We start from the raw sequence: 72,089 nt of genomic DNA on the forward strand, positions 1-72,089 counted from the left end.
CCAGGGCTGTTAGGTGCTTTGGTAATACTCATAATGTCCATGTGAAATATACGTCTATGGAGCTTACACCCCACGGCTGCTGGACTGCACATGTAATTCCTACAATGGGGGGTGGGGTGGGGTGGCAGTAGGAATAATTTTATGGAGAACAGAAGCTAAGCTGGTTTGAATATTTTAAAGCAGAAGGCATGTATTGTTACAGCAACTGAGAAATAACTGAAGACAGATAATTCATACGTTTGAAACAAGGATCACTTGTAAGACTACCAGCTTTTCAGACGACTATGTCACTGGCACTGGTTGAGGCAGAAGTACTCAACAGTGAAATGTAATCACCACCCAAGCAGGTATGGTTCAGATAAAATATTTGCTGTTATGACAAATAGTCTTAAATGCCCATTTGCACAACAATTTCCAAGATAAATTGGAGTATATTCATCTTAATATGCAGAGTTACAGATATCTGAATAATACACAACACTATCACTCCTGTTCTTCAGCAACAAAATTCTTTCAGAGGATTTGTCCTACAGTAGCATTTAATTTAGCTCACCTGATCTGCCAAAACCATTGCCACTGCCCCCCCAGCAAACGTCCCTTGTCCCATTAAATGAGCAGCAGCAGCATGGCCATTTAAGAAAGAAAACGAATTGGGTATTTATGATTCCTGAACAATCTGAATCAGTTTCATATATTTTATAGGTGCTGAAATAGGCTTCATCTGTCAATGTACTTTTAGTGTGAGGAATCTTATGAGAGAAGCATTTAAAACTAAAGGATTACTAGAAAGCAATTTAAAGATATTGTGTCAATAGTCCAAAACAATAACTTTAGAGGTAAAGCTTTTTACATGAATCAATCTTTAGCCAAGTATGAAAAATTATACGAGACTCAAAATAATGGTATGAAGTTTAGATGTTTGTTTATATAGTGAAGATTTACTGTGCTTGCTGATTTACACTTCAGCATGCTCAGCTCAATTATCGGATACTATGGCAAAAAAAAAAATCCACTATTTGATCAAGGAGAACCAGTGATAATTTGAAAGTCTGCGATCTGGGTAACACTAGATGTTTGACATTAATGCTTAATACCACTAAAAAAACAAACATGGATTTCCAGATGGAAAGAGACAGTCTTTTCTTAACTTTGGGAAATAACAAGGTCTTTTTACATTAAATATTAAAAAAAATATGAGGTCATATTTTCAAAAGTGCTTAAATGACTTAGTGTAAGTCCTATTTTCAAAAGTAACATAGGCTCAAGAATTTTTCTAATTGCAAAGGTACTCAGTGGCTGCCAAAATGTTAAAAATAGCGATGGAGAAGAAAAAAGGAATTAAGGTCAGGGTAAAGTTTTCAAAAGTGCCTAAGTCACTTTTTAAAATGGGGTTTAGGCAAACATGCCAAACCAACGGAAAAGAAAAATGCAGAAATTGGGCTTGTTTTTAGCTTAATTGGCTTCTGAGTTGCTTGTTGGCTAGTTTTTGGCTTGTAGCTTGGTTTTTTTTTTTTTGATCTGCTCCCGGTAAGCAGAGGCAATGGGAGGGGGTGGGGGACAGAGAGTCTGGGGTGCACAGTGGGCCCACCACAGCCCCAGACTGCACGCTGGGGGAATCTAGTCACAGAGTGTTGTGGTTCTTAGGGATTGGCTTGCTTTGGCCTTGTTTTGAAATGAGATTTGCTTGATTTTTGGCTTATTGTGAAAGTCAGGGTGCTTATTTACCATGTGAAAGTTGGCAACTTGGATTTAGGGCTTGTCTGCATGGTCAATTAGCATGCTGAAAGCCAGGGTGTGAATCTACAGAGCACTAGCACTAACTGGCCATGCACTAACTGACCATGTGGACCCTGCTACAGCACACTATTGTACGCTTTGATGCTTCAAACGTGAGTAGTCAATGTGTGCTGTGTACACATGGCCAGTTAGTGTTCAGCAAGCTAGTGTGCTGTAAATTCACATTGTGGCCATAGGTGGCGAGTTATATTCCCACGTGGTGCCCGGGCACCAGCAATATTCAGAGCCCAGGAGTTCAGCTTGCGCCCTAGTTGAGTGTCCCTCACAATTGACGGCGGAGGGATTACCGCCAGGTCATAACAGGGATGGATGCACGAGGTGATCCAGTTGGAGAGCTGCTGAGTGGAGATCGGCCGACCCCTCATGCGTTCGGCTGAGGCAATGAACAGCTGCGAGGACTTCCTGAATGGCTTAGTCCACTCCAGGTAAAAGGCCAGAGCCCATCTCACATCCAGCGTGTGGAGGCGGCGCTCCTCACTGGACACATGGGGCTTGGGGCAGAGGACCGGCAGGAAAATGTCCTGACCCATGTGGTAGGCAGGGACCACCTTTGGGAGGAACGATGTGGGCTGAGTTGGACCTTATCCTTATGTAACACTGTAAATGGGGGCTCGGAGGTCAGGGCCCTGAGTTTCAAGACCCACTGAGCTGATGTGATCGCTACCAGGAAGGCCACCTTCCACAAGAGGTGCGACCAGGAGCACGTAGCTAGAGGCTCAAACGGGGGGCAGGGAGGGGGGGCTGTCAGCTGGGCCAGCACCAATTTCAGGGACACAGGGGGCCTAATGTATGGGAAGAGACGATTCAATCCCTTAAGGCATCGGCCAGTCATGGTATGGGAGAATACCGTGTGCCCCTGCACTGGCAGATGGAAGGTCTATAAAGCCGCCAAGTGCCACTTGATGGACGAGGGCGCCAGGCCCTGGGCTCTAAAGTGAAGGAGGTAGTCCAAAATGAGCTGGATTGGGGCAGTTACGGAGGAAACGCCCCGCTCAGCTGCCCATCGGGAAAAACAAGACCACTTTGCCAAGTAGGCTCAGCGTGTGGAGGCTTGCTTTCCAAGAGGACACGCTGAACCCCTTCTGAGCACATCCCTTCCTCCTGGCCTAACCATTAATCAGCCACGCCTTGAGGTGGAGTGCCACTAGGTTGGGGTGGAGAAGGTCCTGGTCCTGGGAGAGCAGGTCCAGGTGGGACGGCAACGGCCAGGGTGGGGTGACCGCCAGGCTCGTGAGGGTCTCGTACCAATGCTGCCTTGGCCATGCCAGGGCAATCAGGAGGACCTGGGCTCTGTCCATCTTTATCTTTTCCAGGACCTTGCCGATCAGCGGGAACAGGGGGAAGGCATAGAGAAACTGGCCTGACCAGAACAGGAGGAAGGCATCGGAGATAGCACCCTGTCCCATCCCCCCCGCCACGGAGCAGAACTGGGGACAGCAATGGTTCTGCCGAGTCACGAACAGGTGCACCTGGGGAGTTCCCCACTCTTGGAGAAGTCTGTGCACCACCTCTGGGTGAAGAGACCACTCATGCTGAGAGGAAAAGTCCCTGCTCAAGTGATCTGCCCACGAGTTCCGGGCACCCGGTAGGTGGTAGGCCTGTAGGCAAATGTCATGGGCTATACAGAAGTCCCACAGGTTGAGGGCTTCCAGGCAGAGGACAGAGGATCAGGCCCAACCTTGCCTGTTGATGTAAAACATTGAGGCTATGTTGTCTGTGAGAACCCTGACCACTCTGCCCTCCGGGTGCAAGCAGAAGTCCATGCATGCCAGTTGGACCGCCCTGAGCTCTTTGAAGTTTATATGGAGGGCTAGGTCCTGTGCAGATCACAGACCTTGGGTCTGAACATCTCCCACATGGGCTCCCCACCCCAGGTCCAACGCATCAGACACCAGTTCCAGTGACTGGGGCCTGCCTCTGAACGGGACCCCGCGGAGCATGTTCACTGGGGAGGACCACCATCGAAGAGAGGCAATTACCGGTTTGGGCACAGTGAGGACCTTGTGCATCCTGTCTCTGGCCTGGGAGAACTCCGAGGCCAACCAGAGCTGGAGGGGCCTCATCCTGAGTCTAGTGTGACGAACCACATATGTGCCTGCCGACATGTCACCCAAGAGCTGGAGCCACACAGTGGCTGTTTTCACTGGAAACCTTGTGACTGTGTCTGTGAGCCCTTTCAGGGTCTCGAACCTGTCAGGTGGAAGGGAGGCTCTGGCTGATGTGGTGTCAAGGACTGCCCCGATAAACTCTATGCATTGTACCAGGACTAATGTGGACTTGGTGTTGTTTACCAACAGGCCCAGAGTGGCGCATGTGGACAGGAGTGCCACGTGGTCCTGCACCTGCAACCAGGAGCTACCCTTGACTAGCCAGTCATCTAGATAGGGGAAAATCTGGACCCCACAGCGCCTGGGGTAGGCCGCCAGCACAGACATACACTTTGTAAATACCCCCTGGGGGCAGTGGACAGGCCAAACGGGAGGACCATAAATTGGTAGTGTTCCTGTTCAATCGTGAAACAGAGGAAGCATCTGTGCCCCTTGAATATATGGATGTGGAAGTATGTGTCCTGCAGATCGAGGGTGGTGAACCAATCCCCAGAATCCAGGGAGGGAATGATGGAGGCCAGGGAGACCACGTAGAACTGGTTCAGGCCTCACAGGTCCAGGATGGGCCTGAGCCCCCTTTGGCCTTCGGGATAAGTACCCCTTGTGTTTGAACTCCGCTGGCACCACTTCCACTGCTCCTAAACCAAGGAGCTGCCTCACCTCCTGCTCGAACAGAGCCTTGTGAGAGGGGTCCCCCAGGAGGGATGGGGGCGGAGGGTGGGGTCGAGGTAAACTGGAGGGTGTAGCCCTGGGAGATGGTGATGAGGACCCATCCGTCCGAGGTCAGCCACGACCACACAGTTGGTTGGAGAAGGGAAGCTTTATTGAGGGTGGATCCCTGATGAGGACTGGTAGTTTTGACAGGACGCCTGGGGGCGACCTGCCATTTCCCTGCCTGTTCGCCCTTGGAGGACCCAGGCTGGGGTGGCAGGCCGAGACTGTCTCTGCGGGCGTTTCTTATAGTCCCACAACTTTTTATAAGGGGGCTCCTATTTAGAGTGGGCGGCCTGGGTGGGAGCCTGCTGTGGCTTAAACTTAGGTCTAGCCAGAGCCAGAACATAAAGGCCAAGAATCTTAAGCGTAGTGCAGGAGTCTTTCAGGACATGCAGTTTTATGTCCATGTGTTCCGCAAACAGAGCCTTACCGTCAAACGGGAGGTCCTTCAAGGAGTTCTGCGCCTCACTGGACTGCCCAGACAGCAGGAGCCATGCCGCCCTTCTCATGGACACCGCAGAGGCCATGGACAGCACGGCCATGTCCGCCACATCCAACGCTGCCTGCAGGGTTGCCCTGGCAGCCGCTGTACCCTCCTCCACCAGAGCTTTGAACTCCTTCCTGTCATGCTCCTGGAGGGAGTCCTCGAACTTGGGCAGAGAGCCCCAATTATTGAACTGAGAGCCTGATGGTTCACCACCTGTAACTGGAAGCTCAAGGATGAATAATTTTTTTCTCCCAAATGAATCCAGCCTCCTTGAATCTTTATTTTTCAGAGAAGGGGCTGGTTGGCCCTGCCATTCCCTGTGGTTGACTGACTTAACCACCAGGGAGTTAGGAGCACGGTGGATGTATAGGTATTCAGGTCCTTTGGCGGGCACAAAATACTTGAGTACCACTCTCTTAGAGAGGGGGGCCAATCAGGCTGGGGTTTGCCACAAGGCATTTGAAATTTTCGCCACCTCTTTGTGGAGTGGCAAGGCCACCCTGCCCAGTACCGAGATGGACAGGACATTAAAAAGGGAGTCTGAGGGCTCCTCCACATCCTCTGTCTGAAGGTTGAGGTTTGATGCTACCTTTTTCAATAGCTCCTGGTGGGCTTTAGAGTCCTACTGTGGAACAGAGGGAGGAGGGGCCATAATCGCCTCATCAGGGGAGGGCGAGGAGGCAGACGCAGTACTTTGCATGTCCACTGGTACCAGAGGATCCACCACCTGGTTTTGTTTGATTTTGCTGAGTCCACATAGAGAAACGTTTCCATTTGGCTAGATAATAATAACAGGACTCCATCAGAAAATGTTAAGAATGACTTGCACAGTTTCAGAGCAGAAGTGTTCTAAGCTTAACACCCATCCAAATACCAAGCCATGAAATAAACAGCCTTTGTGGTTGGGATGCCTGAATCTGCTGTCAAGAGATCTAGAAAGGTCCGAATGCTGATAGGTGGATGGAATTACATTTGAAGGAAGTTTGGAAACCAGAATTGTCTGGGCCATGTGACTTGGCCAGTCGAATTGTCTGTATAACCCAAGGTAATAGCGGGATGGGAAGCAAGGCATAGCTGAAGTGATCTGTCCAATGACTCTTTTGTCTTCTAATTGAAAAGATTTGACAAGAAAGGTAAATCCTCATCAGTGTTCCTCCCACGGAAACCATGAAGTGTAGCCTGATTTTTGTCACCTCTTGATGATCTTGATGTTATAGCAGCTGCATTGATGGAGCTTGCAAAGAGGTTCTAGTTTGCCCTCGTCCATAAGGTCCTGAAATTGAGCCCTGTCTTCCTGAAACAATTTGTTCCTAAAGTCCAGGAACTCAAGAGTAATTCAGGAAACCTTATTGGGCTTGAAAGGCTTGATAGTTTAAGATTCAAAACTAGGCCGGTAAATGTAAATATACTTTTTTCTCCATAAGGTTGAGATGTTTGACCTCCTTATCTGCAAGAGTGGCCCTCTGGTGTTGTCTGGATCTTTCCATGGCTGCCTGGAACACCAAGAAGTTTGGGTGGGTGAACAAGAACTCAGCTCCTTCAGCCAGGACAAAGTACTGCTCCTCTGCCTGCTTTCCAACCCAGGTCCACAGGAGCAGCCGTGATTCAACCCTCCACTTGCCACCTGCTGACCCAAGACGTATGAAGCCCAGCACCTGTTTGATGCTCCACGCATTGGCTGAGTTCCAGAGCAGTTGATTTGCTGGCTTAAGTAGCGCCAGCAAACCACAGAAACAGGAAGCTGTCCTAACAACTGGGATCCACTCTGCTCTGGACTGTGTACCTTGTGCCTCCTGCTCCCGACTTGACTTCCTGACATCCTGACCTGGCTTGGCTCCTGACCTCTGATGTGTGGTTCTGATCTCCAGTTGTCTCCTGCCTCTGCCCCCTTGGTATCCTGACCCAGCCTGACACTCAGTTCCTGATTGTGGATGCTGGCTCTGACCACTACGTCTGGATGCCCACAACCAGGCCTTGACACCAGTTCTAGTATGGCTTCATTTACCAGTACAACTGAATTGGAGCCTGTAGGCTGCAGGATATCTAGGAGCTTATGCTAAGAATCCTGGACCTCCTCTAAGGAGACTAGGAGCTCTCTTGCCACTTTCTGTAGCAGCTCTTGAAACTGTCTATGATCATCAGGGGGAGACAGAGATGCTGAAGTGACTACCTAATTGGGTGACAAGGACAAAACCCGTTGGAACCAGTGGCACCAGAGGGTCTGGCTTGTCTTCCCCCTCTTGCATTGTGTCAGGGTGTTTAGACTGCAGAGGAGAGGGGAGGTAAGACTCCCTGCTGGAATGGATGGACTCTGGGTAATGTGCATAAGGGTCTTCATGCCAGTATATAAGTAAATAAGGCCAGTATGAGGAGTCAAAGGCAAGTTGTAGTGGTCCCGAAGACACTGCGTACCACTGGTCCCAAGGAGAAAGCTCCTGTCTGTGTAGCTGAGACTAGTTCCTGGAGATTCTATCTGGGCTGAATATCCTGGGTGGAGAAGCTGGTTCCACTGGTACATCTGACTCTCCCAAAGATGAAAAGAGGTCAGATACAGCTCCAGCAGCAGTGCCATTGGTTCCATTGAGAGGAAATTGTGGCTAATGGGTGGGACAGGGGATATACTTCTTACAGAGTCCTGGATTCCTGCAACCATTTGTTATCTCTCTGGTAAGGATCAGTCTCCCATAAACAAGGGAGTGTGTAGGTTCAGGAGGACAACAATATTCTCCAGAATGGTATAAGTCACTGGCACCTTCAAAGATTGCATCATCACAATGTTCCACCGGAGAAGGCTCTGGTCCAGAAAAAAGGTATAGACAGTGGTTCCTTATTGGGGCCATGATGGTACTGCCAGTGAACAAATGTGTCTCTGACCTCATGGTTTTTGATGGTACTGGTAGTGCCTGATACTTCATGTCCTGGTGTTCTAGATGACACCACAGTAGATGCTGAAGTTGATGTGGAGGCTGGTACCAAAGAAGCCTTGCTCCTATGATTCTTTTGAATGTGCCTATGCGGCTTAGGAGGGACTAAGTCCTTATGGCTTGGGCGTGAAGGCTCACCTGACTTGGAAGTGGGTCAGGACAGGACTTCTCCTTTTAAAGGGTCTAGGAGGGGATCTGCTTTTATGTTTGAGAGTGTGTCCCTTATTCTCAAGAGGAGGGCCAGCCAAAGGGTCCTTTCCTCTGCCCTGGAGTTGGACATAGTACTAGGGGGCATGCTCCTTGCAAACTCTAGCCAATGTGCAGCAGGAGTCTCCCTGGCCTGGATCTGACTGGGACCTCATTGCACACTCCAAAAGGTGCTTCTGAAGTTGAAGTTCTTGCACCTGCCACATTCCACTGGGAAAAGAGCAACAGATACTTTACTTAGCAGAGATCTGAGCTTCAAGGAGGCAGGAAAAGGCAGTGCTGGTGGCTTTTGCTGACTGAAAACAAATGGGGGCAGGAGTTGCAGTTTTTGAAGACCAGTGTCCTGGGCATAATTTAAGTCCTGCACTGGGAGATAGAATCCCCTGGCCAGGGAACCCACCCTAACACTTACTAGGAAATTATAAAACACACATTGACATATAATCCAATATTTCCGCTCTGGAAAACACTGGAGAATTCTACGGCCATGCAATGGGTAAGGAGGGCCTGGAGAGGTGAGTGATCCACCCCACCCTTATACTCTGTGTGGCATGAAGAGATTGGGGGTGCAGGTGTGGACCAATGGACACTACTTGCAAGAATTTGCTGGTCACCCGATAAGGCGTGTGTACCCACAGTGGATTTCAAATAGGGACCAGCACTTGAAGAATAACCCAGTTTTCATATTGTGCAGTGATACTCAGAATGCGGCTCATGAGCCACAAGTGGCTTTTTAATGCATTTCCTTCAGTTCTTTGCAGCACATGATATTTAAAAACTATGAGATTTAATTATTAACCAAAGTTATTAACCAGTCAGGATGCTTTTACTATGTTATTAACCAAATTAAGTGATCAACTTGCACTATTATTATTTGATGTGAGAATAGTAGTGTGCGCGCGCATGCACACCCACACACAAAATATTTCCCTCATCACACTGTTTATATGCATGCAACCATCTATGGGTCCAGTAGTCACTGGCATACAATACCCAACTACTTGTTTTTGGATGTGAAAAGCTGATCAGTAATTTTAGAGTTTAGAAACTGACAATTCCATGAGAATTCCATGTACAGAAAGCATGGATTTGTGAACATTTGATTAGAGAAGTTGAATCAGAACATAACTTGCACTCAGTCACTATAACATTTAAATTTTGTGATAATATAATTTATGTGGAGGTTACTCCGCAGCTACAGAGCAGAAATCAGATACATGAAGTAGCAGAACATCAAGTGTCGGGAAGAATATGCACCACAGATTGATATGAAACTTAAGTGATTATTTTGGCTTTGATCTTTATATTGTTGATTATTGTCAAACATGTACAGGCATGTTATTACACAAAGAAAATGGCAATACATACAGCTTTATGTTCAATTTATTTATAAGTTCATGAAACAGGTTACAGAACATTATTAAAATACTGATTTGGGGGGTTGTATTTTTTTACCAACTTTTCATCAAATACAATGAGTATTATCTACATACTGGGTTCATTTGTAAGTTACTGTATATAGGTCATTACCAAAGATTTCCTCCAGTATGTTACAAAGATGAAAACTGCATAAAGACCCCTGATATCTTATGACTAGACAGAGCAATGTTAATTCTGCATCACTGCTTTATAGCAGAAGCAATGGAGTAGAAATATGTGCAGAAAATTTTGCTTTAATCTAAGGTAATATGCCAACTTTTATTGCTACTCTTTGAAGAAAATGAGAGGTGAGTGTGCTGTGAGAAACAGAGAAAAAACATTTGTATGGCTATACTAAGATCATTACTGCAATTAAAATACAGAAGGTTAACTGCAAAACTTTTATTGTCCAAGAAATTATTGTAGGTACATAGTAAGGTTTATACACAAATAGGGAAATAAAAAAGTTGCTTTTATAAAAATTTTAAAAGTATACAATATTTACAGCTTATTAGGTATCATTCATGAAAGTATTTTAATCTTAAATTAGAGCTAAACTATTATATAACATGCAGTACATACAGATATAACTATAACTTTAAAAATACTGTTTTCACACAATGCAATATGAATAATTTCTAAATTAAATTATCTCTCAACTCTCACTATTCTTGCTATCTTTAAGCTTTACAATAAATCTCAGGCCAAATTTTCAGTTAGTGTAAGTTTGTGTCAGCTGAGAATCTGGCCCTTATTTCTAAAAGAGGAACATACTATAGGCTAGGAATCACATGATAACACTTTCTCCACCTCCATTTTTCTAATGCCAGGAGAAGCTGCATCTACGAGGCTTCCTATAACTGAACAGTATTATTTAAATCATGTTTGACCAAAAACCAAAATAAATTCAATCCAGTCAATCTTTATCAGCTTGCTACTGCAATGCCTATTAAGATAGATTTTTAATGTTATTAATCCTCTCGGAAAATGTATTCTCCCTTTTATCTGATTACATAAGGGCCAAGTGATAAATGTGATTTTTTTCAGCTGATAAAAGATGTTCACATATGGTAGGGACTGCTTAGTCCTATTGGTTATTTTAAAGAGTCTCTAGTGGATTCTGAAGATTTTTTAAAAAAATATTTAAAAGTTCCAGCCTTCATAGACTGTCCGTATTGTTGCAACTACAACTTTAAGGCAAAGTAGTCAATTATTTTTAGTTAAAAGTTCATATTTCTTAGTCAAGGTCCACACTCCAGAGAAAATAATAAAAACAACAATCATAATAAGTAAATAAAAATATTTTGAGGTCCATTCAAAAGTACCTGGCAGACTGGATTTGGCCCACAGTCCACCTATTGACTATCCCTGCTCTAAGGATTACCAGAAATGTACAGAATCAATGTACTTTCATAGGTTAAGAGAAGTGTTAAGCATTTTTTAACTTGTAGTTCGATTTTTACTATATCAGTATATACAACTTATACAGTTTGTACCGTTTTTAAATGAGAAGAACGAACACTTATCAACCCAACCATTCTAACCAAAGAGTTTAACAAGTTTCTTTTAGATACCAGCTCTGAAGTTTTTACCAACATTCCTCTGAAAACAGACAACACATTATTTGAGACGATAACTAATTACCAGTATCAAGCTAAGGGGCTAGCTTTAAGACGAAATGACTTTATTTAGATCTGTCAATTATTCAGTTAATCTTCAGCTTTTATTGAAAAAACTGTTAATTATTTAGTTTGGCTTATAGATTAGTTTCCCAAACTCATAACAGAAGTTGGAAGAACAAATGCAAGGATTCATTTTGATTACTTATAAAGAGAATAGTTAACATTCATGCAGTTTTAGTGATTTAATCTCAAATATAAACAAATTTTCCTACTTCTGATAATAGATTTTTTCCCATGGAATAGATCAAGGAATTGAAAGATGAACATTTGAGGTAAAAAACTTCTTGTAAGAGGAATATTTCTGTAGATATCCTCACATACTTCTACTCTAAAATCAATTACTTTTAGATCTGCTGTAGTTGGAGATTACTCTGAAGTAAAGTGGCACTACGGGATCTGATGTTACATCTCTGTAATTACACTACATATTAAACTTTCATGTAAACTAAGCATAAGGATGGCTTTAACTGCTTCAACTTTCATAAAATCTGGAATCAAGCCATGGACTTTCTGGCTCATGAACCACCATAAGTAGATAATAAGGATTCTGCAGGCCAAGGTCTGCAGTTACAATGCACAGAACCAAGTGGAATTTAGCTTAAAACATTTGTTGACCAGCAAGACTGAATAGACACTAGCTTGTTTTCAGAGAGCTGTATGGGGTCTCTACCTCTAACAAGAGTGAAAAGGTAACAAGAGCTTTGTCACTCAAGTAAACTAAACAATTTTAAATACACGGGGCAAAAGTCACCCATCCACAGAGGCCAGCCACAAGGCCTATGTATCACGGAAGGCCCACTTAAGCTGTACTTTGAGGGCATAAAGGGGGATTTCAGCAGTGCATTGACCTTGTGCTGGCCACTATATTAGAATGAATTTTACTCAGCAGATCGGCTCATTGTGGATGATGAGTTGATGCATTTTTTAAAATGATCACTTTGGGGATTTAAATTCACAATTCCCATCCACAATATTATTTATTTTTGGAATGTCAGTGAAATATGTACAGATCCATTTAACAGAATACTCAAGCAGCTCATGGACACTTGTCTTACCTTCTGTATTTATTTTAAACTAGAATCTACAAGTCCAAAGTCAGAAGACTGGTCAAAGCTCAAACATATGATGGATCAGATGATTTAGCTACAGATATTAAAGTAGATGTAATTACAACTATAGGTTCAAGTTTCAAGTATACGTACAACAAAACCAACTCCTACAGTAGAAAGAAAAGGTTGTCAGATATGTGAAGAGGGGATTATAAAACGGATTCCTTTCAATTGCAACACAGAATATTTCCTTGGCAAGTCAGTATTTGAAATGTCCCTGCTAAACTAATGAAAAATGTGTTAAATTAGGCTACGTGAGGAAATCCAAAAAGTTAATTTTTGGTGGTGAATTTGAAAGCTAGAAATAGACCTACTGTCCAAGTGTGTCAACAACTAATTTTTAGTTCCTTCAATGTAGTCCATACAAAGAGAAGAGACTACACAAAAAATGGTCCAGAGGCAAGGGGGTGCCCAGGAGAAATACTACCAATATATCAGCGACATGGAAGAACTGAGAGCAAGTCTTAATCTTATTGTATCAGGATCTAATATTCCTTCCATGTGGAAGGGAATAGGATGTGTGTCAGGTTTTTCAACTGTTGATATAATGGAGATTGTTAAGTATATCAGTAGCAGAAAGAAACAAATGATCCCAGTTTTAAAGTAAGGTAACTTGAAAACAACGTTAGTCTGAAAATTCGGTGCCTGTTACAGTTACATATAAGATTAATGTAACTTAAAGTTTGTGAAAAATATTTATTTTACTCACTTTGTTTTACTCACTGCGTATAATCAGTTTCACCTTTAACAGACCTTTATAAATAGCGGAGAAGAAAAGCTCTTACATAAAAGAAATTTTAAATATTCAGGACATGTTAATCAAGTTCTACAGAAACTGGAATTAAAAAAAAAGAATCAATTTTTTAAATGATTAAAGTTAAGAGTCCCTTTAAACAGTTCAAAGTTATTCCTCTTCTCTCCAATTTGGAATTTTCTGGGGGTGCTCTCTCCTTCCCCTCTATTTTCCATCTGACAAGTTACTGAGGACTTGAGTGGGGTGAAGTGAGGTTCCTGCTCATCAGGCATCTCCTCCCCAATACTCTGCAGTCAAAGATTGAGAAAGAAGATAAGTCTGAAACCTGTCCCAGAATTATGGGCTGAGCAGCTGCAGAACTGAGGCTTCTGTTCTGCATGTTGAGCACTAGGGGTGTGTCTACACAGCAATGTAAGCCCATGTAAGCAATGTAAGCCCTCTTGCATCCACACCCCAAACACATAGGGCTCGAACCTAGGGCCCCAGGATCCTGCAGGGCTGGAGGGTCTGAGCCCGAATTAAGCTGGGACTTTGTGTCCATTGCTTTCCCGTGTGCATGCAGCCCGTCTTGACTCAGGTTCCATAAGTCCTCCAGATGTATTCCAGAGTTCCTTGGAGCAACATCCTTAGCCCTCTTGGTATCTGCTGCACTCTTTGGCCCCCTCTGGGACTGCATGTGCAAGGGCACCTGGGCAGCATGCACTGTCAGGGTGGCAAGTGGGAGTCAGCCCCAAAATTTCCCTGCAGTGGTGGCTCGAGCTTCAGCTCCTCCTCCCTGCTGTGCAGAGCTTGCCTGGAGCAGGGAGCAAAGCTGACAGGGAGCTCCTGGCTGCCAGGATGAGAAAGTTACTCACCTTGTGCAGTAATGTAGGTTCTTTGAGATGTGGGAGCTCCACTTTAGATGTTCGTGCACCCCTGCGCTCGTAATCAGAGATTTGTGGTAGCAGTGGCTGGTTGGGTTGCACATGCGCAGTCCCCGTCTCGCACCACCTCAGGCAGTTAACTGGCGCTGTGTGACCAACACCCCCTCTGTTCCTTCTCTACTGCAGAGATTAAGTGATAAACTCCTAAATAGAGGGGAGGAAGGAGGGTAGTGGAGCACCCACAGGGGGACACATCTCGAAGAACCTATGTTACTGCACAAGATAAGTAACTTTCTCTTCTTCGAGTGCTGTCGCTATGGGTGCTCCACTTTAGATGACTTCAGAGCAGTACCCTACGGTGGAAGGCGGCAGCTTTGGATTTAAAGACAGAAGACAGTAGAGCGAGTCTGAAAGAGGAATCGAACGTTGCCTGTTGCTCTAATGCATAATGCTGTGTAAATGTATGGGCTGAGGCCCAGGTTGCAGCTCTACAGATGTCCGTGATGAGTACGTTGTTAAGGAAAGCAACGGAGGTCGATAGGGCTCTGGTGGAACGTGTGCAAATCCCTGTAGGGGGTTGTTGGTCACACTGACGGTAGCATAGTTTTATGCAATTGGAGATCCACTTGGATAGCCTCTATTTGGATGTGGCATTCCCTTTGGATTGTTCAATGATGGAGACAAACAGTTCAGATGATTTATGAAATGGCCTTGTTCTGTCAATGTAAAAGGCCATTGCCCTCCATACGTCAAGAGTATGAAGTATGGACTGCCTTCTATCCTCGTAAGGCTTGGGATAGAATATCGGTAGGTGAATGGGTTGGTTGAGATGGAAGGCTGAGATGACTCTAGGTAAAAACTTGGGGTGCAGTCTCAGAGATACACTATGTTTTTTAAACAAAGTATGAGGGGGTCTGCAATGAGAGCACCCAACTCTCCTACATGTCTGGCAGATGTAATAGCCACTAGAAACACCACCTTCATGGAAAGGAAGTAGTGAGCATGTAGCCATGGTTCAAATGGGGAACTGGTGAGGGCCCAAAGGACTAGGCTGAAATCCCATGGTATAGTAGGATCATGTAGTTCTGGGTAGATGCTGATGAGGCTTTTGAGTAAACATTTGTGAGCAGGTGAGAGGCCTGACCTTTTAACTTCTAAGAGGTAAGAAGGCTAAAATGGATGCCATCTGTTTTTGTTGGCACCAGGCATCGAATTGCCACCACTTGTGTAGGTACATGTGGCAGGTAGTTGCTCTACTACTATTTAATAATATGTTTTGTACATCTTCCAAGCAGGTCATCTCAGGATCCCTTGGACCATGGAGGGGCCACACTCTGATATGGAGTCTTTGCAGATTTGGATGGAGGATGCGACCTGCATCCTGGGACAGCAGATGAGGCAGAAGCTTGAGTGTGTGTAGTGGACACACTGCCATCCTGAGAAGGTAAGGATACCAGATTTGTCGGGACCATGCAGGGGCTATTAGGATTACGGTGGCTCTGTCCTGTCTGATCTTGTGGATCACTCAAGCCAGGGCGGGGGTGAGAGGGAAGGCATATAGGAGAGGAGCGTTTCACTCGATGAGAAAGGCATCGCCTAGAGAATGTGTGCCGAGACCTGCCCTGGAGCAAAACCAGGGGCATTTGGTATTTCATGCGGTTGCAAAGAGGTCAATTGTCGGGAACCCCCACTGTTGGCATATGTGTAGGCGCACGCGGTTGTCAAGTTCCCACTTGTGGTTCTGAGAAAAGTGCCTGCTTAGAGTATCTGCCATGGTGTTTTGGCATCCAAGTAGGTATGATGCTGTGATGTAGATATTGTGCCTGATGCACCATTGCCAGAGTTTCATGGTTTCCACGCATAGGGAGTGTGATCGTGCTCCCCCTTGTCTGCTTATGTAAAACATACAAGCCATGTTGTCCGTAAGGATCAAATGGCTTTGTCTTTGATAATCGACAAGAAGTGGGAACAGGCATTGCGAACAGCTCGCAGTTCCAACAGATTTATGTGGAGAAGGAATTCTGCAGGGGATCAGTGGCCCTGGATGGAATGCAGGTGTGCCCCCCAGCTCAAGAGTGAAGCATCTGTTGTGATGATCAGTGTTGGTGTCTTCTGAACCAGACATGTGTCTGGTTTCATCCACCAGAGTAAGGAGTCTTATTTTGTCCGGCATCGTGAGGCATTTGTTTATGCTGTGTCTGTGTGGGACATAGTTTATACAGAGTCACGCTTGCAGGCAACACGAGTAATCTTGCGCATCTGACGACGAAGGTCATGGCAGCCATGTGGCCAAGAAGTTGCAGGCAAGTCCTGGCAGATACCTGTGAACTGTTTCGTGTCGTGGATATGAGGTTGATTAGAGTGAGAAAGCATTGCCTTGATAGAGAGACTATGGCCTTGGGAGAATTGAGATGGGCCCCAATGAACTCCAACTCTTCTACTGGTGTTAGAGTGGACTTTTGTGCATTTATTTGGAGACCTAATCTCGTGAAGAGGGTCATTGTCTATTTGGTGGCTTGTAATGCTGCTTGCCATGTTGGTGTTTTCAGCACATAGTCGTCCAAGAATATCATCATTCCGTTTCTGCGGAGGTAGGCAGCAACCACTGTTAAAACATTCAAAAAAGCTCGAGGGGCATGGATAGGCCAAAAGGAAGAACCTTGTATTGGAAATGTTCCTGTCCAATATTAAATCATAGAAACCTCCAATGTGAGGGATGGATTGTTATATGAAAATATCCATCCTGGAGGTCGAGGGCCGAGAGCCAATCCCCTCTTTCTAGTGCTGGAATTATGGTGCCTAGGGTGACCATTTTGAAGCACTGTCTCTTCATGAACTTGTTGAGTTACCGTAGATCGAATATGGGTCTCCACCTGCTCAACTTTTTCTTTGTGAGAAAATAGTGGGAATAAAAATCCCCTCCCTTCATCTCTTGCTGGAATGGGTTCTACTACTCCTAGATGTATGAGATGGATTACCTCCTGACAATAGATATTCATGAGAGGGGTCCCTGAAGAGGGATGGGAGGAAGGGTGGGTAGGGGGTTTGAAAAGAAAGGGGATGAAGTAAGCAGTTTGTATGATTTCTAGCACCCATCTGTCAGATGTGATGGTTTTCCAGATTGGATAAAACGGAACTAGGCAATCTCTGAAAAGTCAGGAGAGAGTAGACATCTTCAGCACATAAAGACGTGGAATTCTCGGGCCCTCAACCAAAGCTTCAAATTTGTTGCCTGGATGTCGATGGCTGCAACACGGCTGCTGGAAGAATAGGCTGTCATCTCCTCAACGGCCTCTGTGACTCGTACTGCCAATGTTGTTGTGAATACGGAGTGTGGCTGTAATGTTGAGAAGCATAGTAACTCCTCCGTCTTTTCGTGGGTCTAGGTGTATAAATCCCCAGAGATTGGAGTGTTGCCTGTGAATTTTTGAGCATATGCAGAGTCATTGGTCTTTGCGGCAAAGACTTTGGGCCCCTCGAATGGCAAGTCTTCGACCGTGGATTGCGCTCCCTAGGGAAGCGGAGAGATGGAGCCATGAGGCTCTTCTCATCGCCACTGTGGTCACCAACCACTGATCTTTCAGCTGTGTCTGCAGAGTCCAGTGCAGCTTGGAGGGCTGTTCTAGAGATGAGTTGTCCCTCTGATACAACTGCTGTAAACTGTTCTTTTTTTCCTTCAGAAATAAAGTCAATAAATTCAGAAAACTGTGTGTAGTAGCTGTAATCATACTTTGCCAGCAAGGCCTCATAATTGGCTATCCGGAGATGTAGTGTAGCCGAAGAGTAAGCCTTGCAGCTGAAAAGGTCAAGCCTTTTCCTGTCCTTACCATAAAGTGTGCTCTTCAGCTGCTGTTGTCTGTCATGTTCACGGAATGCATCAACAACCAGTGAATTGGGTTCTGGATGGGAGAAGAGCAAGTCTGTGCCCTTCACTGGCACATATTTTTTGTCAGACTTCTTGCAGGTTGGAGGAGCAGTTACAAGGGTCTGACAAATGGTCTCGACAGGTTGCATTATCACATCGTTCATAGGTAAAGCAATTTTGGAAGAAGAGGATGTATTCAAGATGTCCACTAGTTTGTGCTGTGTCACCTGGACCTCTTCCAGAGAGATGTCCAGTGAACTCGCTACCCTTTTAAATAGGTCCTGGGATTGTTTGAAATAATCCCCCATATTATGGGGAAGAGGCATGACGGTGGAGGCACAACTCTTACTGGTGGCCGCTCTCATTTTTTCCTAAAATATTTAATTAACTTTAGGAAAACCAAATACACACACACACACACGTCCAAATCATTGTAATTTATTGCTAGCTAGTAAGTCTGTTGTGAAAAGTGATCATTAATGATCTGGAGGATGGCGTGGACTGCATCCTCAGAAAGTTTGCAGATGACACTAAACTGGGAGGAATGGTAGATATGCTGGAGGGTAGGGATAGCATACAGAGGATTGGGCCAAAAGAAATCTGATGAGGTTTAACAAGGACAAGTGCAGAGTCCTACACTTAGGACGGAAGAATCCCATGCACTGCTGCAGACTAGGGACCGAATGGCTAGGCAGCAGTTCTGCGGAAAAAGACCTAGGGGTTACAGAGGATGAGAAGCTGGATATGAGTCAGCAGTGTGCCCTTATTGCCAAGAAGGCTAGCGGCATTTTGGGCTGTATAAGTAGGGGCATTGCCAGCAAATCGAGGGATGTGATCATTCCCCTCTATTCAACATTGGTGAGGCCTCATTTGGAGTACTGTGTCCAGTTTTGGGCCCCACGCTACACGAAGGATATGGAAAAACTGGAAAGAGTTCAGCAGAGGGCAACAAAAATGATTAGGGGGTTGGAGCACATGACTTACGAGGAGAGGCTGAGGGAACTGGAATTGTTTAGTCTGCAGAAGAGAAGAATGGGGCTGGGGGGGGGGGAATTCATAGCTGCTTTCAACTACCTGAAAGGGGGTTCCAAAGAGGATGGATCTAGACTGTTCTCAGTGGTACCAGATGACAGAACAAGGAGTAATGGTCTCAAGTTGCAGTGGGGGAGGTTTAGGTTGGATATTAGGAAAAACTTTTTCACTAGGAGGGTGGTGAAGCACTGGAATGGGTTACCTAGGGAGGTGGTGGAATCTCCTTCCTTAGAGGTTTTTACGGTCAGGCTTGACAGCCCTGGCTGGGATGATTTAGTTGGGGATTGGTCTTGCTTTAAGCAGGAGGTTGGACTAGATGACCTCCTGAGGTCCCTTCCAACCCTGATATTCTATGATTCTATGATATTAACAAACATACAAGTATCATTTTTCACAGCAGACTTACTCAGCCCTAGGGATGAAATTAAGCCCTGGAGGAAGGTCGGGGGGGAGCCAGGCGAGATGGGGGATGGGTGGCTTAGGGAGGCAGTGTGGGGCTGGAGCCAGAAGCCCCGCAGCCAGAGCTGAATGTCCTGGGGCCTGAGGACAGGGCCCAGGGACAGAGCCTGAAACCATGTGGCTGGAGCAGGCCGGTCGCCACACAGCCAGAGCCCAGAACTGAATTCCAAAATCCCGTGGATAGAGCCTCCTGCCCCACCACCCCAGCACTGAAGCTCAAAGCCTGAGCCCTACCGCCCCTGGGAAGGTGGGGACCTCACCAGCTGCCTTCTCCTACAGCATTGTGCCTCAGCTGACTCCAGATGGTGGCCCCAGCAACTAAAGGCAGTGCATCTAAGAGAAACTGGGAAGGGAAGGTGGAGGGCATGCTACTTTGCACCCCCCCCCCCCAATCACAGCCCAGGAGGCTGTGGCCACAAGAAAAGCCCCTAGCGGTTGCATGCAGCCATGGTGGCTGCATTTGAGAAACACTGCCATAGGAGGCCAGGCGAAGACGATATGAAAGTGGTCCCCTGCCTAATCTGCCTTTGACCATCAAATAGCTAAAAAAAAAAATTAACTAAAAGTTGTCCTCTCAGAGAGAAAAAAAATCAGAGAAGGGAGAATTGCAGGGGCCTTTTAAATATTCCAAAAATCATTGCAACTCAGCAAATGAAGTTAAGGCTCTTAAAATACAGGTCACATATTCACTAAAAAAGAACTGATTGCCAAACATAGTAACACGTTTCATGGATAAGAGATATTATATACAGAAGGGGGGGGCGCGACGGACACAAAAGCAACTACTCTAAAGATGCAGCAGTTTAAAAACATATTTAAGTGTATTTAACAGCTACAATAAAGGCCGAAGAGATTAGCTGGGCTTAATGGCTAGTTAGATCATTAATCCCTAGAAACCACCCAATGCCTCACAATCCTTACTAGTTATCACGCACACACACCACCATTGTAGTCTGGATAAGCATACTGAGATTTCTGCTTATCTCAAGTACTTTGGTCTGAAAAATTCAGGTTGCAAGCCTCATTGTAACAAGTGACTTCCTAATTTTGGCCATGACAAAAATATGATATCAGGTTCACTTTATTTCCACTTCCAAAGTGAGCGCAGCAATTGAACAAAACCTGAGAGAGAATTTTTTTTTAATATATAATTTTCTGAGTTTTGGTACAATTTGGTCAATTTATTTTACCTAAGGTGAGATTCACCCATCCTTAATTACAACCCAGAATGCTACCACATCTCAAGAGCAATACTTCAAGTCTTTTTCCTGATCATAGACTCATAGACTTTAAGGTCAGAAGGGACCATTATGACCATCTAATCTGACCTCCTGCACAATGCAGGCCACAGAATCACTGACCACATTCACGTCCCATGAAGATTCCAGCAGGTGGGATTATACATGAACTACTTTGGATGACCATGTACAAAGCTATAAAGCTAATATGTTAATGGTGCAATAGTAAGTTTTAATGTATTAAAAGTATATTAAAATATGCTCAGTGAATGGAATGTCAAAATACACATGCAAGTGAAAAAGAACAGTTTACAAACAAGGACAGATTTTCTAAACAGGTATGATAACAGAAAAAGCTATTTACTAGATGGTACTATATACACAACAAAAAATACACAAATGTAATTCAAACAAAAATCAACTGATCATGCTAAAACAAAAAAAATAGCAACGTGCAAAACTAACAAAGAATCACTATTTCCCTTAGATTAAAACAATCACAATTCAATGAACATTAGAAATATATTTATACTGCTATGTAACATTACAGATAAAGACATGAGTATAAATCACTCTTTGGTCCCTGTGTTTGTACATTAAAAATCGTTTAACTACTGTCATCTGTTGCTGTAAACAACTGAGGAGTATGCCCAAAATTACATTGTTGAACTGATCTCTATGTACCATAGTTAGCAAACATAAGAAGATCATCACCAAAAATTAAAAAGATTTCAAATATTTTCTTCATATAATACATCTGTTCTAGCTATCTGAAAACAGAATAATTCTTCCTTTTTTTTTTTTTAAATAGTGATGCATAGCTAATAATCAAATATAGCTGGTATTTAAATCTTGAAAAACCAACAGAGCTTCTATCTTCAAGTTACAAGAAAGTGGTTGAAGTTTCTTCGCATCAATTACCATATTCAGTCATTTTTTTTCCAAAGACCAGAATTGTGTAGATATGTTGCACTTCTACACTACTGTGAAAATAGTGAACAACATCATCAAGGGTATTCATTTAGTGTCATTCACATAAAAGATGCCTTTGTCTTGAAATACTGCACAGTACTATTACAATAAAAGAAATAACACTGTCCCAAGAAATTTACTCAGAGGTTGGGTGAATTACTAGCATGCGTAAATTCTAGAATACATTTTTCACAAGATGGATTATAAAAAGTCCATTACCAATTATTACATGTATACGTTTCATTTTGACTACAGCCATTTTTGATAATAAGGGCCAAAGAGTGCAACAGCCATCCAACTCCCAAAAGCAGTCATTGGAATAAAACTTCAGCGCTGAAACTGATTTATTTCTTTCAAAGGCACAAGGCTACTTAAGATGTTTTCCCCACTGGTAAATGCTTGTTCATTCAAATGTTGTATTTTAATATGGAAAGGCAATAAGTTAACACTGTACTTTGTGACAAGCTATTCATCCTCATGTCTCCCACACACAGGAAAGCAGTTAACAAGAATTCTCTCTCAGAGCAGATAGTTTTGTCCTATTGACATCTGGTGAGCCACTTTGACATTATATTGAATGGTCTGACTGCCTACTGTTGCTAAGCATTAATACCATATAGACATATAGTACATATAGACAACTGAGCAACTCAGACCATATTTTAGAGTGTGACAATTCTGTATGCAACGTATTTATTTTTTAAACCTAATACATGCTTGAGCTAAAGATCATTCAACAGCTGATCCTAATATTGCAGAGGTTTCCTTCCTATGAAAAATACTGACCTATATCATAAGGAGGCGCACATTAGCAAACACTTTACTGGCATCTCAATTGAGGTGAGAAGCACAGTTCACCATCAGTGAAATCTGAATTTTCATTCAAACTTCTGAACTTAGTAATGGCTTCTTTTGTAGTCACTAGCTTAATACAGTGAGACTGAAGATGTTAAATTGTCATAAGACAACAATGTTATGAATAGAACAGCAAGTTAGTTAGATGTGCAAAAAATATCTGAAGTCTAAAATGCAGCTTTCTAGTGAAAGCTAAAAAGTCTTGAAATTATTCAAGTTACTGAAGTCTATGCTTTAAGAAAGGAATTTTTAGAGCCAGATAAAATGCGGTTCCAGATTTTGTCATGTAATAAGAATTCATTACTCCTCCCAATACTTCTGTTGATTAAACCACTGCATCAGATAACCAAATCTGTTAGTAAAAAAAGCCATGAGAACAAGCAGTAAGAGGACAGTAACATTATTTAAATTCCTTCCCCTAAAATCTCTCTCTCCAAGGCACATTAAATTAAAAGGAATATAACTTCAGTTATTTTATTAATACTAAGGGTTTGGTTTTTTTTAAGTCAGTGACTTGACTACCTGCAATCAATAATTTTTTCATACATTAAATTAATGAGAAAAATGTAAATCATTATCTACAGATATGGAGAAGTAATTTAATGTTGTCCTGGAAAATAATCTCTATCTACTAAACTGCATCATCTTTTTATGATAAAGTATCAGGTGGGAAGAAAAAAATTAACTGAAAAATAAATTAGTATTTGACACGTGTGTTTGTTAAAAAAGCAGATTCAAAGCCAAAATACTTAAACCTATATTTTGACTTGTGTTCTCGCCTATGTTTGGAAAGTCCATGTAGCTCTGCATATTTTCCACAAACAAAAATAAGTGTTTTTAAAGAACAAAGTTATTAATATCAGCAGCCTACCAATTATGAATAATAATTGATAAACCAATGTATATGGACGAAATAATGGTAAAATCAGACTTTAATTTACTGTATTTTGAAGAAGTGAGCTAAGTAATTTTTAAGTAACCATTGTGACAGTGTCCTTTTGATAGTGCTGTTTCAGCAGGCCTGGAATAATCTTGGACATCATGACAGAAACACCTTTGTTGCATAAGCTGTCCCTCTCTATGCACACATTTATTCAACTGTTGTAAAGTACTCCATTGAAGCAGCATATGAATGATTCCCTCTTTCCTCACACAGACCTTCTTGGCTCTTCTGAATTCTGCACTCCTGTAATATTTTAAAATTTCTATTCTCTTTGAAACATTTTATATGTGCCTTTTACATGCACTTCACCATTTTTCCTTTTAAAGTAGAAAGAACACAAGTCTACTGAAAGCTAAAATATCTGAAAACTCCACATATCTAATTATTCCAAGGATAAAATGTGTTCAGAAATGAGGAAGTACATGCATTACACTATTGTTCGAGTTTTGATACTGATGGACTGGATCTTAACTTTAAACTTACCATTTTTGTTCAGCAGAATACCAGCACAATCATGTACCACACACAAAAATATTTCTTAAAATCCTTTCAATTTTCTTTGTTGTTTCTTTACTTGTTTTTTTAATTCTCTTTCAGAGCCTAGATTAGGCCATGTTTTAAACATTAGATGTTTCAGAATTAAAGACTGGTTCTGGTTTTTAAATATCATTAAAAAAAAGATTTAATTGCAACAAGTAACTTCTCTGACATCACACTGGAAACAACTTCTTTCCTTGAAGATAAACAACAAGCACCTTTTTCAGAAGGGTTAATGAATACCTACATTTCAAACAAAATAATTTATGAACAACGGAATAATTTAAATGTCATTTCTCAATACACATAATAGATTGTACTTAGTTTGCCTCAGTCTGCTTGATGATTTTGGGACTGATAAAATACCAAGTATATAGAAATAAAATAATTAAATCTCTTTTCTATAGGTGGTGAACCTCACAGAATTTCTTCACTTAAGATCTCCTACATACAGTGCTAACCACATTAATTTTATGAAGAGAGCTGCTGCAGTCCTATATCCCAGTAATACTCATGTACAGTTCAAAAACCAAGTAGTTACTTCATATGCTGAATGGGGTAACACTCAGCACCGAGTAGGAATCAGTTAAACTAATGCAAGTACCTTACTAGTTTACCTGAATTAATGTGGAATATATTCACAGCACTTATCTTCAAATGTTCACACTATCAATAGTTAAAAAATTAAACTTCAATTTTGGCACATGTACCGATTCTTCAGAAATGTCCCTGTATTTCAACATTGTTAAGAACAATGATCTCATCATCAAGCGTTAACCTGATTGGCAGCTCTTCAAGGTGCTTTATCTCACAGCTTCACATACATTAATTGCACCTTCCCTGTGACTGAGGCACATAAGGTGCAGAGCAGTAGTACAACAGTGTGGACACTAGAGGGCAGTCCTTTCCCTTTTGACTGAACTAGATTTGAAGTAAAGGTCCCATATGCTTCCTGTTGCACTAATCCATGTCCTCCAGCCACTGAAGCCACTTTCAGGGAGCTTCTCTGCAGACAAAAGGTTTCCTTATATCAACTGACTATTTTCACAGAAGTCTCAAAGTGTAGCAAGAATCCTTGAAAATGAGATAATCAATGTCAGTACTGTCTGTCCAATTCCAAATACCAGTGCTTCCAAAGGAGCCATATTCTTCCCTGCTACTCTGTAAATTCCAGCTACTGCTGCACCTAGAATCACAAGAAAAACATGTGAAATTGTATTACACGAAGAAAAGGTCAAAGCGGAGGTTTAAGATGATTAAGATCAGGTCTCAGAGTATTCTATTACCAAACCTGTTATCAAACTATTACTACAGAATTATTAACACCAATTTGCTTTACTTCTCTTGCTGTTATGATCGGCATTAAGTATAGTTTCCCAGCTGAACTGCATTTTTTAAAAACCTAGGAAATTACATACACACAAATGTTCCTAACTTTCAAACAAATATACTTATACATCTATTTTATGTATTTATTTTTGTAATGTTATGTTTAGCAGTTTCCCCAGACATTTTCACACTATTTATCTCTGTTTCTCTGTTCTTTACTAGTATAAAGAAGCCTTGCAAAATTGCCAAGAAAATTTAGCAGCTGATACATTCTACTTGCATCCCCTTACAACAATGCTTATAATGAACAAAATAATAGTTTTATTCACTCCATCAAAAACATCTGAATTTTGCAAAGCACATGTACAGTAAAATATTTATATCACCCAACAATGTTCTACATTTCAACTGGGCTCCCCATAAACTATTTTCTAGTGAGACTAAACTCAATTTCATTATAGCAAGTCAGTGTCATTCTGACTTACCAATGTTAAAATCTTTAAGAGTTGTATTAGAGGTACATAAAAAAACATAATACTAGTAAACATTGCAATATCATCCTGCAGAATATATGAAAAAAATGTAAATTTAATGTTCCATGCAATGTTGAATAGCAAGGAAAGAGTTTCTCTTGCACTACTGTGTGTGGGCTTTCATCAAAAGTCTGTTTAGTGCCAAGAGGCCAGGATGGGTTCTGGGTAAACTAAAAAATAGAATACTGTACTGGAAATTAAGAAGACTTCTGATAGTAACTCCTTTCCACCAGCTTCCTTATGCTAAATATCACATCACACACACAGTATGTGATGTTTCAACAAATCAAGGTCAAAGAATAAAATCATGCTGTCTTATTCACGAGTGATGTAATATGAGTAAAAGTGACATTATTAGCAGTGAACAACGGTTGGGAATAACATCCACTGCTGTACCATTGATGAAGCTATGAAGTCCTGCTTACCGTACCTTTGCAGTCTATCAGCAGAAGAATATAAGAGCCTACAATAGTTTTGTTAAGATCAACTATTTTTTTTATTTGATATCCCATGTGCTAGTGTGATTTGGATCACAGTAATCCATTTTCATTGCACTTTATTTTCCATGCCTACAGAAAACATATGGAGGGCATCCCATCATATTTCAGCATGAGAAGAAGTTTCTTAGAGGAATAAAAGGTTGCTGGAATGGTACACATTTAGTATGGAAAATTTACATGCACTTTATTACAGTTAAGTACTTAAAGATCACAAGGAAAAGATAAACAACCTATTCAGGCTCCAGAATGTAGGGAGAACATATGGACACTATTTGACATTAATGAAGATAGGTTTAGTTTAAACATGAAAAGAGCACTTTGTAGTGTCAATGTATGATGAGATGGTCTGCCAAGTAAACAGAAGCAAGGAATATTAACTTTAAGGAAAAACACTGCTTTGAACTAATTCTCAGCAAGTACATCAGGCTCAACGGATCTAATTATGTATCTAATTTGGCGCCTTCCAAAAACAGAAAATCTTGTTTTCATACCAACCATAGTGCATGCCGCTATTCCAAATGACAAAGTACTATGGTCAAAACAATACACTCCATAGGTATTGCTGGAGTTGGTTAAGTAAAAAGGGATTTTTTTAGTTCTCAGAAAAACTATTCTGTGCTGCCATCTACAGTTTCTCACCAGAAATACCACGCTAATATTATTTCAACCACCTGGCACAAACTCTTTCCTAAATGTTTCTTGCCTATTCACTGTCAAAATCAAAACAGATTCTTTAGACAGAGCCCTTTTTCCTGCACTGGAGAAAATTTATTTTGGTGAATGCAGCCCAAACTGAAATCCAGCTGCTTGGTTTTAACAAACAGCATTCCTAAAAAATGGACTCAAATTCTAGTCTCTTAATAGTTGGGACAGAGACTGAAGAGCTCTGGAAAGGCTTGCAATATTTAGGTGAAAAAAAATCATTGCTGTAAAGCTCTCAAACTTTAGTAGTTTGAGACACTTTTAATCTATTCTTGTCAAATTGCAAATTAGGGTGTGTCAAGCAATTTGCATTTTATAAACACAGCACAATTGGAATGGAGCCAAAAAACACACTGGTTGAAGTTTGCCAACCTAATAAATAGAAAAGTGGCAGCAAATAAGTAGGGGAGAAAAGAGAGAAAATAACATCTGAGGAAAATATGTATCCAAAATTCCTGCATCTAGAACACTGTGGCAAGAAGAAAACAGATATGCATGACATTGTCCAATGCTGTTTAATCAATATTTTACAGCTTCTTGTCTACAAACATTAAATTCCATTAGACAACTTGCAAGCTCTGTCAACATTTAAGTGTAGTGCATTTAACAAAATGTTCCTTCTCCTGGCACAGAGATTCCGGACTTCCAGCCAAATAGTGGGACAGTATTTCCCAAATTACGATTTCTTTATTTAAATAAGCTACTCTACATTTCCCAAAAACAAACAGATGCAGGAGATGTGAAATGTAAAATGGAGACTCAGGTTGGTCTTGTCACCTGGAAATAATGACTTAAATTTAACCTACCTGAAATACAATACTAAACAGGAAAAGGATGGAATACCTCAATTCACATCACAATTTGAAATGCAGTAAACTATTAAGAAGGAAAAAAAATCATTTCATGGCCATAGCTGATCTTAACAAGTTTACTACAGCCTGCTGGGCTGGTTAAGCAGTGTTCTCTGCCACTTGCCAAAACATACAATACCTGCTAATAAAATTATTTTGCTCCTCTCGTATCTTGATTAGCAGCTAGTGATGCAGAGTTCTAAGCCACCCCTTGGAAATGATGCACTGAAAGATTGAGGAGTCCAGCACATTCAGAAAACAGGGATTATGCATTTTTTACACAAAACCAAATTTTGCCTACTTGTTATAATTTTTTTCCACAAGACAGGGCTGCCAGACAATCAACTGAGTTGCTCCTCCTTTTATACATAAAGGAAGTGAATCAGTTCCAATAATAAAACAGAATATCTTTAAGTTCCAACCCCAGTACCACATCTCTCCAGCTTTAACTATTGCAATACATTAAAAAACACCTTAGGTAAGTGTGAAGCACCGTAAGGGCCATCTAGAACATTCTTTAAAAAAAACATTTAAAAAAAAAGGCAATTCTGGATTGGGACGTAAACTGCAATGAAAATACCCTTTAAGGCATGGGAATCTAAAGGCTTGCAATAATTATGGTAACTAGTAACTTCCTGAATGGGGTGGCAGACATCTATCAGAAATCACTGCCAGTGTATGGACAGAACGTGTACAGTTTGGGAGACTTTATTCTTTTGCTTTTACTGGACAGCAAAGTTAGACAGAGGGTCATTCTGAAACATCCCATTCTTGCCTGAGACAGGGAGTATGTTGAAGAAAGAGAATGTTTTAAAAGTAGGGCTGACAAACGATTAAAAAATTAATTGCTATTAAAACCAAATTTAATTGCACTGTTAAACGGTAACAGAATACCAATTTAAATTTCTTATAAATATTTAGGATGTTTTTCTACATTTTAAAATATATTGATTTCAATTACAACGCAGAATACAAAGTGTAGACTGCTCACTTTAATATTATTTGTATTACAACTATTTGCACTGTAAAAAAGATAAACAACAGATAGTGCCATATAAAAGTCGAAGCATGATGGAGCATGCAAATATTTTGCATATCTGGCACATAAATTCCTTGCAATGCCAGCTGCAAAAGTGCCATGCGAATGCCTTTTATCACTTTCAGGTGACACTGTAAATAAGAAGTGGGCAGCATTATCTGTTGTAAATGTAAACAAACTTTAGCAATTGGCTAAACAAGTAGGACTTGGTGGACTTGTTTTACACTGTTTTGTTTTTGAATGCAGTTCTGTAAAAACAATAATTCTACATTCATCAATTGCACTTTCACAATAAAGAGTTTGCACTACAGTACTTGTACGAGGTAAACTGAAAAATACAATTTCTTTTATTTTTTACAGTGCAAATATTTGTAGTTAAAAATATGAAGTGAGCACTGTACACTTTGTATTCTGTTGTAATTTAAATCAATATATTTGAAAATGTAGAAAAACATCCTAAATATTTATAAGAAATTTAAAGTGCTATTATTAACAGTGCAATTAAAACGGGATTGTGATAAAAATGTTAATTGAGTTAATTTGTTTTGAGTTAATCGCTTAAGTTAACTTTGATTAATTGACAGTCCTATTTAAAAGGCTTGTACTTTTACAATTGTTTGAATACTGACTGTCAAGAACAAAATTGTGTTGCTGACGCTGTTACAGAGCACCAGGGAATGTGATAAAGCCAGAATCACCACTCGTTCTCTTGTTACCTGATTTCCTGACCAATCCTTGGAGGGAATGAAATGGGAAAAAAGGAATAGGGATGACATTTTGCCTATAACTGAGGTAGGGAGTCAATGGCCTTGGTTTTGTGGTCCCTACACCTTACCAAGAGCCTTTTGATTTCAGTTTATCCAGTTTGCAAAGAGATCTAGATCTTAGCTCATCCCATTGAGATTACTCCCGTAGTCTACTGTGGTTCTGTTCAACCAATTCAATTTTAGTGTTAGAAAATTCCTTATATGGGCATTGTTTTAATGAATGAAACAAGTTTCTGCCCCTTTGTTTTTTGGGGCTTTACTCCAACTCTTAGGCTTTGTCTGCATGATAAGTCATACCAGTATAACTAAATCAGTTTAGAACAGATTTAGTCAAATTGGTGCAACTTCCTTGTTTAGTATCAGAGGGGTAGCCGTGTTAGTCTGGTTCTGTAGAAGCAGCAAAGAAGTCTTGCATCCGAAGAAGTGGGTGTTCGCCCATGAAGGCTCATGCTGCAAAACGTATGTTAGTCTATAAGGTGCCACAGGATTCTTTGCTGCTTCCTTGTTTAGACTCTTATTTTGCTCAAAGAGTAGCTTTTTGTTTTAGCTTAAGCTGGTAAGTAATTGACTTAAGCTAAATGAATAATGCAGTCAAACCAAAATAGGAGGTTCACATAAAGGGGTTGCATCAATTTAACTAAATCATTTCTGAACTGCTTTAGTTATATCCATCCAATTCTCACACAGACAAGGCCTTAGTTCCTCATTTGGGTCCAATGATTGGGTGATTAGTGAGTGGAGAGGTTTTTTCTTTAGAAGAGAGGATTTCCCACTTGTCAGAAAAATGCTTGTCTGTTTAGCCTGCTTCTGATTGCTCAGAGGTCTAACTCCTTCAGGGCAATTGTTTCCTGTCACAGCATAAATTGGTTCAAAGCAGGCATCCAAGACATTGAGGTTATTGGTGGCCTAACCACCAGGGGAGTAGGAAGTAGGACAAGACCAGCAGAGCCACTGTGGAAAGCCAAATGCAGAGCAAACCATTGTGAGACTAAGGCTTTGTCTACACTACACAGCTTTTAGTGACACGGCTGTGATGCTAAAAGTCTGGCAGTGTAAATGCTGTTTGTCAGCACTTTTGCTGACAAAATACTTCCACTCCCTATGAGCGGGGTTTGCGTTGTCGACAGGAGAGCACTCCTGCCAATGAGCTGTTTACACTGCTACTTGCTGGGACAAAACTTTTATCTTTCGGAGGGAGAGGGGGGCTTTTTTAAGCACCTGTGAATGACAAAAGTTTTGTCTTTCAATTGGCAGTGTAGACAAAGCCTAAGAATACATGATTTCCTCACAATAACTAGAAACACTCATCACAGAACCCCAGGAGACTGGAGAGCTGTCACTTCCAGTCTCAGTAAAGAAGAATGGAATGACACCCTTCCCAGAACAGAGGTCTCCCCAGGGTTTCCAAATCTGAGGACACAGAGATTTGAGGAGTCCTCTGCTCCTCTGACAGTTCTGTACTGCCTTTATCTTCACACAGTAGAAGGAGCAACCAAGTTGACATTCTAATAGGAAAAACTACATGATTAAGGTAACAAATTTGTATGAACAGTTACCAGAATAGCTAAGAAATAATGCTCTTTTGAAAATAAGATGTAAAACTATATGTAAAAAACAAAAATAGACTTACTGGTTATCATTGCTCCAGATACAGAACCCAGAAATCCAATGCTGACCACAATGACTGAGATTAGTCTCCCCTGCCTATGCCTCTGCAGCATCACAAACATTAACACTCCCACAGCACCATGGACAAAGAGAGAGGAGAAGAGAGCCCATAGGAAAACCCAGTACCACATCTCTGAAAAGAAAGCAGTCAAATAAAAGTTAATATTCTGATGTGTTAATTATAAAGCAAGATGTTTAAAAATACTGTATTTTAAAAAAAAACACTATCATCTTCTGAAGACAGAAATCAATCTGAAGATAGTGGTATGTGCTCAAGACACTATACCTATTTGGCCGACCATCTTAAAGAAACACCCCCAAGTATATCCAAAAATTCCAAATTAACATTTGGGTCCACCTTCATCAAAAGTGTATCTCTGAAGCAGCCTGCTTCCCTTGAGCTGTTTTTAAAATCAAATTTCATTGTACTTTCACACTAATATACAGTATCTACTGTAGAACTATTCAACTGTCACATGCAAACAAGCTTATTAAAAATATTTAACAAGGAAGCTTAAAAAGGTTCAAAGATTAGTGATTTAAAGGGGGAAAATAAGATGAAGGCTAGCACCCTAGCTACCCATAAACTTAAATGGAGAGTTCTGACGAACAAATTAACCCCAAAGGAGCTGAATTTTAACTACAGTAGAACCTTGGAACCTCGGGAATGGAGGTTGGCTAGGACTCTGAAATGTTCCGTAGCTCTGAAGAAAAGATTACGGACTTCAGCCATGGCGGGGAGGGAGGTTGGGTCTGCAACCGCAAAGGGGCGGGGGGTGGTGTCAGGGCTCTGGATGGGCGGGGAAGCTTCTACTCTGGGGGAGAAGCAGGGCTCAGCACTTTAGACTTGTGGGGGAGTGGGTGCTGGGGCTTAGGGCTTCAGCCCCACAGCTCCATTCCCAGCTTCAGCCCCACGGAGGGGGGCTGGGGCTCAGGGTTCCCCACAGTTCTGCTCCCGGCTTCAGTGGGAGCTGGGGGTGCCAGGGCTCGGGGCTTTAGTTACAGGGGTAGCGCTGGGGCTGAAACTGGCACCCCCCTCATAGCTAAAGCCTTGAGCCATGGTGCCCCCTATGGTGCGGAAGCCCCAAGCCCCAACACCCTCCGTGAGGCTGAACTGGGATCGGAGCCATGGCGCTGAAGCCCTGAGCCCCAGTGCTCCCAAGAGTCAGAAGCCCCTCCCACCCGGACGCCTCTCACACACACCCCACCCCCCCACAGCTGCAACCACAAACCCCATGGCTGAAGCCCTGAGCCTGGGGGCTAAAGCCCTAAGGCAGTACAGTATTTGCTTTTTTGTTTTGGTCTGCGCTACTGCCTGATTGAGAACTTCTGGTTCCACAGGGTGTCCAGTTGACCGGTAAGTCCATAACTCTGGTGTTCATATCTTTGAGGTTCTACTGTACCTAAGTAAAAAACCTAATGTTTACAAAGGGCCAAGTTACAAATGATTTTTATATTTCTAGTTGCTTATTTACAATTAGTCAACAATGTCAGTCTAGTAATTCTACCACTTCTTCAAAATATGCCTACATTATGTTGTCAGAGCTAGGTAACCAATAAAACTGAAGTTCTTAATGATGTAATATGTGTGCTTGAATACAAACAGGTCTCCCTCTTAAATGTCAGACAAATGTTACTACTACTTTGAAAATAAAGGAGCAGTAAGGATCATTGAAGGTACATGGGAATGAGAGAATGACTAACAAATCAGAAAGACCACTTAAGAATGCTCCCGTTCACTCCAGTGCTACATGCCTCAAACCCACAAATCTCCTCCTAACTCTTTATGGGTGCTTATCCCTCCCTTATTTGCATGCCAAAATCTCTAGCTTTCCCCTCAACTTCTAAAATGTAGTTATGCATTAAAAACAAAAAGAGTGAAAAGTTAGGGGTAGCATAAAGTATTTTTTAAAAGACTGTCAAAAGATTGCCAAATAACTAGATAACACTTATTGTGGTTGTGAAAAAAAACAAAAATCAATTAAAATTGAATTGATTGAAAATGAATTTTATATTAATTAATTTCAATAAAAGTCTCAAGTGAATGTTTAAAGTATAACACAGAACAGTACATATGGCAAGAATCAGAAAACCTTCCAAAGTATGGATCCAGTGTCCCATGAAATACACAGGCCCTGCTTATGACCCGCTGTAAAATGTGCTGTGTCTTTAACTGAATCCATTCAAGGTTGCCTTTTTAAAGCCTTCTCTACATTATAAAATCTACCCATTGCTGATGGTGCGTCCAGCTGAATCAGTGCTGAACACAGTTGAACTGCAAGCATAGCCAAAAACGTTAAGTCTACAGCTCTGTTTCAGAAAATGATTAAATCAATCCCCATTTCTATGACACATTAAAAGTGCTGATGCAGTCTTAGCCTGATACTATTACATTAGTTTACATTCAAAAAGTTATTGTCACAGTCATAAGGGCTGCCAACTTTTCTTTATTCCAATTCCATAGTCAAAGAACTACAAAAGAAACAGGATTGGACAGTGAGAAGATTTATAATTAAGAGCCTAAGCACTAGATAATCAAGAAACATTCCCAGGTTTTTCCCTTGAGTTTTCAGTGTGAAGAGACAAGCTATTTGAATGGTATCCACGCCGCAATCTCAGCCAGGATTGTGTAGCATCATGATAGTGTATCAATATAATACTGATATAAATGACACCACAGAATAAGGTGCAAGAGTCGACAGCATCACTGTTTTGGAAGAAGAAACTGTTCTGCTCTTGGTATGCATGCACCCACATGCTCAGGTTTGGATTCTTTTGGCCAACAGTGTCTGCTGAGTATGGACATGCACTCCATGTGTCTTCATACCTCCCGTCCAAGAGCATAAAGATCCAGGCAATCCCAACCACCTCTCAGTTCCTTTGCCAATATAGACTCCATGTGTTAAAGGACTCCGTAGTAGCAAGGAAGAAGAGCTGGTCATAAAATATATACGGACAACATCTCGAAGAACCACAGTTACCATAAGGTCTGAGTGTGGAGATGGTCCAGGTAAATTCCCTCATACTAGACTGGAAATGTCTGTCAACTGTGCATTGGATGGCAATAGTGGAAATAAGGGTAAACCCTGCATACTTCTGGAATATCTGTCCACCAATTTAATCCAATTTAAACATGATGGGACTTGGGGGTTAGTGGGATCTGCACTCTCATGTCTAGATGTTTGTTGGGTGGATATATAGACATCAGCCACTCTTGCAAGCATTGAAGGTTAAGTCTGGCACGCACAGTTATGAAAATGTGAGAGGCCATGTGCCTTAGGTCTAGGAGACTGAGGCAAACTACTGATGTCCAAGGTTGGGCTTGTAACTGATTGACCAGACTTACTATGCAGTTGAATCTCAGCTGAGGCAGATAAGTCATTTCTGTGGTGGAGTCCAATAATGCCTCTATAAACTCTATTGTTTGGGTAGGAATTAAAACCAACTTCTCCTTGTTGACTGACTCAGAGGGAAGCAAAAGGCTGGAGTATCCGATAATGGACAAAGTCACATGCTAAGGAGATCTCTCCCAAATGAACCAGGCTGTCTAGGTAAGGAAAAACTTGGTTAGCTTTTCTTCTCAGGTATGCTGCCACTACCACCAGGCATTTGATAAATGACCTTAGGGCAAGACCTGAATACCAGTTCTGTGGATCCACAGAGGGAATTATAGAGAACACTATGATCATTCTTAAGATGAACATGTGGATGAAGATGTTCAGCTGTTGCAACTGAGTGTCAAACCCCTTTCTTCTTAGGTATTCAAAAGTAATGTTAATAAAACCTGTTTCCCCTGTAATCTTGAGGTACTTCAACTGCTCCAAGACTTAGGGCAAGTCTACACTACAAAATGAAGTTGATTTAAGTTATGTGGCTGTACAGCCACCACAGTAATTAAATTGATTTGGCATGTCCACACTAGCTCCTTCTGTCAGTGGTACGCGTCCTCACCTGGAGTGTATGTTTGCACCGATTTAACTCAAAGTGTGGGGCATTGTGGGGTACTGACAGCCGGAACAGTCAACACAGTGTCTACACTAACATGATGCAGTTAGGTCAACGCAGACCTAAGTGCTACGTTGCTTGTGGAGACAGAGTTATTAAGTTGATGTAATGGGCGATTTACCGCAGCGGGAGCAATATTGTAGTATAGACACTTACGTTGACCTAACCATAGTGTAGACCAGCTTTAGAAATTATTCCACTTCTTGATGTAGTGTGCCCCTGTGAGAAAGGTCCCTGAATATGGATGGGGAAGGGATATGTGGGGTGAGAGAGTCTGGAATTGAATGGAGTACCCCACCTCTGCAATCTCCTATACCCATCAGTCCATAGTCATGAGATGAAAAACTGTTCTCAAATTGAAGGGGGTGGAGGAGGGGAAGAGAGAGAATTCCTTAGGGAGTTATGTGGCTCCTAACAGAGGCGTCAAATCTGCTGTTTTGAAAATGATGCTGCATAATCAGCTGAAGAAGAGGAGGCTGATGGTCTTTTCTTCTGCAATCTGTCTCTTTTCAGATGCTTCAGACAGTCTCTGATGCAAGAAGCCTGGCTGTCTGATAGGCAGATTAGGCCTCTGCACTTCGCCCGAGTGCTGATATATACACATTTACAAAGACCTCAATTTCGCCCTAGAATCTTTTAAGGAGCATATGGCCTTGCCAGTCTTGGGACTAAACAATACAACATCACTCAAAGGGTAGGTCCTCAGTTGCCTCCTGGACTTCTTTAGATATTCCAGAAGATTATAACAAAGATCTCGCTGTGGCTATCAAGACAGCTATGAACTTTGCTGCTGTGTCTTATCCAGTGCAGCTTGAAGAAATGTGTGTACCACCCGCATTCCTTCAGACACAGGAGATTAGAATTCTCCCTAACTCTCCAGGGGAAGTTTATGTAAAAATGTATCAGCGCGATCCCAATTTAAGTAATAGTATTTCACTAATAAAACATGGTAATTAGCAATCCTCATTTGTAAACTGGCTGAGTAGTTTTTTAGTCCCAACAAGTCCAGCTGTTTTGGTTCCTTGACATGGGGCGTGGTCTTAGGTGGTCACTGTTGTTTTGCCCGTTCATGCACCATTATCACTATACAGTAAGTCAGGCACAGGTTGAGTGTAAAATTGTTCAAACCCTCCCAATAGGAACAGATCTTTCTTCTAGGGGCACTCAGGTGCAGGTGCCAGAGATGCGGTTGTCTGACATAGTAAGTTGGCTATTGTGATGCTGCCAGGTCTAATGCCAACTCCTGCCAAGGTTGCAGGTATTAACTAAGAACCGACAAACTGATAGCTGGAGACCAGACCAGTTCAGTTATGTGTTAGTACTGCTCAAAATAGGTATTGGTCTTATAACAAAATATACTCTATAGAATGTTTGTAGGTTGCTGCGTGTGTTAATCTTATTTATAATGTCTGTATTACATGCTATGAGAAAATATGAAAGTTTTGCTTTGTAACTTTGAAAATGTTCACTCTAAACTTGTGAACGCAGATGGGAAGAGTGTTCCCCAACCTATCCACAAGGGAAATCAAAATCAGATAGGCCATCAAGAACATCGCAATATAAAGGATTGGTGAATGGCCATATCACACCTTGGAAATGCTACATGTAAGGAAGCTCATCTTATGGACTTGGAGGCTGAATGAAACAAATAAAACAAAGACACAGGAAAATTTTCCATCTCTTTGCTGTTTGAACTCTCACAGGGCTAAGACTAATGGAAGATGGAGACACCAAGGGTTACTCCTGGGCCTGCCCTGAAAGACGTTTTGAATTGATAGATCACTACAACTCTGTCACACTTAGGATTTAGATGGCAACTTATTTGTGTGCATATGTTTGCTTGCTTTAAGCTGTAAACAACATTTCTTTTTCTTAGGCTACATCTACACTGCATCTGAGATCCATCCACTGGCGGTTGATTTAGCAGGTCTAGTGAAGCCCCACCAAATCGACAGCAGATCCCTCTCCAGTCGACTCCTGTACTCCCCTGACAAGAAGAGTAAGTTAAGTCGACAGGAGAGTTTTTCCCGTCGACTCCCTGCGGTAACTCGACCTAAGGTAAATCGACTCCAGCTACATTATTCACGTAGTTGGAGTTGCGTGGCGTAGGTCAACTTAGACATAGCCCTAATTAATACATCTTTGAAGTCACTTTATTAGAGAATTGGCTATAGGCAGTCGTCTCTGGTGTACGATCTAGGGTACCCACTGATCTGGGGCAAGTGATTGGTCTCTTGGATCTTGAAGCAACCTGAATATTTTGTGATTTTTGGTATAAGTGAAGATTTACCACTAAGTCCAGCTTGCCTGAGTGGCAAGATAGACTAGAGTGGGCCAGGGCCAGGGTGGATAAAAATCAATGATTTAAATTAAAAAAAATTAGATTTTTTTATTTAAATCAGATTTTTTTTATTTGATAAAATGCTTTTTGAGGAAAAACCTATCTAAAGATAGTTTTAATTAAGATACATTATAGCTCAGAAGTATCTCATCATGGAATAGGGATTATAAATTCTAATTCTTTAGTATGACACAATATAGTCATGTAATGTTTAAGAAAAGTTTTGTAAATGAGTTCCAATAGTTCATGGATTAGGGACCCAATCTTATTGTGTTCCAGGGAATACTGTATAGATTATTTAGGTTAATCCTTCTATCTACCCAATAGGACTCAGTGCTCAATCTAGAACAGAGATGGGCAAAGTACGGCCTGCGGGCCGGATCCAGACCCTCAGGGCTTTGGATCCAGCCTGCGGGATTGCCCCCCGTGGTGCCGCGCCTCACCCCCCCAGAGCCACTGTAGGTAAGAGGCACTGGGCTGGAGTCTGAACCCCTCCTGCACCCTGCCCCACAACTCCCTGCCCTAAGCCCCATGCCTGCACCTCCTGCCCCTCCTGCACCCAAACCCCCTGCCCTGAGCCCCCTACTGCACCCTGCACTCCTGTGCACTCCAACCCCCTGCTGTACTCTGCACTCCAACCTCCTGCCCTGAGCCCCCTCCCGCAGTCTGCATCCCTCCTGCACCCCAACCCCCTTCCCTGAGCGCCCTCATACACCCCTCCTCTGCCCCAATCCCTTGCACTGAGCCCCTTCCTGCACACCGCACCCACCTCCCACACCCTGCACTCCCTCCCACACCCCAACCCCCTGCCCCAGCCCTGCATACAATTTCCCCACCCAGATGTGGCCCTCAGCCCAAAAAGTTTGCCCACCCCGGTCTAGAAGATACCATAAGGCCTGGTCTACACTAGGCGTTTAAATCGGTTTTAGGAGCCTAAAACCGATTTAACGCCACAACCGTCCACACTAGGAGGCACCTTATATCGATTTTAATGGCTCTTTAAATCGGTTTCTGTACTCCTGCCCGACGAGAGGAGTAGCGCTAATATCGGTATTAACATATCGGAATAGGGTTAGTGTGGCCGCAATCGACGGTATTGGCCTCCGGGAGCTATCCCACAGTGCACCACTGACCGCTCTGGACAGCATTCTCAACTCGGATGCACTGGCCAGGTAGACAGGAAAAGCCCCGCGAACTTTTGAAATTCATTTCCTGCTTCCCCAGCGTGGAGATCTCATCTCATCAGCACAGGTGACCACGCACAGCTCATCAGCACAGTTAACAATGCAGTCTCCTGAGAATCGAAAAAGAGCCCCAGCATGGACCGCTCGGGAGGTAATGGATCTGATCGCTATATGGGGAGATGATTCAGTGCTAACAGAACTGCGTTCCAAAAGACGAAATGAAAAAGTATTTGAAAGAATTTCTACGGCTATGACGGATAAAGGCCACAGCAGGGACTCCGTGCAGTGCAGAGTGAAAGTTAAGGAGCTCAGACAAGCCTACCAGAAAACCAAAGAAGCAAACGGAAGGTCCGGGGCAGGTCGAAAAACATGCCGCTTCTATGATGAGCTGCATGCAATTTTAGGGGGCTGCGCCACAAGTACCCCACCCCTGACCGTGGATTCCGAGGTGGGGGTTGTAATCTCTGCCATGTCTGAGGATTATGCAGACGGGGAAGATGAAGAGGAAGAAGAAGAGGAAGACCTCGCAGAGAGCACACAGCACTCCGTGAACCCCAGCAGCCAGGAGCTTTTTATCACCCTGACGGAATTACCCTGCTCCCAGCCCTCACAAGCAACTATTCCAGAGAATGACGCCCTGGAAGGGAGCTCTGGTGAGTGTACCTTTGCAAATAGCAAACAGTGTTTTTTAAGCAAGCCTTTTTTAATGATTGATTTGCCCAGAGGACTTGGGATGCATTCGCAGACAGTATAGTTACTTAGAAAAGTTTGTTAACATGTCCGGGGATTGAGAGGAAATCCTCCAGGGACATCTCGATGAAGCGCTCCTGTAGGTACTCCAGAAGCCTTTGCAGAAGGTTTCTGGGCAAGGCATCCTTGTTCCGCCCACCATGGTAGGACACTTTACCATGCCATGCATGTAGCAAGTAATCAGGTATCATTGCGTGGCAAAGCATCGCAGCGTATGGTCCCGGTGACTGCTGGCATTCAAGAAGCATCCGCTCTTTATCTTGTTCTGTTATCCTCAGCAAAGTGATATCGTTCAGGATAACCTGGTTAAAAATCAGGAATTTAAGTAAGGGGGGTGGCCATTTTTCTACTGGGTTCGTGGAATGCAGCAGCTTAAAAAAAACACTTTCCTGAACGTAGCGAAGCGGGGGGAGGGGAGGAGTGAAATGCCGATGATCTTTTCTGTTTGGTCACCGGCGAGGCGATCTTCCCCAAGCTACCGGACAAGCAGTGGGTGGGGGGAGGGGAAGGTTGATTAGCAGGGAGCTAGCGTGGTATTAGCCATGCGTTGGGGGGGGAGGGGTAAATCACTGAGACAGTGGCTTACCATGGCCGCATGCAAGCTGAATCCTGATGCCTGGACCTGTGTCTGAGATCTGTAACCCCAGAGATGCAAGCAGTCACTATTAAGATGAAAAATGCGACCTTGTAGGGAAATCACATGTGCTATGTAAGGTGAATAGTGCTTTTCACTGTGAAAGAGTATAACCATTGTTCTGTAAAATGTATCTTTCTAAATATTTATCTCCCTCATGCAGCTGCAAATTTTTCAAGCGTCCCTCCTCCATCCCAAAGGCTAGCACAGATAAGGCGGAGGAAAAAGAAGACGCGAGATGAGATGTTCTCGGATATTATGGAAGTTACACGCAATGAAAGAGCTCATCTGAATGAGTGGAAGGACGTGGTTTCAAATTACAGGAAAGAGGCCAGTGAACGTGAGGACAGGAGGGATGAACGTGAGGACAGGAGGGACAACCGAGATGAGAGGTGGCGGCAGCAAGACCGGCAGGAAAATCAGCGGTGGCGGCAGGAAGATCAGCGGTGGCGGGATGCAACTCTGGGGCTGCTGCATGATCAAACTGACATGCTCCGGCGTCTTGTGGAGCTTCAGGAACGGCAGCAGGATCACAGAGTGCCGCTGCAGCCCCTGTATAACCACCCTCCCCCCTCACCATGTTCCTTAGCCTCCTCACCCAGACGTGTAAGAACGCGTGGGGGGAGGCTCCGTGCACCCGCCCACTCCACCCCCGTGGACAGCCCAACCAGAAGGATGCCGTTACTCTGAATTATTTTTTAATGGCCTTCTCCATCCCTCCTTTCCTCCTCCCAAAGCACACCCTTACTTCTCTCCCTCTTTTTATAACGAATCAATAAAGAATTCATGCTTTTTAAATGAGAGTGACTTTATTTGCATAAGTAAGCTGTACTCGAAGGGGGAGGGGGAGTTGCTTACAGGGACTGAGTCAATCAAGGGGGTTGGGTGTTCATCAACAAACACAGCAGTCACACTGTACCCTGGCCATTGATGAAGCTCGTTTTCAAAGCTTCTCTGATGCGCACCGCTTCCTGGTGTGCTCTTCTAATCTCCCTGGTGTCTGGCTGCGCGTAATCAGCGGCCAGGTGATTTGCCTCAGCCTCCCACCCCGCCATAAAGGTCTCCCCCTTACTCTCACAGAGATTGTGGAGAATACAGCAAGCAGCAATAACATAGGGGACACTGGTTTGGCTGAGGTCTGAGCGAGTCAGTAATGTGCGCCAGCGCGCCTTTAAACGGCCAAATGCACATTCCACCACCATTCTGCACTTGCTCAGCCTGTAATTGAACAGATCCTGACCACTGTCCAGGCTGCCTGTGTATGGCTTCATGAGCCATGGCATCAAGGGGTAGGCTGGGTCCCCCAGGATAACGACAGGCATTTCAACATCCCCAACTGTTATTTTCTGGTCTGGGAAGTAAGTCCCTTGCTGCAGCCGTTTAAACAGAGTAGTGCTTCTGAATACGCGAGCGTCATGAACCCTCCCTGGCCATCCCGCGTGGATGTTTGTGAAACGTCCCTTGTGATCCACCAGTGCTTGCAGCACCATTGAAAAGTACCCCTTCCGGTTTATGTACTGGGTGCCCTGGTGCTGCGGTGCCAAGATAGGGATATGGGTTCCATCTATCGCCCCCCCACAGTTAGGGAATCCCATTGCAGCAAAGCCATCCACTATGGCCTGCACGTTTCCCAGAGTCACAACCTTTCGTAGCAGCAGCTTAGTGATTGCTTTGGCTACTTGCATCACAGCAGCCCCCACAGTAGATTTTCCAACTCCAAATTGATTCCCGACTGACCGGTAGCTGTCTGGCGTTGCAAGCTTCCACGGGGCTATCGCCACTCGCTTCTCTACTGTGAGGGCTGCTCTCATCTTGGTATTATGGCGTTTCAGGGCAGGGGCAAGCAAGTCACAAAGTTCCATGAAAGTGCCCTTACGCATGCGAAAGTTTCGCAGCCACTGGGAATCGTCCCACACCTGCAACACAATGCGGTCCCACCAGTCAGTGCTTGTTTCCCGGGCCCAAAATCGGCGTTCAATGGATAGAATCTGCCCCATTACCATCAGGATCTCCAAAGCGCCGGGGCCCGCGGTTTGAGATAATTCTGTGTCCACGTCCTCATCACTGTCATCGCCGCGCTGCCGTATCCGCCTCTTACTCGCCTCGGTTCGAAGGTCCTGGTTCAGCATATACTGCACGAGAGTGCGCGAGGTGTTTAAAACATCCACGATTGCGGTATGGAGCTGAGCAGGGTCCATGCTTGCTGTGCTATGGCGTCTGCACGGTTCACCAAGCAAAAAAGGCGCAAAACAGTTGTCTGCCGCTGTCAGGGAGGGAGGGAGGGGTGAGGCTGTACCCAGAACCACCCGCGAAAATGATTTTTGCCCCATCAGGCACTGGGATCTCAACCCGGAAATGCCAAGGGGCGGGGGAGGCTGCGGGAACTATGGGATAGCTACGGGATAGCTACCCACAGTGCAACGCTCCAGAAATCGACGCTAGCCTTGGACCATGGACGCACACCACCGATTTAATGTGTTTAGTGTGGCCGCGCGCACTCGATTTTATAAAATCTGTTTTACAAAACCGGTTTATGCAAATTCGGAATAGTCCCGTAGTGTAGACGTACCCTAAGAGATGCTTAGTTCTGCAGTTCTCAATGTGGATTATTGTCTCCAGAGATAACATACTTGTTAAAAGCAACACTGTTTTAAAATACATACGTAAATGAATATATAGAGGTGAGAAATAACAGACCTCAACCCTATTGTCTCTCTGCAAATTTGTGTACATAGAGTCAATCCCTTACCTCTCTCTAAAAGTGCCAAGTTTCAAAAAGTTTAATGAATAGAAGATAGTTGGGGGCAGAATAGATATGGACAAGGAGAAGAAGTCTGGAGATAAATGTGAGAAGGGAGGGACAGGCAGTAGAAACAAAAGTGAAACTGTTTAAGCAACATATCCCAGAAGTCTTGAGGTCTTTCTGAGTGTAGTCTTCATTATTTGAGATCTACCATACCATTCTCTTACTAGAAGGGAAAACCTATAATGGCAGCAGGCCATAAAAGAGACCCAGTTTGGGAATATTTTAATGAAGTTCCTCTACCTGTGGGTAAGTGAGGAATGCGTGCAAAATGTAAACAGTGCAACAAAGAAATGCCAGGCCTGGTTGCCCCAATGAAACAACATCATGAGAGTGTTCCTTCTCAGGAGGAATCTGTGCTGAAGATGATGAGAGGAACATGTCTGAACATGCAGGATCTTCAGGTTGGTAAACTTTTTTTATTTCATACTTCTTTCTTAAGGACTGCCTGTCTTCCTTCTGGACTATTCTTGAATTCTCATGTTTGAGCAAAATAATATAGTTGTTACTCTATGGTACTATCATTTTAGATGCAGTTGTGATAAAAAATAAATAGCTGAAATAGGCAGATCTTGCTTTTACAATTTCACCTTTAAAGTAGTACTGAGTGTCAGTGAATGCAATGAGTAATACTAAATGAGTAGTTTGGTAATAATAAATAATTGCATTGACTTATTTTGTTTAGGAGAATCCATCCTCAACATACAAGATTCTGAAGACTATCCACCTTCAAGATCACAATCATTTTCTATAGTTTCAGTTATCTCCCAATGATAGTGTTTCAGTCACATCATGTATGTCACATAGCAAAAAAACTAATCTAAAGTTTTCAAAATAAATCACTTTAAAAATGTAGTGTCTACGTTCTAACAATGAAATCTACATCTGTCTCTGAGTTGTGAAGAATATATATTAAGGTTATAACAACCAACAAGAACGCCCTTTTATATAGAAATCCGCAATTAAATCGAGTCTTCCTGACTAGTGATTTAAATCAAATCCACCCTGCCCAGGGAACTGTCGGTGACTCACTGGCGAGAGTGTTACAGGATCCAGGAGTTCACATTTGTCAGTGGCTTGGTGAACTCTAATGATAGAACATACCACCAGTTTGGAGTGACTGCCTTCTTTTTGACAGTCTGCCCTGAGGTAGGCACTTACGGCCATGAGTCACTCCAGACAGTGTGACAGCTGGCTCAAGCATGTTCTCATTTATTGGCATCACAAGATGTCCTGGAGGAGTAATATGCAACGTGTCAAGGAATTTATGATATTTCCCCTGAAAAGCTTCCACTGGACTCTTGTGTCTGCCATGCAACAGATCAGCTCTTGAAAAGTCTGCATCAAGTTGCAAGTTAGTGAAAGTGGGAACCAAAGTCTCATCACATGACAAAGAAGAGATGGGAGCAAAAATGTTGTGCTCCTCAGCCTATGGATCCTCTTCTTCAGAGTCTTGTTCCTGTGACTATTCAGTTGGAAAGACTACTGGTTGGGCCACCTGCAATGCTCCCCATGCTTTGATGGGCAGACACACTTCATTCTTGCTGAAACTGTAGATGCTGACTTCCTGGCTGGCTGCATGACCTATGACACCCAGTAGGGTCAATGGTGCTGATATAGGTATGCCCTAGGACAGGGGTTCTCAAACTGGGGATTGGGACCCCTCAGGGGGTCACGAGGTTATTACATGGGGTGGGGGTCGCAAGCTGTCAACCTCCACCCCAAATCCTGCTTTGCCTCCAGCATTTATAGTGGTGTTAAATATATTTAAAAAAGTGTTTTAATTGAGATGGGGGGTCCACACTCAGAGGCTTGCTATGCGAAAGGGGTCACCAGTAAAAAAAGTTTGAGAGCCACTGCCTTAGGAGGCTAGGGGATGGGTATCGTGGGGTCATGTCCCTTTTAAGCTTCGAGGCCTAGGGTATGTGCTCTAGTCTCCCTTCTCTAAAAGACAGGGGTTAAATGGCCTAGGACTTTGGGGAATATGTTGATGACATCTCCCTGCTGCTGCCTGAGCCAGAGGAGGAGAAAGAATACACTCTTCTCCCTCTAAAGGTGAAGTAGTATTAGCTGGAGTGCCAGGTAAGAGCTTATTCTGAACCCTAACAGTAGCACTGATGGGCTGAGCACTGATCTGGGGTAGTGGTCAGTACTACAAGTGGAATTTTTACCAGGACCTACGAGTCCAAGACTCATTGAAATGTCACCATAGGTTTTTATCTTGGGTCACTTCTCAACCAGAGAGACAGGAACCTGTCTGCTGGGAGGCAGGCTCTTGATGATCAGGAATCAATCAGCTCCAATGAACCCTATCATCTTTTGTAGTTGACCAAGAGACCTAGTTCAGAGAACAGAGAAAGGACATATACTAACACTGTTCACATCTCCTTTTGGGATCTGCCTCAGATCAGCCAGTCATCCTAGTATGGGTAGCCCTGGATGCTGTGCCTCCTTAAATGCGCTGCCACCATAGATAGCCATTTAGTAAATACTCTGTGTTGTGAAGAATCCAAAGGGCAGCTCTCTATATTAGTAGGGCCCCACTGTGAATCTTAGATATTTTCTGTGGACTAGATAGATAGCTATATGGAAATATACATCCTGCAAGTCAAGAGCCACAAACTAGTCTTGAGGTTGAAAAGACAGAAAGATGGGTACAAGTGCTACCATCCTGACATGGCATATGCATTTGCTGAGTTTCCACAGATCTAGGATAGGACAAAAAACCTCTCTTCTTGAGAATGAAGAAACACCTTGAGTAGACGACTTTTCCCTTCAATTCTGGTGGAACCTCTGTTATGGCTTCTAAATGAAGTAACAAGGCTACTTCTGTATGCAACAAGCTCTCATGGGAGGGGTTTTTGAAAACGGTTGGAGAAAGAGGGCGGGTAGTAGGTAAAAAATGGAACGGGGTACCATGGGCAGTGATCTCCAGTCCATATGTGAAATGTCATGGTAGATGACATGCAGGTGAGGAAACTTCCAAAGGTGATGCTCTCTAGACTGCTTCCAAAGTGGCTCCCAATGGTACCATCAAATTGCTGAAATGTTGTGGGAGGGCTGCATTGCTGAAGAAGGCTGGCATCCTCTGCTGTATCTTCCTGGCATGTTCACTTCTTGGTATGATATTCAGGATGCCTAGGATGGTAAGATAGTGTCTACTGTCTTGAATAGGGCTGAGGGAAATACGGCTTGCAGTATGATGGTGTAAATCCACAAAGAGCAGAGGTTGAACCGAGTCCTTTAATGAGCGGACAGACAGTGCTCTGCACTCACTGAACAGGCCTAAGCCCTCAAAGGGCAAATCCTCAATCGTGGCCTGGGCTTCTCTAAAGATGCCTGAAGCCAAGAGACTCGGTACATTGTAACCATAGTGGCCATAGACCTGGCCACAGTGTCTGAGGCATCCATTGCTGCCTGTAGGGTTGTCTTGGCCAATAATTTGACTACCTTAACTATGTCTTTAAAGTTTCCTCTCTGCTGTCATGCTGGAGCTTTGTGACAAAGGAAGTCACCCTGTCTCGTGTTAGAAAGTCATAACTGAGCAATAAGGCCTTAACAGTTAGCCACACACAACTATAAGAAAGCAGACTGTATGACTTTTTATCCCCAAAAGGTCAAAGCCTTCTGCGGTTCTTGGCCCCTGGGGACACTTACTCAATTCTGACTTTTCTTGTACTGCAGACAATCAAGAAGCACAGATTGGGGTGACCAAAGTAGTACTCAAATCCCATGAGAGGTACCTGTTACCTCACCTCAGTTTGTTTTGCAGCGGGCATTATGGGTAGTTGGTATCTGTCATAGGGCCTTGGCCAGGCCAAGCAGTCCCTCACTAACATGGAAGGCATCCTACTTGGACTCAAAATGAACAAGATTTAAAATAGCTTGAATATGCAGTTTTGAAAGGCTTTGAAGACAGACTCCAGGCAAAACTTTGAGCATCTAAAGTTACACATCTAAGTAATTGGCCTGATTTTCCACACGTGCCGAGTGCTCACAGCAAGTTCAGTACACAGGGAGGAATGTGAAGGGGTGGAAAACTTATTTAGCTGCCTATGGTTTAGGTATCTAAGTTCAGAAATTTTGATTTGTCTGGTTTGCCTGTAGTTGATTGGTTGGTCATATTCGTTCAAGATCAAGTATAGTAATGGAAGATTAAGAAGAAACACAAAGATGCTGTCAACTGAAATCCAGTCAAGTTTTTTTTTTGTTTTTTGTTTAAATAGACAGGCTGTGGGGTGGAGGTGGGAGAAAAAACAGGGAAAGTTCTATAATCACTAGAAAGAACGCTTCTCTCCGAGACGTAGAATTGAAACCAGGAGTCCCAAAACTCAATATTCTTCCGTTGTCAGCAAATATTTGTAAAACCCACTGGCAAAATGCATCTCATCCCTGTCTAGTGACTGATCCACCTATTCAGCCTACTACTGCTACCCGTTCGTTAGATCAAGTGGTCTGTGCTGGGGATGAAAAGATCCAAACCCTACTGATGACTCAAGTTGGGTTCAATACAGCTCCATGTGATTAAAAAAAACTCTTTAAAATTAAAACATCACATAAAAAAGAACTACATTGAAAAAATGCAAAGATTACAAAGTCCAACACCCAAAAGTTAGGAAATACCAGGAGGTGGCTAATGAAATCCCCTTGTTCTTATGGAATTATGACAGTCTTATTATACAATCACATACAATTTTTTCCACAAGACCACTGTCTCATTCAGTGCACAGCATAGATGGGGCTCTGGAAATAGCTTAGGGCTGGGTAATGAATGAGGCTGTCATGTGTAGAATCCCTACCTCATTTGTTGCAGAAGTCAGATGGTGTGTAATGAATAAAGGAGGGGATTGCAGGAAGAGGAAAGCGAAGTCTCATGCTTAAGGAAGCTGAAAGCCACCCTAGAGAATTAGATTCTCTCTCTGCCACTGCCACAGAGACTCCATGTGATATTAGTGAAGTCACTTAAACCAAATGTCCTCAGTTGGCCTCTAGCTGTTTTTTTCTTTTTCTGGGTGCCCACGATACACCTGGGACCAGATTTGCAGAAGTTGTGAGTGCTCACACTATAACTGAAGTCAACTTGAACGGGGCTTTGACCAAATAATATGCTGTAAAAATGGCTATAACATGCTAAGTTTTCTGGAAAAAAAACAGGTTCTAGGTGTCTCAAACTGGGCACCCAAAATTTGTGGAGACTTGACAATTTTGGCCTTCATCTTTCTAGGCCCTCAGTAAAATTGATACAACACCAACTAGTCTCACAGGTGTCTTGTGTACAGAAATTAATTAATGTTTGTGAAGCACTCAGATACTACAGCAACTAATTAGAAAATACCCAGGATAAAATTCATAATTTTGTATTCAGTCCAGGGTTTGAATACGGTGCGGTAAATAAACCTGAGGCCATACACTAGATGAGTATAGAAGAAATATTAAAGACTACTCACTCATTCAATGAGGCAAGGCTTCTGCAGAAAAATTAGTATTTAATCATGTAATTGCAGACTATCAGAATGCATATGGCTCAAGAGGGCCGAATACTGGTTGTTCAGGCAAACTGAATCCTGGCATTTCGTAGAAGTGTTTCACTTTGCAACTTTAATGTAGTGGCTTTTTCTTTTCTTTTTTATGTAATTGCATGATAGCATTATTCTTCTGGCAATAACCTGTTACTCCACAATGTTCTACTAAGTCAGACAAAAATTCCTCACAAGACGACAATATAATGTCTGAAAAAGAGGAGTCTGGAACATAAGCCATATTCGATTTAAAAAAAAAAACAAAACAAAAAACAAAAAACCCCACATACATTGACAGATGCTAGCAAACAGGAGTCTGTTAGGCAGAAAGAGATGTGGTCATGACATGTAGCAATAAATATATCCATGCTCTGCAAGACAATATTTTTGTTCAGTTAGCAGGGCTCTTCAAAGTGCCCAACCAGTTTTGAAGTGAAAGTGGTTTTCTATTTTCTGCACAATGCTAATAAACTTTAGGCCTGATTTTCAGCGATAACAAGTAACAGGGATGGGGAAAACAAAACTAACTCACGCTTCATGCACCTAAATCCTTGGAATATGCAACAACAGGAAAGGTACATAACGGTTACATGGGGGGGTAGTGGAAACAAATGCTGCAGAGTTTCCTTGATTAAAGAGGTAATCTTTAAACATAATATATTTTAATATAGCCTAAAAATTCAGTCTAACTGTTCAGCAAACCTTCACTTTGCTATATAAACTTTACAGTTTTATACAAACATAACCATTACAAGGTCAATTTGTTCATCTAACTATGATAGGCCTCTGATGACAAAAAACAGTTTGATTCCCGAAGTCAACACGTAAGGGTCTTCTTAAATGCATTCCTGAGGCTACATTTCTTTGTAGATATCTTTAAAAATTTCTTCCCTACTCCATCCAAGAAATCTCTTACACACTATACATGTCAAAGATAGAATGAAATGCTTTACACTCAGTTAAGTTCAAAAATTCTCATAAATGCAGCAGGAGAACAAATGAAGTAATAGTTAGCAAGAAGACCACTCATTCGTCCATCCACCTTTCTCTCTGTATGGAGTGTCACTGTACCCAACTCTCAGTAAAGCAATTTATTCTACCTCTGTCAAATATTTTGAGGGAAGGTTTGTTTTTTATATATGAAGTTTATTTCTTTTATTTTACAAAAAAATTAGTTATAAGTCTCACTAACATTAGCTGTTGAGTACTATTTAAAATAAAATGAAAATAATGTTTAAGCTCATAAATACATATCCACGTAAGTCACAGTTTTTATAAAGAGCGAACACAAAACTATGCAATATTATGCTATGAAAGTCACTCATTGTCAGCAATAGGTGTCAGCAACAGATAAAGCAGAACATGTTTTAATTGCAATTGTAATTAAGGATAAAGTGTATTCCACACACCTTTAGACACTATCAGACCCATTACTGACACCAATTTTTAGAATATACAAGTTTTAATTTTTTACTATTCATTAAAGTGAAGAGAGCTCTAGTTCTAAAAATAAATTACACAGCCCTTCACTAAATTTCATATAAGCATAAATGATCACCCTCATTACTCACTACTCAGAAATTAGCTCAGATTCACAAAGACTAAGCGAATGGAGTGGATACAGTAAAACAGAACACAAACTTCTGGAAGACTATCAACTTTCTCCTGCATCACTTACATTTGGTAACACACTCCGAAGTTTTTAGCATCCAGACTTCAAAGGTTAGAAACTACAAGCTGTGGTCGTGCTGTATAACTATTTAGCTTTCTTCCAAATCCCCTCCAGACTTGATGCACATTGGGCATCAAGTGGACACTGGGCCCCACAGCAACAAACTGAGGGAAAGCAGTTTCAAGGAGGATTGGAGGGGAAAACACCACGATAAACAGCAACCCCTCTACAACCTTTGTACGCTGAATGATTAATTCAAGAATCTACTTTGTAAGAAAAACCCCTTAGCACTAATGATGAAACTTTAAGAGGAAATCTGCCACAGAAGTTTCTATCACACTCTGGCATCCTTTTCCCTTAAAGGCAGCTAGGAATCTAGGATTTAAATTTTAATAAAATATAGTTAACTTTCCAATAGTTATGTTTGCATATATTCAGTGTATTTTTATTACTATTACCACAACATGTATTCAGGCTTCCCAGGTTTGAAAAATTTACTTTATGCCCAGTACTCCAAGGAAAAAAAAACCTACTAGTCAAGTTGAAAGTCCTGTTACCCTTTCCTCCAAAGTCATGCCCCCTATGATTTAGAGAGACAAGAGAAATATATTTATTATATACTGTGTTTTATTGTCAACTTTTCAATTTGCTGCATTTAAAAATGTTAAGTCTGTCTCTTCCTTCTATTATGACTTATTTCTACTTCCTCGCTTTATTCAACTTTCTTATTTTCCTATGATAGATTGTGGTGTATTGCCAAAAGCAAATGGATTTTTCAAGCCTTGAATGCTTATTGTGATGATAAAACCTCAACATTTAAAAGAAAAGCACATATCTAGCAACTCAAGGCACAACTACATCAATGGAAAACAGAGTGACAGGGGAGAGGAGCAGACAATTTATTTCAAAACCAGATTACTAATACACCTCTACCCCGATATAATGCTGTCCTCAGGAGCCAAAAAAAAATCTTACCGCGTTATATTGAACTTGCTTTGATCTGCCGGAGCACAGCCCTGCTGAGAACACTACTTTACCACGTTATATCCAAAATCATGTTACATCAGGTTGCGTTATATCGGGGTAGAGGTGTATTAATCTCTCAATGCCAGGTAATACGTTGTACAGCAGAAATCTGGACCCCTTTTAGTTAAGCACCCCCAATCATACTTGTATAGGAAGTACTTGCCCAATAAGAGCTCCACCACTACAAAACTTCTGCCTATCAACACAACCAACAATCAACTGACGTGCCCTAGGTCCCATGCAATCCATCTGACACTGTGCTCTTCAGTGTCAAAGAAAAACTAGTGGGCAGAGTCTAGTAGGATGCAAAAGTCCAGACTTTATTGAGGGAGTTCCCCCCCCCCCACCACCACACACACACAGGGGTTCCTTGCTACAGTTTTATTAGCATAGACAGCCCAGTAGTCTTCCTTGTAGTAAAGCAAAGAAAGAGTCCCCCCAAAAAACTACACAGTACTGGGCCAGGCTCACTTTCCTCCAGATGACTCTGGCAGGCAGCAGTCTCTGCACAGGCCCTTTCCCTGGGGAGCAGAGATAGGAGGTCTCTTCTCCCTAGTCTGCCAGCTATTAGGCTGTCCTCTTCCCTTTTTAACTGCCCCTTCATGCCCTGGCAGCAAGCCCAGGTGTAGCATGCCGTGGCTTAATGGGCCCACCACAACTCACCAACCTTTTCCGGCTCAGTGTGGGGTTACCAGCCCCCATCATCACACGTGGTCCCTTTTTGTCACCAGCCCCCAAAGAGGAAAGAAACAAGTCACTGCCAGCCCTGGCTTACCACAAGTGGAGGCAAAGGTGAGAGCCCCCTGCCCTGCTCGGCTAGGGATGGGGGACCCCACCGACACTTAGTTACGGGGGCTCTGCCTTGACCAGGATCCCCGCTCTTATCCCATTTCGGAGTCACGCCCTTTGCCCTGAATCCCCCCCGGCCCCACGGGTCTGGTTCAGGCTAGAGCCGTGTGCACGGGCCCCCGGCATCCCCCGCCCCCCGGCCGGGTATGGGGCGGCTGGTTACCGGTGAGGCTCCGCAGCACGGTGCCGTGCGCCCACAGACTCAGCACTTGCTGCACCGACAGGTTGATCATGGAGTTGTCTCCCGCTTCCGCCTTCATCTTCCCCGGGGGTCTCTCCGCCTCCTCCGCGGCTCCGCGGCCGCCGGGGGCTGGCGGCGGCGGCGGCCGGGTGGCGGTGACAGGCGGGAGGCCGGGCTCCTTCCGCGCCCAGGCGGCGGCTGCTGCGGGCCGAAGGGGACGGCGGCGAGGGGGCGGCTACGGAGAGGGGGCCGGGGCGGCTGGACTCCAAGGCGGCAGCAGCCTCCCCGCGGCGGGGGAGACATTGAGGACGGAGGCGGGGCGTGGAGGGGGCCGCTGGCTCGCCGCCTCCGGCTCGGCCCGGGGCCTCCTCAGGGGCAGGGGACGGGCCGGCGGGGCCCCGAACCGGAGCCGCTGGGCGAGAGGCGGGGGGCAGCGGGGCGGGGGGGCCCCGCCTCCCTTCTCAGCCTCTTCCGCAGCATCGCCCCAGCCGCCAGCATCGCCTGAGACAGGGGCGGGGCGGGGGCCCGCGAGGCACACACGGAGCAACCGCCTCCCCTGCTCCGAACCGCTCTGTGCGCGCGTGCGTGCGCCGGCCGCTCTCGTGCCGCCCACCCCCTGCAGTGCACGAGCCGGCGTCAGCGAGGGACGCAACGGTGAGCGCGCGTGCGCCCCACGCTCGCTCGGGGGTGGGGAGGGGGCTCGATTCTCTCGCTCCGGGGAGAGGCGCGATGCGCTTTGCCCGGTACGTACCTGGCTGCAGCCGGCGTGCTTAGAGCGCAGTTGGGTTTCATTGCAGTGGGGGTGTGGCGTCTGCATTTGCCCATCCCCGGAGGCGTCGCACCCGCCCCCCCGCATTTCTCCAGCAAGTGGGTCTTCCACCTTTGCTCCCTCCCATCATAGCTGCCGTGCCCCCTGGCTTGAAGTGGTTTCTGTCATAAACAGGGTTTACAGTTTAGTTCAAAGGCTCTCAGCACCCTAAACATTTTTCTAGCACCCCCTCCCCGCTACCACTCCTATACCTGGGGAGCTGGCCTCAATGCTGCCCCCAGGTGGCAGTGCCTGCACTTTTAGCGGCCACTTAGGTGCCCATACACCTGTCCCCTCACTGGGGTTATGGTATTGTAGTACAAGCACCCTGCTGCCCCCAGTGAACAGTGCCCACATTATGGCACCCACAACCACCTTCACATTGAAGGCAGTAGCAAGCTCCCATTGACTTAAATAAGATCAAGTCCCTCAGCGCCAGAGCTCAGATTCGCACAACACTAAGCATTCCAGTAGGATACTTAAAGTTTTATTTTAAAATGAATTAAATGCAATCTAATGCTGGTACAAGGGCAGCAACTTGGTCAGCAACAGACGAGTCAAGGTGTACACACCCTTCTTTGTATAAAGCATGACTATTAATGTAGCACACGTTTTTGCTATTATTTCATTTGATAGCTTTGAGTCTATCTTTATCCTATAGAGCATTTACCATCATTAAACTATGTAATACATGAATACACTTCACAAAAGAATGAGCTCTCCCTGCACTTGTCTGCAATAGTAACAATTAGTGCTCAAAATAACACCATCTATGATGTCTCTGTGGCACTAACACTACCCACATGTAGTCTCAAACTCACCCACTCACTCTTATAATAGACCCCTAACTTCTGGCTGAGCTACTGAAGTCTTCAAATCACAATTTAGAGTCTCCAAGTTACAGAGAATCCACCATTTACAGTAGTTTAAACCTGCAAGTGACCCATGCCCCATGCTGCAGAGGAAGGCAAAACTAAAAAAAAATCCACCAGGGTTTTTGCTGATCTGATCTGGGGGAACTGACCCCAAATATGGCAAACAAGTCCCAGCAACCAGACTACTAGGAGTCCTTCCCTTCTAGTGTCCCATCAGCAGCTGTTGGAGATATTTGCTACTTGCAGTTGCAGATTGATTACATGCCACTGTAAGCAGTCCCATAATACCATTCCCTCCATAAGCCTATCAACCTCAGTCTTGAAGCCAGTTAGATTTTTTGCCCCTAGTATGCCCCTTGAAAGGCTGTTCCCAGGGCTGGTGCAACCATTTAGGTGACCTAGGCGGTCGCCTAGGGCGCTAGAATTTGGGGGGCGGCATTTTCTTTGGCAGCGACTGCGGCAGCCGTATCTTCGGCTGCCCCGGTCGTCGCCGGAATTTAGGCGGAGGGAGCTGGGGTAGGGGAGCACAGGGAGGGCCGTCTGCAGCAAGTAAGGGCGGGGGGGGGCACGCAGGGGAACTCCCTGCTCCACCTCCTCCCCAAGCACGCTGTGGCTGCTTCACACCTCCCAGGCTTGCGGTGCCTAAGGTGATTGGCGCCACAAGCCTGGGAGGCGGGAGAAGTGAAGCAGCAACGGCGTGCTCGGGGAGGAGGTGGAGCAGGGGTGAGCTGCTTCACTTCTCCTGCCTCCCAGGCTTGTGGCGCCAATCAGCTTAGGTTTGGCAAGCCTGGGAGGCGGGAGAAGTGAAACAGCAACGGCATGCTCAGGGTGAAGGCGGAGCAGGGGTGAGCTGGGGCTGGGGGGCTGCCTCAGGGCAGAGGGTGGGGAGCTGCCGCGGGGTGGGGGCTCAGGGCGAGGGCTTGGGGACGGGGGAGGGTGCAAGGTGGAAGTTTCGCCTAGGGCGTGAAACATCCTTGCACCGGCCCTGGCTGTTCCACTCCTCTGATGGCTAGAAACCTTTGTTTAATTTCAAGCCTAAACTTGTTGATGGCCAGTTTATATCCATTTGTTCTTGTATCAACATTGGCATTTACCAGGGAGGGGGAAGAGTTATTTAATTATTTCTCTCTCTGATATATGTATAGAAAGCAATCATATCTTCCCTCAGACTTCTTTTAGTTAGGCTAAACAAGCCAAGCTCTTGGAGTCTCCTCTCATAAGGTAGGTTTTCCATTCCTCTGATCATCCTAGCCGTCCTTCTCTGCACCTGTTCCAGTTTGAATTAATCAAACATGGGAGCATGGGCAGCCGGTGACCTGACCACCCAGGGAGGCTAACCCCCGGCCCCTCCCCTTGTGCCCGAGGCCCCACCCTTTCCACCTCCCCCTCCCCCGCAGAAGCCCAAAGCACCCCCACCGTAGCCCCGAAGTGGCTCGGTCGCCACGACCCCAGCTCCGAGGTGGTGCCCAGTCCCGGTGCTTGGGTGGCCAGCACAGGGCAGGTAGCGTGGCCCAGCACCAGCTGCCCCGGCGGCCCCCAGTCGCTGCAGGAGGCAACAGGCATGCTGGCCTGGGCACGGGGCCATGGTGGGCTGTTTGGGGAGGCAAAGCTTCCCCTTGCCTACAATACCCACTGCCCATGCATGGGAGACCAGGATTTCACACCGTATTCCACAAGAGGTTTCACAAGTGCGTTATATAATGGTACTAATACTTCCCTGTCTCTACTGGAGATACCTTACCTGATACATCCTAGGACTGCATTAGCCTTTTTCACGTTTGCATCACATTAGCGGCTCATAGTTATCTTGTGACCAACCAATACATCCAAATCTTTTGCCTCTTCTGTCGCTTCCAACTGCTATGTCCCCAGCTTATAGCAAAAATTCTTGTGGTTAGTCCCTAAATGCATGCCCTTGCACTTTGTACTATTAAGTTTCATCTCATTTCTATTACTCCAGTTTTCAAGGTCCTCCAGATCTTCTTGTATGATATTCCAGTCCTCCGCCCTATTGGGAATACCTCCCAACTTTTGTCATCTGAAAATTTTTTGTGCCAAGGTCATTAATAAAAATGTTAAATACAAAAGATTCCAAGACTGATCCCTGAGGAACTCCACTAGTAACCTCCCTCCAGCCTGACAGATCACCTTTCACTAGGAAAGGTTATAGCACTCAACCAAGATGTGGGAGACCCAGGTTTAAATCCTCCCACTGCCTGAGCTGGAGGAGGGATTTGAACCCACACTTCCTGAGAATGCCCTAACCATTGGACTATATTCTGAGATGTCTCTCTCAATCTTTCCTGTTGAAGCTGTTCCACTTTTTATAGGGCAAGAAAGCATATTAGAATGACTATATCCCAGTGGTTAGTGTACTTACCTGTGATGAAGGAAACCCAAATTCACATCCCTGGTCCAATGACTATAAACCTTTTTTTTTCCCTTTCTCCTTTTTTTGAGAAAAGGATTAGGTGTTTAGCTCCATGAGAGGGTTCATGGCTGTGGATCCCAAGCAGAGATAGGTACCTCCTTCTGGCCCAGACTTAGGCCACACCCAGTGATGAGCTGCCAATTTTTTAACAACGGGTTCCCTCCTCCCTCCAAAATTTTAACAACGGGTTCCCTCCTTCCCCCCGCCCTCCGTGGGGGGGGGTCGTTCCTTAACACACACACTCCGAGACCCCTGACCCATCCCCCCCTTCCCTGTCCCCTGACTGCCCCTTGCCGCCCCACCCAACCCCTCCTCTCATTCTCAATGGCCCCCCAGAACCCCTACCCCATACAACTACCCCTTCTCTCTGTCCCTGAGTGCCCCCACCACCTCATCCAACCCTGCTCTTTCCTGACTGCTCCCCGGGACCCTTGCCCCCATTCAATCCCCCTGTTCCCTGCCCTCTGACTGCCCTGACCCCTATCCACCCCCCCACAACCCACCCCCTCCCTGCCCCCTTACCACACTGCCTGGGGACCGGGTCCACTCTGCCAGGACCACGACCGGCGCCGGCTCGGCCCGACTCCCCGGGCCGGGCGGGCCCCGGGGCCCGGCCGCTCGGCCCGACTCCCCGGGCCGGGCCGGCGCCGGGGCCCGGCCGCTCGGCCCGACTCCCCGGGCCGGGCCGCTCGGCCCGACTCCCCGGGCCGGGCCGCTCGGCCCGACTCCCCGGGCCGGGCCGCTCGGCCCGACTCCCCGGGCCGGGCCGCTCGGCCCGACTCCCCGGGCCGGGCCGGCACCAGGGCCCGGCCGCTCGGCCCGACTCCCTGGGCCGGCACCGGGGCCCGGCCGCTCGGCCCGACTCCCTGGGCCGGCACCGGGGCCCGGCCGCTCGGCGGCAGCCGCGGGGCCCGACTCCCCGGGCCGGCGCTGGGCTGGAGGGAGCCGCGGTCTGGGACCGGGAGCTGCTGAGCCAGCCGCACCTCCCCTCCCCCTCCGCGCCCCAGCTTACCTGCTGGCTGCCTCCATGCTGCTTGTTCAGGCTTCCCGCGAACATCTGATTCGCGGGAAGCAGGGGAGGGGGAGGAGAAGGGGGTGGAGCAGGAGAGGAGTGGGCGGGAACTTTTGTTAAATTTAGCAGCCCTTAACAAGCGGTTCTAAAATGGCTGCTAAATTTAACAACGGGTTCCCGTGAACCCGTGCGAACCCGCTGCAGCTCACCCCTGGCCACACCTCTTTCCTTAGCATTTCCTATTGGCTAGTTTAGGTGACTCCATGTTCAGTTTGCTGGCTTCTGGGGTTCCCATTCTCAGGCATCTGATTTTCTCCATGCATTCCACAGGCAGCCAGCATCCCTAACTTGGGGCTGTGGATTCCATTAGGTGGCAGCATGTCTAAAGTTACGTATTGCAACACTGAGCCTCAGTCCCTTTTGCGGACCTATCACCTTGTGTCCAGGACTTGTGTAAAGACCTTCATACCACTTATGTTCCACAGTGGGGTTGTGGAGCAAGGGCAGCATTGAGACAAATCTGCACCCCTGTGTGCTATAGAAGGTAGCAGAGGACTTAGGCTCATTAACTAGGGAATCTATAATTAGGTGGCTCCAGTGGTCCTACACCTCCTACAAGCCATGGGGACGCTATTCTAGCCCACAGGCTGCAGTAGTAGCTGCTAGATGCTGTGCTTCAGTTCCATAGCCTGCTTCTGGACTTGAGGGTGGATTTTGCTCTCGAGGCCCCATGCTCATCGCCTGCATAGAAGCCTCTTGGCTTTGTGGGTGTGAAATAGAGCTGTGCAGGAACTGAAATTTCCATCCTGAAGAAAAATTTGCATTTAAAAAAATTCCGAATCAGAACAAAAGAGAGTCAGAAATGTGAAGCTTTCTGTGGAATAGACATCTTCAAAAATTCCATTTTAGACAAATCAAAATGGAATTTTTCAAAAATTTCTGGGCCAACAAGCTGGTTCCCTCGCCACCTTGCTTGCTTGGGAGCGGGAAGCCTGGCAGCTGGGGAGCCCATGGGACTGCCAGGTGGGCACCCCCGGGAGCTGGCCACCCAGGAAGCTGGGGAGCCCACCAGGCAGCCAGCCTGTCTGATTTCCATCTAAAGTTTAGACAGAATAGATATGTTCCTGCAAAATACTTTAATTATGTTGAATTGGAATTTTTGCCATAGGAAAATTGTTCTTTCAGAAAATTTTCAACTAGCTTTAGTGTGAAATGAATGTCAGCTACTGATAGCCAAACACATCAATGAGGCTGTCCAGGTCTTCAAGCTGTGATCCAGGGGAGAGTCTTCAGTGCTGTCTATTTCAGAAGTGAAACAGCAGAGATGCCCAGTCACTGTGCCAAAGTAGCTCCCAAGGTTGAGCAACAGCCCACAAGAGAAGGCCTTGAACACACACAAGGGAGCTATATTAACTTTTCTCCTCCTACTCCCTGTGATGGCCATGTCAGACAAGGCTCCACCCTGTTCCAGTACGTGGCACTGGAGGGGTCAGGTTGCATTAGACATAAAAGGATGGAAAGTCATATGCCACCCGGGAGGGCTCATCTATGCAGACTTGCTTGTCAACACTGCTCTCTCCTTCACCTCATTGTTCCCCCCTCATCACTTGACTATTATGGCATCTACCATGGTTTTCATCCTTTCTCCCATGAATCCTAGTGATGCCCACCTTGCTTTTCTGCACTGGGATCAAGCAGCTGAAGAAGAGCTCTGTGTAGCTCAAAAGCTTGTCTAATTCACCAGCAGCATTTGGTCCAGTAAAAGCTATTGCTCGCCCCCACCCCCACCCCAGCCTTGTTGTGGTGGTCATTAACTACAGCTGTTGAGAAAGTTTCAAGCTTCTTGGGTTGTGGTTTGAACAAGCAGAAAGTGTCAAAATTTAGCTTCAAAAATCCATATAGAAAATAAACTCTCAGGTGAAGGAATATAGAAAAGAAAACACTTAAATCATCATGTATTTCAAGGATCGGCAACCTTTGGCACGCGGCCCGCTAGGGTAAGCCCCCTGGCGGGCCAGGCTGATATGTTTACCTGCCGTGTCCGCAGGTTCAGGTGATTGTGGCTCCCACTGGCCGCGGTTTGCCGCTCCAGACCAATGGGGGCTGTGAGAAGCGGTGGCCAGCACATCCCTTGGCCCTGCGCTGCTTCTTGCAGCCCCAGCCCGGAGCGGCGAACCGCGGCCAGTGGGAGCTATGATTGGCCGAACCCGAGGACGCGGCTTTCCCTGGCGAGCCATGTGCCAAAGGTTGATGTGTTCCCTGATCCCTGATGTATTTTGTAATTTAACAGACAGGGGATTTGCTTACTGTTTGAGTTTACAGCACCAGTAACAAGCTTTTTCCAAGAAAGCAATACTAAAAATAACTGTACAGTTAAGTCCACCTCTTACACATTGTCACTTAAACCAACAGTACAAACCCAAGGTAACATCTTCAGCTCTATGGGAGATGAGCAGAAGAATGTTTGTATAGTGCCCTCTGGTGGCTGATGCCGGGAATTGTCCAGGGAACTTATTCTAGCAAAGCAAGGTTTCATTTGAGACTGTGAAAAAGAAAAACAGGACCCTAAGCAAAGACAGACACTTTGATCAGCTAATTGAGGCACATTAACAAACAAAGAACTACCAAACCAGAGTATTAAGATGAATGGTGCTCATTATTAGGATTGCAAAAATACTGCAAAACATTATTTACATTTTTTAAACAAATTCACTTTTACTGTGTTTGCCTCGCATTTATGTTCACGTTCCACAAATATTCTAGAAAATAACTTTACTGGACAGAATATTTGCCCAAACAGCAAATGTTGCAGAATATTCACTGAAAGCAATCTTTAGATTGGTAATTGCAAGTATTTGCACTGGGAACCTCATTCTAAGAGTTACGCTCATCAAGCCAAGGAGCAGAAAAACAAAATCGTGACCTTTGTGTCATCAGATTAACTCAGGGGTGGCCAACCTGTGGCTCCAGAGCTGCATGCGGCTCTTCAGAAGTTAATATGCGGCTCCTTGTATTGGCACCGACTCTGGGGCTGGAGCTACAGGTGCCAACTTTCCAATGTGCTGGGGGGTGCTCACTGCTCAACCCCTGGCTCTGCCACAGGCCCTGCCCCCACTCAACCCCTTCCTGCCCCCTCCCCTCAGCCTGCAGTGCCCTTGCTCCTCCCCCGAGCCTCCTGCATGCCACGAAACAGCTGATTGGGAGGTGCAGGAAGGGATGGGGAGATGCTGATCGGTGAGGCTGCCAGTGGGTGGGAGGCGCTGGGAGCAGGGTGGGGGAGCTGATGAGGGGCTACTGACATATTACTGTGGCTCTTCAGCAATGTTCATTGGTACATTCTGGCTCCTTCTCAGGCTGGCCACCCCTGGATTAACTCATACTTCAAATGCTCACTACCTGAAGGGTTATTCTGGCAGACTGGATCATGAGCAATCCATAGGCTGAAATATAAAACATTTATCAAATTTCAAATAACTAATGGGAGGGAATGATGATCTTTTTGGGGACAGTTCAGGCATAGAAAAAAGGGCTACATAAAATGACTAAATTGTTCACTCCAAATAATTCACACAGTTTACTAATTATGCATACATTTAGAACCCAGTTCTGTCATCAGATGCACATGCATACGGATGATGACTTCAAACAATTCCTGCACTGACAAGATAGCAGACTTTTACTCCAAAAGATCAGACTCCCCTCTTATTGTCTGTGCCTCAGTTCCCCTACTTGTAGATGGGATTAATGATAACGTTGTTTGAAGAGTGTAAGTCACTATAAAAGAGTTACATTAGTCCCAGGCTATGAGAGAGAGAAGATGGGTGAAATAGTACATTTTATTCGACCAACTCCTGTTGTTGAAAGAAAACAAGCTTTCAATCCAAAGACCTCTGTGTAATTCAAAAGCTTGTCTCTTTCATCAACAGGAGTTGGTCCAATAAAAGATACCTTACCCATCTTGTCCCTATGAAAGAGCTAGTTATGAATTATTATTTTATTTATAGAGTGAAATTCACCTTACAATAGGAGAAATGGCTCAATCTGCTTTTTCTGCAACATTCTCAAAATATTTAAAATGACCTTCTGTCCAGTAAACAATTGGGAAATGTCAGGCTAAGCTATTTAGAGCCTCCAATAATTCTTCAATTTACAATAAAAACTGTTGAACAGAGTTCACTGGAAAATCTTTAGTGGAATCATTTTCTATTGCAAAATATAATTCCATGGCAATCACAATGTTTCTCAAAATTTTGCTGATTTTGGCAATTTTTTATTTTGGAGAAAAGCCCTCCAAAATTTCTGACAATGCTGAAACATTCCATTTTGACATTTATTGAATAAAACATTCTGATTTTTTGTTTTGAAACTACCTTTGGTTTTAATTTTTTTAAATTTTGTATTATATACTATCATATAAAATACAAACGTTGAAATAAAAAAAATATTTTGATTTTGTCTAAACAAAATGTTTCAACTGATCCAAAGTGATTTTTCTCCCCAGAATTTTCCTTCACTAAGGATTTCAAAATTTTCAGATTTCATTTTGGTTTAAAAGAAGCCAGATTTCAAAATCTTGAAATCCTTCACAAAACAGAGTTGTTCTTCTCCTCCAGCTCTACTACTGAGCTTTCCTACTACAGCCAAGGTTACCAAGATAGCCAGGGGCGGCTCTAGGAATTTGGCCGCCCCAAGCAGGGCGGCACGCCGCAGGGGGCGCACTGCCTGTTGCCAGTCCCACGGCTCCGGGGACGTGCCTGCGGAGGGTGCGCTTGTCCCGCGGCTCTGGTGGAGCATCTGCAGGCACGCCTGCGGGAGGTCCACCCGAGCCGCGGGACCAGCGCACCCTCCGCAGTCATGCCTGCGGGAGGTTCGCTGGTCCCGCGGCTCCGGTGGACCTCCCGCAGGCATGACTGCGGAAGGTCCGCTGGAGCTGCCTGCTGCCCTGCCGGCAAAATGCTGCCCCAAGCGCGCGCTTGGCGTGCTGGGGTCTGGAGCCGGCCCTGAAGACAGCTATATGGATTGAGGTTCAAAACAGATGGTTGATCTATTGGAGACAGCCCATAGCTTTGTTTGAAATGGAGGACTTTAGGGCAATCTGAGAATCTAGATAGAATTTTGTCATCCTCTGGCCTCATATTCAACATGCTGACAAGAAAAGCTAATGCAAATATAGTTAACAAGTGACTATCCTATAAATGTCTGTAAGAAAATAGACTATCAATAATACATTTGCATCCCTTTTGTGTGGCTGGCCCAGTGTAAGATTATCACTATATACAATGTAGTAACCTTATGCACTCAAAGGATTTGTGATTACTGTCAGCTGTGATTTGAGATTCAGGTAATTTTAAGATATTTTCCTCTTTAATATCAGTTCTCCAAAAGCTGAAAAGGTGATTTCAGTCCCTCGGTCCCGATGATGGAGGAAGAGGTCTTGACAGTGATTCAGGAGAGGAAGAAAGTGAAGCAATATCATGGGCTATATAGGGGAATTTTTCCCAGCGTGATAACAACCTCACAAGTTGCACCAAAACACCAAAAGAACACTCAGAAAAAGCTTAGAAAACTGCGTTAGCAGGTGGAACATGGTGTACATTGATTAGAGGACTGTTTCTTACATGCCAGTAGATGGAGCTCTATTAATCGTCTCCATACATACATATGCACAGATACTGCTTTTAAATAGGGCCCCTATAACTATAGACAATAGCCTCCTGGAATTCATTATTTAAGTGGGAAAACGGTTCTCTTATTTTTAATGTCATTCTTTCATCTTTACAGAGGGTGAAGTATTTCTAATATTTGTGAATATGTGCTTCCCTTAGAATTTTACGGCTTTTAATACATTTTAAAAAAATATCTACATGACAATGTCAAAGTATCCATCTGTACATTATAAGGCCCATTGACTTCAGCAGAATGGTTGAGTGCATAAAAGAATGAAGGTTCAGGCCCTATGAGTGCATCAAACTGCCTATAGCATTGTGATCTGCTTGAATGTGTGAGGAGTCATTTGGAACCTTATTCAGGAAAACACAAGCACATGCTTAACTTTTTCAGCATGTGCTTCAGCAGGATTTAAGCATGTGCTTCAGTGCTGTCCTGAATGGAAATAGTTTCCTGAATTGGGGACTAAAGCTGTAAATTTTAGCATGGATAACTGTGCAATCCAAAAAGGTGAGCTCAAAAATATGATTTTAAACTCACACCACCACTCAGGAGAGCACCAGGGATGCTCATTTTGATCAGTCATTGCATGGTGCATAAATAAGAGAAGGTGCCTTGAATTGTTCTCTCCTGTTGTGTGCTCAGATCCTAATTTAGCCCTTGTGTTGTTATTATCCATGCCACTTTAACTGTATTTATTTGATCCTTGTTGATACCACTGAGCAGTCTTTTTTCCATCCATTCTATAATATTTCTATTAGTATTTTTGTGGTCACTAATTTTATCTGCACTAATCTCTAGTTTATTCTAACTGGACACAAAAGTTCACCTAAATATTCCCCATAAAATATATAATGGACTTGAGGGACAACTGTAAATTTATTTACAGTTTCTTGATCCATAATCTGCTGAATTATGGATGATCCATAATCCTTTGTTCCCCCACCATCTATACATTGTGTATTAACTGGGGACAAACCCCTGTACCTTTGGTCTTCCATTCAGTACACCCACAGCTGGTCATCTTTCTACCATTTTTAATACTTAAAAGGTACCAGATTGATTTTCTTACAATACATCTCTGTTGACACAATGATAGCCAAGTGGGATTTCTCATATGTTTAGGACATTAGCTAACAAGGTCACTGTCAATCTATTGTTCAATTTCTAAATGTCCTTTTTAAAAAAAATCTCTGCCTGTAAATAGCCCTTGGAAGTTTAGAAGTGAAATCTGTTTCTTCCATTAAATATTTTCTCTTTATCTTTCACATACATATTCTGGTCTAGAGTATATATAGACTTCTTTCTGTATCATAAGGGCAAGACAATGAAACATTTGTTTTGTAAATATATATTACAACAACAACTAGGGCTGCCATTCAGGAAAGCACTCCTGTTCAGGAAAACAATTAATTATGTGCTTAACTTCAGGCAGATATTTAAGTCCAACTGAAGTCATTAGAATTTAAGCATGTACTTAAAGTTAAGCACATGCTTACATGCTTTCTAGAACAGGATGTTTAAGTGTTTTCTTGAATAGAGGCCTTAGCTATTGATTCCTTTTATTATGCCTAGTTCCATTCCCCTGGGCTCTCTCACAAACACCTTGTGGTAGCTTGACTGTCATCAAAGCTCAATGACTGCTACTCTTGAGCATACAGCAAATGACACTTGAGCATCACAAAGTTGATAAATTAAGCATGTAGCCTCCGCAATGCTTCTACCACAGCTTGCTTGAGAAATGACCACACACTACAGATTGCTGTACTTCCGACACTGTTGATTTTAGTCTGCTCTTCCTCCAGCTTGTTCTGTTTCTCCTTCATTTCTTGACCTTTTTTTCCCATGCTGCTGCCAGCCTACTACAGCCTAAGAGCCAGATCCAAAGCACACCGAAGTCAGTAGAAGACTTAATAGATTTCAATGGGCTTTGCATCCAGCCCTAAATGGCAGAACAGTACATTTGCAATCTGATTTCATCACAGTTTTATTTTATTTGACATGTAACTGTGTTACGTTTATGGATTTAAAATGTACTTTGCAGGACATATCTTTTTGATAGTTACATCTTTAATCTTCGGATTGTCTTCCAGAGACTCGCTTGTACTAACAAGCTCTTTGTAACACACTCTTAACTTGGGGAAGCTTTTTTCCCTCTGGGTCACAGTCTGATTTCATCTATTCTTGGGCAGATGCTTTTAATTTCCCAAATATGTTTGCAATGCTGATATAAATAACCTGTAGTCATCCAGCTTACCACTACAGTCAGTTTTGGATGAAATGCTTTTACGTTGTTTACTCCACCAGATTTAGAAGATATTATGTCTAATTGTGTTGTCATCTTCTCTTCATCTTTCTTGATTTCATTTTTCCCCTCTAAATCCCATGATATTCTAAAATCTCTATGACTCATGTCTTGATTTTAATTTACTGATAAGCTAAAACCTTTTGGAGCCATATTTCACATATTTTACTGAGCTCAGGCTGTGGTAAGTTTCCATTTGAATTCCTGACATTTTTTAAAATCTGTTTTAACATGCCTCTGAATTCCTGTCATTCCTTATTTCCTTTCTTCCTGCAGGTATGATCTAATCTTTTCCTTTTTTGTCCCTCTTAATTGATTTAGGTAGACATTGTGGAGGTAGATACTTCTGGAAGGCATAGTTATTCAGCGTGTTTACATTACTGATTTGAACTATAGATGAAATGGGACCTACTTTTGACTGTAGATAGTGATGTGTGAGTGGTGGTCGGGGAATGTACTGATTCTCGTAAGTACTGTAATTTGATAGGCTAATTACCCTTAATGAAAGGGGATCCAAAAATTTTATCAGGCTCTTTAGACTGACTAATGTGACAAAGAAGGGGGTTTCCAAGAGCACCTGTGTGATGTAGGAGCATAGTCAGGGCTTGTCAACACAGTATTTGTACTGCTTTGCTATGGGCTTGTCCATATGAGCAAGTCGCAGCAGTTTAATTTAAATCCATCTCTAAATCAATATAGTTAAATATGAGCAAAAGGATGTGCAAATACTTATTTCAGTATATATATAAAAAAGAGGCTTATTTTGGTTTAGCTAAAACTGTTCCTAATCAACTTTGAATAAACCAAGATAATCCATTCTTGCATCAAAATAAGAGCATCAAGACACTCTTTCGCACCATTTTAACCATATCAGTTTAAAGTCACATCTTAATTTACACCAGTTCAACTTTCTTGTGTAGACAAGGCCTAAATTAGGGCACATCTACACTGGCAAAGTTACAGCGCTGGCAGTTACTGCACCGCTCAGTGAGCACAGAAGGAAAACCGCTATTGTGTGTTTACACTATCTGCCTGCGCAATAGCATTTTTCACACATGCGGCACTTGCAGCGGTACTTGGAGCGGTGCACTCTGGGCAGCTATCCCACAAAGCACCTCTTTCTCTTTTGCCACTAAAACTTGTGAGAAGGCAGAGGCAGTTGCGGGGCATCCTGGGTCCAGTCCCAATGCCCCATGATGCATTGCTTTGCATCCAAGTAATCCCTGTGTTTCTGTCCACATTTGGCGCAATCTTTCAACGGTTTGTGTACTACGCGCCCTGCCTCTTTCAGGCTGCAGGAATGGATCCCAAACTGCTGACCAGTATGCTGCTTGCTCTGACCAACACGTCATGAGTGGCAGTGGAGTTATTCCTTAAACTGCAAAAGCAAGAGGAGTGCGACATTGATCTCGCCATGCGAAGTAGCTATGACACGAGATTGCTTGTGGCATTCACAGAGGTGCTGACCAAAGTGGAACACCACTTTTGGGCTTGGGATACAAGCACTGAGTGGTGGATCACATCGTCATGCACGTCTGGGATAATGAGAAGTGGCTGCAGAACTTTCACACAAGGAAAGCCATATTCATGATGAGCTCACCCCAGCCCTGCGGCACAAGGACACAAGAATGAGAGCTGCCCTGTCACTGGAAAGTGTGTGGCGATTGCTCTGTGGAAGCTGGCGACTTCAGATTACCACTGATTGGTCGCTAACCAGTTCGGAGTCGGAAAGTCGACCGTTGGAGTCATGTTGATGGAAGTGTGCAGGGCCATTAATCACATCCTGCTCCGAAAGACCATGACACTGGGGAACATGTGTGACATTGTGGATGGCTTTGCACAAATGGGCTTCCCTAACTGTGGAGGGGTGATAGATGGCATGCACATTCCAATTCTGGCACCAGACCACCTAGCACATTAATCGCCAGGGGTATTTCTCAGTGGGTCTCCAGGCACTTGTGGATCACCATGGGTGTTTCACAGACATTAATGCAGGCTGGTCCAGAAATGTGCATGACACACGCATCTTTCAGAACACTGGCCTGTTCAAGAAGCTGCAAGCAGGGACTTTCTTCCAGAAGATCACCGTAGGGGAAGTCGAAATGCGCATTGTAATCCTGGAAGACTCCACCTACCCCTTAATGCCGTGGCTTATGAAGCCATACATGGGGCAACTTGACAACAGCAAGGAGCGGTTCAACAACAGGCTAAGCAAGTGCAGAATGACAGTTAAGTGTGCATTTGGCCGTTTAAAAGCCCACTGGCGATGCCTGTATGGGAAGCTGGACATGGCCGATGACAATATTCCTATGCTTATAGCCACGTGCTGTACGCTCCATAATATTTGTAAAGGGAAGGGTGAAAGCTTCACTCAGGGCTGGACCTCAGAGGCTCAGCACCTGGAGGCAGAGCTGCTCGGTATGAAAACCTAATATCACCTGGACTGTGTCCACTTAGCGCTCCATAACGTTTAAAAGCCACTCCCTGGCTTCTTTCTGGTGTGCTGCGTTCTCCTTTCGGTCCCTCTTCTTGCTGACCTGCCACTCCTTCAATTCCTGTTTCTCGACGGCGGAGTGCATCATAACCTCACAGAGAAAGTCCTCCTTAGTTCTTGGCCACTTTCCAATTCTGCGCAGCCATCCTGCCACCGATAACAAAGAGGGAGGCTGGGCTCCCATGGTCATCTCTGTGAAGTTTAAATGCAACATTTTACAGAAGCAGTATTGTTTACAACACTGATTCCGTGCTTTAAAACACAGCCAGTACTCACACACCTGTCACTAACTGGCTGACCCCAGGCAAGCACACATGAGCAACAAGACACCCAAAATGGTGAGTAGCCGCAGGGGCAGGGGAAATCACTTTTCCCAGACCCTGCTGTACACTGGGCACGCGGCTCTTGGGGAGACCCAGCGCTGTAGGGGGGGGGACTGATAATCATTCCTGTCCCCACACTTTCCACAGGCTGTGTTCACTATGGAAGATATCTCACTGCTGACGGCGAACAGGGAATCAAGAGAGGGTCTTCTCCAAGCTTGTGACTTCCACTGTGGCCCCTATGTGGCTCGCCTGTGTGCAGTAATGGTCCCCCCACACACACACTCCGTGACGGCACAGTGGTGTGGGAAAGTTACTGTTAATGCGGCAAGAAACAAAGCAGCTCTGCCGAGGAACCTGTGGCAGCGGATTGCCCAGTATCTCCACCGAGAGTTTCCTGGAGAGCTCTGAGGGAGGGATAGCTTAGTGGTTTGAGCATTGGCCAGTTAAACCCAGGGTTGTGAATTCAATCCTTTAGGGATCTGGGGCAAAAATTAGTCTGGGGATTGGTCCTGCTTTGAGCAGGGGGTTGGACTAGATGACCTCCTGAGGTCCCTTCCAATCCTGATATTCTATGAAGTGAGGGAGTCTATCAACAGCCTGTTCCACCCCTCGGACTAGGCATGCAGTGGGAGACAAGCCTGCTTTCTGCAACCTTCTCCCCACCACACACAACTTGTTTCAGCAATTCCCAGAATCAGATCCACTTTTTTTTTTTTTTTTTTTTTTTTGCCGCTTGGTGCGGCAAAAACCCTGGAGCCAGCCCTGATCGCCTGGTGCATGGAGCAGGCATGGCCACCTGGAAAGATGTGCTGAGACCACTGCATGCATCACCAAGCGAACAGGAAGGGCACTTTCAAATTTGCAAAGGAATGTACAGGCTGGAGTTGGTCACCTGAGGGCAGGGCAATAGAGTTCAAACCGATGACCAGAGAGGAGAGAACAGGCATTGTGAGACATCTCCCGGAGGCCAGTCGCAGCGCTGTAATCACCACGGCATCTACACTGGCACCGCAGCACTGTAGCTCCAGCACAGAAAGCTGCAAGCCTCTCATTAGGGTGGGTTTTTCTAGAGCGCTGCAACTGCACAGTTTCTGCTCACTAAGTAGCTTGGCAGTGTACACCTCGGGAGTTACAGCACAGAAAGCTGCTTTTCTGTGCAGGAAACTTGTCAGTGTAGACAAGGTCTAAATTGTCCTCTGCCCTATTTATGTCGTCATCTGCAATGTGATTGGTGGAGACTAGATATTTGCAGTCTTACCCTCAAATAATCTGTGAGAGGCGAGATAACAGGAACGCATGTGTACGTGCACTGCAGATCTGAAAAAGATGAACTAAAGAAGGGAATAAGCCGTTTGCTGGTGAAGGTCTAAGCCCTGGGTAACGCAAGAGAAGAATGGAAGCAGATATTTTCCAAGGAATATTTACAACTGGACTCTCCCAGGATTTTACTACTTCATCTTAAAACTACAAACTGGCCAAGAACAGATTAAATTTCATTTACATAAACAGATTACAAAGAGAAAACGTCTCACCACTTATCCCTTGTCAGATTGAGTCCAGAGCCGGGAATTACATAATGGATTGGTCTTTCAGTCTGTTTACATGGTTATAGCAGGGTGGATCCTGCTCCGGGGTTTTAAGGGGTTTAAAATGTGGCCTGACAGAGCTGAGCTGATTGGGGAAGTGGCTACAGCTGGGGGCCACGCCCCAAACTGAGGAGCAGAGCCTTATAAAAGGCAGGGAAGCTAGGAGCCCAGACAGTCTCTCTTCTGTCTTCAGAGAGAGATGGGCCCAGGGCCGTCCTTAGGCATAGGCAGAATAGGCAGCCGCCTAGGGCACCACTAGGTCTGGGGGCACTACTCTGCCGGGAGCCGAGACAGACGGGAAGCAGTGGAGCATGTAAGAGCAGGCTGCTGGGTCCTAGAGAGAGCCGAATGCAGCACAGTCTGAGGGAGGGGATTGGCTGCTGGGGTCTCTGGGAAGGGGATGGGGTAGGGGTTGGGGAAGGAGCTCACCTGTGAGTGTGACTCTTTCTCCCTGGCTGAGGTGAGGTGAGGCAGGCTCTGCGGCTCTGGAACCAGTATCCTTGTCCCCCATAACATCCATTCTTCTCCCCCCCTGCCCCATGGAGCACCCCCTCCTTTCTCCCTCCTCCCCAGGAGCATCCCTCCCTCTCTCCTCCCTCCCCTCCGTCAGGGCTGGGTTGGGTGAGGTGCTGGGAGGTAGGTGGGGGGAGGAGGCTGGCTGCCTGCCTGCTGAGGAATGAAAGTGAAAGTAACTCACTTCCTCTGCCAGGATTGGAATGTCTCACAGGGCTGGGCTGGGGTTAGCCAGATGTGTGAAAAATCAGGACGGGGGTTGGGGTAGGGTGAGCAGATATCCCTATTTTATAGGGCCAGTCCCAATTTTGGGGTCTTTTTTTTATATAGGCTCCTTTTACCCCCCACCCCGTCCTGATTTTTCACACTTGCTGTCTGGTCACTCTAGGTGGGGGTAATTGGTGCCTATATAAGACAAAGCCCCAAATATCGGGACTGGCCCTATAAAATCAGGACATCTGGATCTGGTCACCCTAGCTGGGGAGCGCCTCTCCCCCGGGCTGGCAGCTGCCAGTGATCCATCTCATCCCGGGGGAGCTGCACAGGGCAGGATGAGCTGCTGTGGCTCCATGGGTGACCTGTCCCTGAGATCAGATGCTGTGCTAACTTCACCATGGTCCGTAAGGGTGGTGGTGGTGCCCATTGGCGTGTGATTGGACCTGAGGGTTTGCTGCTGCTGTTGCCACTCTGCACCCCAAGAGGTGGATTTTGGGGTCTACTGCAGCTGTTGGACCAGCAGGCTGGGGGGTGAGCCAAGCATGAAAGCAGTACTGTGTTGCCATTTAGATTGTCATTTAACAACTTTGTTTGCCAAAAATTCTTGCTAACAATCCTGAATCCAATTTCAATATTTTTTTTTAAATTAATATCTTAGCCAAAAACAGAAAATTAAGTTGTTGACAATTATTAGTGACAGGTTTGGTTTGCGGCAGGGAGTGGGCCAGTTTTCATCATAGAAACAAAAAATGTTGACTGACTTTCCTACAGCCTGTTACTCCTGATAAGAGCCCTCCAACAACTGTAATATGCTCATCTCCTTACTAGTGTATAAAGCAGGGGTCGGCAACCTACGGCACACGCCACTCAGCACCTGCTGCCCCAAGGAACCCCAGACTGGCAGAGGGCTGAGCAGGCCAGCTGAACCACTCAACCTGCTGTCAGCCTGGGGTTCCATTCATTCAGCCAGCAGTGGGCTGAGTGGGCTGGTGGTGGGCTGAGCAGGGCCGGTGGAGGGTTGAGTGGCTCAGTCTGCTGCCAGTCTGGGGTGCCGGCAGCACTCAGCCTACTGCTACTCCGGGGTTCTGGCTGCCAGCCCCTTGCCAGTCAGGAGCCCAGCCGCCGGCCCCACTCTGCCTCCTGCCAGCCTGGGTGAGCAGAATCCCAGGCTGGTAGCGGGCTGAGGGGGGTTGGCGGCCGGGATCCTGGCTGGCAGGAGTTGGTGGTCAGAACCCCAGACCAGCAGCGGGCTGAGCAGGGCCTGGGATCCTTGTCTAGGGTTCCAGCCACCAGCCCCGCTCAGCCCGCTGCCGGTCTGGGGTTTCATTTACTCAGCTGGCAGTGGCCTGAGCAGGACCGGTGGCCAGGACCTCAGATAATAACAATAGTTTATTTATATAATATAGACATACATTTTAACGTTTGTAGAAGGTATCTATTACTGGCACGAGAAACCTTAAATTACAGTGAACTTGGCACACCACTTCTGAAAGGTTGCCGACCCCTGGTATAGACTGACCATATGTTGTACTAAGATT

General features: G+C 44.5%; 1 protein-coding gene and 1 long non-coding RNA gene across 3 annotated transcripts; one reads left to right on the top strand and one right to left on the bottom strand.

The window, feature by feature from the left end:
• Positions 1-20,590: 20,590 nt before the first annotated feature.
• TMEM170B (transmembrane protein 170B) lies at positions 20,591-52,888 on the bottom strand. Its single transcript, XM_045007710.1, has 3 exons — positions 52,301-52,888; positions 31,317-31,487; positions 20,591-25,151 (listed from the first exon to the last, which is right to left on the bottom strand). The coding sequence occupies exons 1-3, from the start codon at positions 52,395-52,397 to the stop codon at positions 25,021-25,023; spliced, it is 399 nt and encodes a 132-aa protein (XP_044863645.1). The 5' UTR covers positions 52,398-52,888; the 3' UTR covers positions 20,591-25,020.
• Positions 32,579-35,959, top strand: LOC123365081. Of its 2 annotated transcripts, none has more exons than XR_006577416.1 (4): positions 32,579-32,711; positions 34,141-34,364; positions 34,787-34,905; positions 35,873-35,959. It is a non-coding gene; the product is annotated as an uncharacterized LOC123365081 (long non-coding RNA). The 2 variants fall into 2 exon arrangements; XR_006577417.1 differs by lacking the exon at positions 32,579-32,711 and adding an exon at positions 32,954-33,031.
• Positions 52,889-72,089: the final 19,201 nt, after the last annotated feature.

The sequence above is a fragment of the Mauremys mutica genome, chromosome 2 (genome assembly GCF_020497125.1).
Source record: "Mauremys mutica isolate MM-2020 ecotype Southern chromosome 2, ASM2049712v1, whole genome shotgun sequence".
NCBI classification, from domain to species: Eukaryota; Metazoa; Chordata; order Testudines; family Geoemydidae; genus Mauremys; species Mauremys mutica.

Bases quoted from the DNA above. Each gene is read 5' to 3' on its own strand.
- TMEM170B (XM_045007710.1), bottom strand. From the start codon at position 52,397: ATGAAGGCGGAAGCGGGAGACAACTCCATGATCAACCTGTCGGTGCAG. The intron at 31,488-52,300 runs GTAACCAGCCGC...CTTTCTTTTCAG, and splicing joins CGTGCTGCGGAGCCTCACCG to AGATGTGGTACTGGGTTTTC. The intron at 25,152-31,316 runs GTAAGTCTATTT...TTGTGATTCTAG, and splicing joins ATCTGGAGCAATGATAACCA to GTGCAGCAGTAGCTGGAATT.